Source organism: Hyla sarda, chromosome 1 (genome assembly GCF_029499605.1).
Source record: "Hyla sarda isolate aHylSar1 chromosome 1, aHylSar1.hap1, whole genome shotgun sequence".
In the NCBI taxonomy this organism is placed as follows: domain Eukaryota; kingdom Metazoa; phylum Chordata; class Amphibia; order Anura; family Hylidae; genus Hyla; species Hyla sarda.
In genome coordinates, this window is record NC_079189.1 from 400940702 (window position 1) to 400994349 (window position 53648).

A 53648-nucleotide genomic window follows, 5' to 3' on the forward strand; every position below is an offset into this window, starting at 1 on the left:
GGGTGATTCAAACTTTTATTAGGGAAGGGGTTAAATGACCTTTATTAATACTTTTTTTTTTGTAGTGTTATAGGTCCCATATGGACCTATAACACTGCACACACAGATCTCTCATGCTGATCACTGGCGTGTATTAACACGCCTGTGATCAGCGTTATCGGCGCTTGACTGCTCCTTCCTGGATCTCGGGCACGGAGCAGTCATTTGTCGATCGGACACCAAGGAGGCAGGTAAGGACCCTCCTGTGTCCTGTAAGCTGTTCGGGATGCCGCGATTTCACCGCGGCTGTCCCGAACAGCCCAACTGAGCAGCCGGGATACTTTCACTTTAGACGTGGCGATCAATGCCGAGCGCTATTAGCCACGGGTCCCGGGCCCGACCCGCCGTGGCCCCGCGTTATAGATCGGGAGCGGACAAATGACGTTCCAGTACGTCATGTGTCCTTAAGGAGTTAAGGGGTTAAATCAATGACTGCAGGGATGCCTGACGAGTGACATCCTTTGCTCCAGTAGCGCAATTTTAATAAAAAATTGCCCAAAATTCCTTATATAACAGTCATACAGAATATATTAGAAAGCTTGTTTGTTTTTCAGCCAATCAGAGAGCAGCACTACTGAAATAGAACTCCCAGGAGGTAACAGCGTGTCACACATGTGATGTCATAACCATTGTCCACCAGAGAGCAGCACTGAGCAGATATAACACTGCTCCTGCTCATTCTTCATCAGTGAGGGGCTGATGCTGGACACTGTAGGGGCCGAGAATGCAAAGTCACATACACTACTGTGACTGGTAAGTGTCACATTGTTGTGACCAAAAGGTCTTTAGTGCAGTTCAATGTGCTTTTCTATAATAAACATGTAGATAATCCATCTTTTGTTTTCCTATCTTAGATGCACTATTTCCAGGATGTGGAGTAGCATTTCCGGACCTACAGCAAGACGTTGGATGAGGACGGAGATTTCCAGACCTATTCCAGAAGAATTTGGATGAAGGCACAGCCCCTCGAATCACGCACATACACAGACACATTTGCCCAAATTCTAGAGGTAACCTCCTTTAGTATGCCCAGAGGAAGGGCAATACAGTAGCCATGGATTCCCTACAGGTTTCCTCCCCTCTGGAGGTTTTTCCTGTCCTGAGTATTAGTTACTGTACGCTCTTTGTGAGTGATGGAGGTTACAAAAAATCCCCTACACAAACATTTTTATATATAATAAATAAAGTTCCCCTTTTTAAACCATTCTGTAACTTGTTTGACTCATTTATTTTATTTGTGTGTGAAAAATAGTGTTAGCAAAACGTGGATGACATGAGGTTTATTTAAGTGTCCAAAGCTGCTCTCCTGCACGATCTGCATAATGCGGTGCGGAGAGAGGCAACTGATGCTGGGGGGTACAGTTACCAAGGCAACCATAGGACACCCAGCAATTTCCATGCAGGAGCCTTTTTCTGATGAACGGGACCCTAGGAGAGCGGAGGAGGCAGGTGAGAAGACCTCCAGCCACCATTTTAATGATCACCAGATCACCACAGGTGATTCCATCCTTGAATATAATGCCTGCATTGCCATAACCTGCTTAGATCACGGCATCTGAGGGGTTAATGACAAACATTAGAGCGATCGTTGATGATGGCCACTACTGGCAGGTCTCTGGCTGCTAGGACCTGTCATACATGATGCGAGCACCGGTCCATTGTTCACATCATGTACAGGGTGTAAATATACATCCAATCACATCAGGACATACTTTTACAGGGTCCACCTACTCAATTTTCATTGTAAAGCTCGAATGTCCACACAGAAAATGTATGTGCGGATATTCTGAAGATAGTGGAGCGGTGTCAGAACATGCTGGCGCTAAGATTGCTCAGAAATTCGCTTTATCATAGACGGCAATGTATTTCTGAGCAGAATACACAGAAAGAACAGACGTCTATTCTTTCTGCGGATGCCAGAATTAGAATTTCTGTGCCAGATAATTCCTGTGCGGAAATTCTGCTGTGTGCACAGTGCGCCAGAACCCCATTGAAATTAATGGGACTCTGCCGCAGCGTAATTTCAATGCTGTATATTCCTGTGCAATTCTGCATGGAAAACCTAACGTGTGAACATAGTCTAACAGTCATTAAAAAGGGGGGCGGTGCAAATAAGGGTGAGATCAAAGAGCAGGGCAAAGGGCCAGAGACAAACAGGCAGGGTCCCTGTGCCATTTCAATACCCTGCATATGAATTGTATATATTCTATCACTTCCTGTGATGTCACGCATACATCAAATAATTATGCAAATTAGCATGGCCGGTATTTTTTTTTTTGCAAGAAAGGTGGCAACCCTAGCAGGCATCCCATTGCATTCTGTCAGTGACCGGCACCTTCTGTAGGACACAGGCAAAGTGCCCGTTGCTTTCAATGGACATAACGGGTGTCACAGAAAGAAAGCCAGGGCTCGAGTCCTGCAGGAACTCATAGGAACGGCATCCCTGCACTTCTTTCACAGCAAGAACGCCGTTCCCTTTAGCAGTCCACCTGCAGGACCAACCCTGTGCCCGAATCTTTTGGCTGCTGGATTGGACTGTGGCCGCTCTTCCTTGTCTTCCCCTGCACAGCCGGGTAGTACAGCCAGTGCACTGTGCAGGGGAAGAGGCCGCAGTTATATGGAGCAGTTTAGGAGGAAGATCACTCACCACCATTCAGGGGCGTGCCTAGAGCATTTGGCACCCGGGGCGGACCCTTTGTTTGGCACCCCCCACCCGCACCCCCCCCCCCTTAATTACACCCCCCTCCCTCCCCCCTTTATTTACCCCCTCCACCTCCCCCCCCTTAATTACACCCCCTCTCAGGAGCGAACTGACAACACTCAGGGCCCACGGACCAAAAAAAAGCAAGGGCCCCTACTAGGCTCTGCAGCTCGTCAATCTTCTGCCACGCCCCTATTCCACCTACATCCCACACACAATAAACTAAAATTTATATATATATATATATATATATATATATATATATATAAGAAACACTTTAACAAAGGTAAATTTCCATGACCAATAATACTGGTATACAAGGAGTAAATATATACCACCACACAATAACTGGATAATACTGCCATACTGTACTTAATAAAACCCCTATACACAGACCAGTATACTATAAAGGATCTGTATAAGTGATTATATACAGGACCATATGGCGGTAGATATCAGCTGTACACAGGATGTATATACCATATAAGTGATTGCAGTTACATTTTGGGACTCACAATTACATATTTTCTGATCAGCAGCGTCCTCTTTCCTTTTCTTCTCCGTCCGGATAAGACCACCATGTGGATCTCTTAACATCTGCAGGAAAAACATGTCAGACTCTGCATTTTTTCAGTGCCCTCCCCTCCTCTACAATCTTTCTATCTATAGGCCCACAAACTGTAATAATGCCCTCCTTGGTGTCCTGCACAGTAAAAGGACAGGTAGGGAGGTAGCCAGGTAAATAGGTAACTAGGTAGGTAGATCAGAAAGCCAGATATGTAGGTAGGTGACAAGTTAGGTAGGTAGGGGGCTAGCTAGATAGTTAGGCAGCCATACCCAATAGGTATAGGAACAGAGTTAACCCTCCTTTCTCCTTAGGTATAGGCAGCAGAGTCCCCCCACCCCCTTTCCCCATAGGTAGAGGCAGAGTTAAATCCCTTTTTTCCCCATAGGTATAGGCAGATCTCCCCCCCCTCTTCCCAATTGATATAGGCAGAGTTACCCCCCTCTTCCCCATTGGTATAGGCAGAGTTACCCCCCTCTTCCCCATTGGTATAGGCAGTTACCCCCCCCCCCCCCTTTCCTCCCCTTTCCCCATAGGTATAGGAAGAGTTACCTTCCCCCCCTCTTGCCCATAGGTATAAGCAGATACACCCCCCCTCTTTCCCATAGGTATATGCAGTTACACCCCCCCCTTTCCCATAGGTATATGCAGTTACACCCCCCTCATTCCTATAGGTATATGCAGTTACATCCCCCCTCATTCCCATAGGTATATGCAGTTACATCCCCCCCTTTCCCATAGGTATATGCAGTTACACCCCCCTTTCCCATAGGTATATGCAGTTACATCCCCCATTTCCCATAGGTATATGCAGTTACATCCCCCCTTTCCTATAGGTATATGCAGTTACACCCCCCCCTTTCCCATAGGTATATGCAGTTACACCCCCCCCCCCCTTTCCCATAGATATATGTAGAGCACCCCCCCCTCCTCCCCTATAGGTATATGTAGAGTACCCCCCCTCCCCCATAGGTATATGTAGAGCATCCCCCCTCCTCCCCTATAGGTATATGTAGACAACCCCCCCCCCCCCTCCCCTATAGGTATATGTAGAGTAACCCCCCCCCCCCTTCCCCATAGGTATATGTAGAGTAACCCGCCTCTCCCCCATAGATATATGTAGAGTAACCCCCCCTCCCCATAGGTATATGTAGAGTAACCCCCCCTCCCCCATAGGTATATGTAGAGCACCCCCCCTCCTCCCCTATAGGTATATGTAGAGTACTCTGCATCCCCCATAGGTGTATGCAGAGTTGAGAAAAATAAATACAAAAAAGGATCCCACACAGCGATCTCCTCAGCTGCAGGGCCCGCGTCTTCTCCCCTCCACAGTACAGGCGCTGATGAGTGACGTCACCGGCGCCTGTACTGCGTGCTGCGTGGGGACGGAGGTCACGTCTCCTCTGTGTAGCTGCAGATGTGGCTCACACAGAGAGGACACCTTCTCCTGTATGTGCGTGTATCGTGCATACAGGAGAAGGCACTGCTGTCTGCTGGGGATCTGGGACGAGTGTCCCGGGTCCTCAGTAGTGGTGGCGGCGGCGGGTCAGTCCGCCCCTGGCACCCCCCTTGTGAGCTGCACCCGGAACGTATACATCGTGTGATACCTCATATATACCTGTATACATCCTGTGATCTCATATATACCTGTATACATTGTGTGATACCTCATATATACCTGTTTCCTCATCATCCCTACAGCAGCACAGAAGAGATATTCCTAGTTCGCCATCCCAAATCAGGACCATCCCCTAGAATAAAATTAATTAACATAATTGCTGGGTTGGGCCAGAGGCTCCATATAGGTACCCAGCACATTCCGCACATTGTGTTTTTTTTAGTCCTCCTTCCAGATGTGGATCATCCTTTCCAGAGGATTTGGCCTTGCGGGGTCTTGGCTACTACTTGGCCGGTGCGGGGTCTCGGGCCTAGATGGTACCAGTGCAGAGTCCTGGTAAGACTTAAGTATTATTCTATAGGGCCGGTGCGGGGTCTCTGGCTTTTCAGACCAGTGAGAGTTCCTGGTTAATGTATGATGTTTTGCGGTGCTGGTGCGGGGTCTCTGGCCTCTGCAGCAGGACGGGGTTCCTGAAGTTGTGTAGCGCAGAGAGTCGCTATACTATGGCAGGGGTTGGTTGAATTATGCCCTTATTTCGGAGGGAGGCTGGAGGTGGTCGGCGCTGTTACTGGCCTGGTGAGTGTTTTCCCTTTTGTTGTGGCCGGTGCGGGGCTCGGGCTGCTGCTCTCTCGGGGATTGTGGTTGTGCAGGAGTTACTATAGTATCTGGCTTGGTGCTGTGGTAAGCTTGGGGATGTAGGGTAGGTAGGATGTAGCTGTGCAGTGATGAAAGGGCGTTATATCTATATATACATATTAATAAGATGCTTTTGCGTATATACAAAAATGACCAAACAAAAAGTAACACAATGGGTTGATGTGATAATTAGCCTCCCACTTTGATAACCGTATAAAACAAAAGTAGCTTCCGTATAATAAACAGAACTCCTTGGCCAGTGTGACCAACATCTGCTGGAAAAGGAGATTTGTATCAACTCTGTGTAGTGCTCTTTCTTTGTGTCGACATGTAACTAATATTAATTTGGACAGAGGCAGTCATTCATATTTAAGGCCTAAACCTGTGAGCCACTCGACTCCACTGTCAATTTTATTTTTAACAGTTTATGCTAAAATGAGTGAAGTCATTACAAAGTACAATTGGCAGTGGGAAAAACAAGCCCCATATGGGTAGGTGGGAAATTCAAAACATTAAAAGTCTAGGAGGAAAAAACTGAAGAGCAAAAATGAAAAATCCCTGCCTCTTTAACCCCTTAAGGACACAGCCCATTTGGGCCTTAAGGACGCAGAAAATTTTATTTTTACATTTTCATTTTTTCCTCCTCGCCTTCAAAAAATCATAACTCTTTTATATTTTCATCCACAGACTAGTATGAGGGTTTGTTTTTTGCGCGACCAGTTGTCCGTTGTAACGCCATCACTCACTTTACCATTAAATGTATGGCGCAACCAAAAAAATACTATTTGTGTGGTGAAATTAAAAAGAAAATCGCAATTTTGGTAATTTTGGAAGGTTTTGTTTTCACGCCGTACAATTTACGGTAAAAATGACATGTGTTCTTTATTCTTTGGGTCAATACAATTAAAATGATACCCATGATAACATACTTTTCTATTACTGTTGCGCTTAAAAAAAATCGCAAACTTTTTTACCAAATTATAATGTTTAAAATCCCCCTATTTTGAAGACCTATAACTTTTTCATTTTTCCGTATAAGCGGCGGTATATATGCTATATATGCTTAAATAGAACTTTTAATCCATTTTTGATAAATTTTTTTGGGAATAAAATGTTATAAAAAAGCAGCTATTTTGGACTTTTTTTATTTATACGTTTACGCCGTTCACCGTACAGTATCATTAACATTTTATTTTAATATTTCAGATATTTACGCACGCGGCGATACCAAATATGTATATAAAATATTTTTTGAACACTTTTTGGGGGTGTATTCGGAAAATGGGACAATTTACGTTTTTATTGGGGGAGGGGGGTTTTCACTTTTTTTTAACTTTTACTTTTATTTTTACACTTTAATAGTCCCCATAGGGGACTATTTATAGCAATCACTCGATTGCTAATCCTTTTCAGTGCTATGTATAGGACACAGCACTGATCAGGGTTATCGGTCATCTTCTGCTCTGGTCTGCGGGAAGGCAGATCAGAGCAGAAGACTCCCAGAAGACAGCGAAGGCAGGTGAGGGGACCTCCGGCTGCCGTGCTGGATGATTGGATCGCCGCGGCAGAGCTGTGGGCGATCCGATCATCCGTTTAAGTAACCTCGATGCTGCAGATGCCGTGATCTGTATTGATCAGCGATCAGCAGCCGGGACTTGCCGCGCATGATCCGGGCATCGCTCCGATGCTCGCGGTTATGCTTAGGACGGAAATGTACGTCCTGGTGCGTTAAGTACCACCTCACCCGGACATACATTTACAGCGCTCGTCCAATATCACCATTAACACCACTACTATCACCGTACACAGACTACTATCACCAATTACAATACTATACAAGGGACGTACATTTACGTCCATTGTCGTTAAGGGGTTAATAGAAGTAATTGACAAATCAGTTTAATGTTTTGGCACCAGTTGATAAAAAAAAAAAAATTTTGCACCAAAGTACCCCTTTAACCTCTTGGGGATGCAAGGCATATGTGTATGCGAGTCCTTATGGACTCAGGGCGTACCTGTATGCCCTGGTAAGGTTAAAGGGGTTTAAACCATTCTCTCGGGCGGAGAACAGATTAAACCTGGTGGGATCCGGTAGCTACAGGCAGACAGGACCCACGGCTAATGCTGGGCACGGCCGATTGGGCCGATGCACGGCATTAACCCTTTAGATGCCGCGATCAACTAAAGCGAAAGTCAAAGAAGAATCTCGGCAGCTCAGCAGAGCTGATCTGGACTGTTGCGACAAAATCGCAATGTCCCAATCAGCTTACCGGACAACGGGAAGGTGCTTACCTGCCTCTCTGTCATCCGATCGGCGATCTACTGCTCCATGCCTGCTCAGCAGGCAGGAACAGCAGAGCGCCGATTCCACTGATCAATGCTATGCTATGGCATAGCATTAAAGGGGTTCTCCGCACCCCTAGACATCTTGTCCCCTATCCAAAGGATAGGGAATAAGATGTCAAATCGCGGGGGTCCCGCTGCTGGGGACCCCCGGGATCTTGGCTTCAGCACCCACCTGTACGGCTTCCACCTCACACCAGCAACGCTGGAGGCTTCGGATCCCGACCAAAATGGCGGAAGAGCGTGTCGTCACAACTTCGCCCGTGTGACATCACGCCCCGCCCCCTCAATGCAAGTCTATGGAAGGGGGCGTGACGGACCTCCCATTGAGGGGGCGGGACATGACATCACACGGGGCGGAGTCATGACATCACGCTCTTCCGCCATTGTGGTCCGGATCTGAAGCCTCCAGCGTTGCCGGTGCGAGGTGGAAGCTGTACAGGTGGGTGCTGCAGCCGAGATCCCGGGGGTCCCCAGCAGCGGGACCCCCGCGATCTGACATCTTATCCCCTATCCTTTGGAAAGGGGACAAGATGTCTAGGGGTGCGGAGTACCCCTTTAATAAGTATATGCAAATAGAAGATTGCATGGTTAAACCCCTTTATGGGGCTAAAAAAAAAAAAAGTGTAAAAAAAATATAATAAATGTTCATTAACCCCTTCCCTATTATAAGTTTAAAGGGGTACACTGGTGCAAAACATCTTATCCCCTATCAGAACACGGGAGCGTGGAGCTCCCATGCTCGTGATGTCACGCGACGCCCCCTTCATTCATGTTTATGGGAGGGGGCGTGATGGCTAGTATGTAGCCATCATGCCTCCTCCCATAGATCTGAATTGAGGGGGCGCGGCGACTGTGGTTGCCAGTTATCCGGCAAGGATCAGATTTTGCTCCGTGCACAGATGACCAGAATGCCGCACCAGCGATAGCCGGGGTCCCCAGCAGCGGGATCCCCGCGTTCTAACAACTCATCCCCTATCCTTTTGATAGGGGATAAGATGTTTTGCGTCGGGGTACCCCTTTAAATCACCCACCTTTCCCTATTTTTTAAATAAAATAATGTAATAAAGAATAAAAATAATCATATGTGGTAACGCCACGTGCGTAAATGTCTAAACTATTTAAATATAAGGATAGTTAAACCACACGGTCGATGGCGTACACACAAAAACATACAAAATTCCAAAATTGTGCATTTTTTGTCACTTCATATACCATAAGAAAAATTATAAATAAATAAAAGTCCCATCAAAACAAAAATGGTACCGATAAAAACTACAGGCACAAGAAACCCCATACTGCCCAGCATGCGGAAAAATAATAAAGTTATAGGGGTAAGAAGATGCCAATTTTAAACTACACTGGTTATAGTACTTGCAATTTACGCTCAGAAATTCACTGACTCAAAGACGGCAATGCATTTCTGAGCAGAATACGCAGAAAGAACAGACATTCTTTCTTTTTAACCCCTTAAGGACTCAGGATTTTTCAGTTTTTGCACTTTCGTTTTTTCCTCCTTACCTTTTAAAAATCATAACCCTTTCAATTTTCAACCTAAAAATCCATATTATGGCTTATTTTTTGCGTCACCAATTCTACTTTGCAGTGACATTAGTCATTTTACCCACAAATGCACGACGAAACGGGAAAACAAATCATTGTGCGACAAAATCGAAGAAAAAATGCCATTTTGCAACTTTTGGGGGCTTCCGTTTCTATGCAGTGCATATTTCGGTAAAAATGACACCTTATCATTATTCTGTAGGTCCATACGGTTAAAATGATACCCTACTTATATAGGTTTGATTTTGTCGCACTTCTGGAAAAAATCATAACTACATGCAGGAAAATGTATACGTTTAAAAATGTCATCTTCTGACCCCTATAACTTTTTTATTTTTCCACGTACAGGGCGGTATGAGGACTCATCTTTTGCGCCGTGATCTGAAGTTTTTATTGGTATGATTTTTGTTTTGATCGGACTTTTTTATTACTTTTTATTCATTTTTTAACCCCTTAAGGACCAGGCCATTTTACACCTTAAGGACCAGAGCGTTTTTTGCAATTCTGACCACTGTCACTTTAAACATTAATAACTCTGGAATGCTTTTAGTTATCATTCTGATTCTGAGATTGTTTTTTCGTGACATATTCTACTTTAACTTAGTGATAACATTTTATGGTAACTTGCATCCTTTCTTGGTGAAAAATCCCAAAATTTTATGAAAAAAATGAAAATTTTGCATTTTTCGAACTTTGAAGCTCTCTGCTTGTAAGGAAAATGGATATTCAAAATAAAACATTTTTGGGTTCACATATACAATATGTCTACTTTATGTTTGCATCATAAAATTTATGAGTTTTTACTTTTGGAAGACACCAGAGGACTTCAACGGTCAGCAGCAATTTGGAAATTTTTCACAAAATTTTCAAACTCACTATTTTTCATGGACCAGTTCAGGTTTGAAGTGGATTTGAAGGGTCTTCATATTAGAAATACCCCATAAATGACCCCATTATAAAAACTACACCCCCCAAAGTATTCAAAATGACATTCAGTAAGTGTATTAACCCTTTAGGTGTTTCACAGGAATAGCAGAAAAGTGAAGGAGAAAATTCACAATCTTCATTTTTTACACTCGCATGTTCTTGTAGACCCAATTTTTGAATTTTTGCAAGGGGTAAAAAGGAGAAATTTTTTTCTTGTATTTGAAACCCAATTTCTCTTGAGTAAGCACATACCTCATATGTCTATGTTAATTGTTCGGCGGGCGCAGTAGAGGGCTCAGAAGGGAAGGAGCGTCAAATGGTTTTTGGGGGGCATGTCACCTTTAGGAAGCCCCTATGGTGCCAGGACAGCAAAAAAAAAAACCACATGGCATACCATTTTGGAAATTAGACCCCTCAGGGAACGTAACAAGGGGTAAAGTGAACCTTAATACCCCACAGGTGATTCACGACTTTTGCATATGTAAAAAAAAAAAAATGTTTTACCTAAAATGCTTGGTTTCCCAAAAATGTTACATTTTTAAAAAGGATAATAGCAGAAAATACCCCCCAAAATTTGAAGCCCAATTTCTCCCGATTCAGAAAACACCCCATATGGGGGTGAAAAGTGCTCTTCTGGCGCACTACAGGTCTCAGAAGAGAAGGAGTCACATTTGGCTTTTTGAAAGCAAATTTTGCTCTGGGGGCATGCCGCATTTAGGAAGCCCCTATGGTGCCAGAACCGCAAAAAAAAAAAACACATGGCATACCATTTTGGAAACCAGACCCCTCGGGGAACGTAAAAAGGGGTAAAGTGAACCTTAATACCCTACAGGTGTTTCATGACTTTTGCATATGTTAAAAAAAAAAAAAAATTTTTTTACCTAAAATGCTTGGTTTCCCAAAATTTTTACATTTTTAAAAAGGGTAATAGCAGAAAATACCCAATTTCTCCCGATTCAGAAAACACCCCATATGGGGGTGAGAAGTGCTCTGTTGGCGCACTACAGGTCTCAGAAGAGAAGGAGTCACATTTGGCTTTTTGAAAGCAAATTTTGCTCTCGGGGCATGCCGCATTTAGGAAGCCCCTATGGTGCCAGAACAGCAAAAAAAAAACACATGGCATACCATTTTGGAAACTAGACCCCTCGTGGAACGTAAAAAGGGGTAATATGAACCTTAATACCCTACAGGTGTTTCACGACTTTTGCATATGTAAAAAAAAACTTTTTTTTTTACCTAAAATGCTTGGTTTCCCAAAATGTTTACATTTTTTAAAAGGGTAATAGCAGAAAATACCCCCCCAAAATTTGAAACTCAATTTCTCCCGATTCAGAAAACACCCCATATGGGTGGAGAAGTGCTCTGCTGGCGCACTACAGGTCTCAGAAGAGGAGGAGTCACATTTGGCTTTTTGAAAGCAAATTTTTCTCTGGGGGCATGCCGCATTTAGGAAGCCCCTATGGTGCCAGGACAGCAAAAAAAAAAAACACATGGCATACTATTTTGGAAACTAGACCCCTCGGGGAACGTAACAAGGGGTAATGTGAACCTTAATACCCCACAGGTGATTCACAACTTTTGCAGTGGCTGTCTGGTAATACTGGGAGTAGTTGTTTTGCAACAGCTGGAGGCTCCGTTTTGGAAACAGTGGTGTACCAGACGTTTTTCATTTTTATTGGGGAGGGGAGGGGGGCTGTGTAGGGGAATGTGCATATGTAGTGTTTTTTACTTTTTATTTTATTTTGTGTTAGTGAAGTGTAGTGTTTTTAGGGTACAGTCGCACGGGCGGGGGGTTCACAGTAGTTTCTCGCTGGCAGCTTGAGCAGCGGCAGAAAATTTGCCGCAGCTCAAACTTGCAGCCGGATACTTACTGTAATCCTCCGCCCATGTGAGTGTACCCTGTACATTCACATTGGGGGGGGGGAACATCCAGCTGTTGCAAAACTACAACTCCCAGCATGTACGGTCTATCAGTGCATGTTGGGAGTTGTAGTTTTGCAACAGCTGGAGGCTCCGTTTTGGAAACGGTGGCGTACCAGACGTTTTTCATTTTTATTGGGGAGGGGGGCTGTGTAGGGGTATGTGTATATGTAGTGTTTTTTTACTTTTTATTTTATTTTGTGTTAGTGTAGTGTTTTTAGGGTACAGTCACACGGGCGGGGGTTCACAGTAGTTTCTCGCTGGCAGCTTGAGCTGCAGCAGAAAATTTGCTGCAGCTCAAACTTGCAGCCGGATTCTTACTGTAATCCTCCGCCCATGTGAGTGTACCCTGTACATTCACATTGGGGGGGGGGGGGGCATCCAGCTGTTGCAAAACTACAACTCTCAGCATGTACGGTCTATCAGTGCATGCTGGGAGTTGTAGTTTTGCAACAGCTGGAGGCACACTGGTTGTGAAACACCGAGTTTGGCAACAAACTCAGTGTTTTGCAACCAGTGTGCCTTCAGCTGTTGCAAAAGCTACAACCCCCAGCATGTACGGACAGCGGAAGGGCATGCTGGGTGTTGTAGTTATGCAACAGCGGGAGGCATACTACTTTGGCTGGGGATGCTGGGGATTGTAGTTATGCAACAGCTGGAGACACACTGGTTTGCTACTTAACTCAGTGTGCCTTCAGCTGTTGCAAAACTACAACTCTCAGCAGTCACCGACAGCCAACGGGCATGCTGGGAGTTGTAGTTATGCAACCAGCAGATGCACCACTACAACTCCCAACATGCACTTTAGCTGTTTGTGCAAGCTGGGAGTTGTAGTTACACAACAGCTGAAGGTACACTTTTCCATAGAAAGAATGTGCCTCCAGCTGTTGCAAAACCATAAGTCCCAGCATGCCCATAAGTGCATGCTGGGAGTTGTGGTGGTCTGCCTCCTCCTGTTGCATAACTACAGCTCCCAGCATGCCCTTTTTGCATGCTGGGAGCTGTTGCTAAGCAACAGCAGGAGGCTGTCACTCACCTCCTTCTGCTGCTTGATCGCCGCACAGGTCAGTCCCGCCGCCGCCGTTGTCGCTCCTGGGAACCCCGATTCCAACATTAACGCCGGGGATCGGGGTCCCCAGCACCCGGGGTCGTCTTCCCGCACCCGCTCACGTCCTCCGGAAGAGGGGCGGAGCGGGTGCGGGAGTGACACCCACAGCAGGCGCCCTGATTGGTCGGCCGGGATTCCCGGCCGACGAATCAGGGCGATCGTGAGGTGGCACCAGTGCCACCTCACCCCTGCAGGCTCTGGCTGTTCGGGGCCGTCTCTGACGGCCCCGATCAGCCAGTAATTCCGGGTCACCGGGTCACTGGAGACCCGATTGACCCGGAATCGCCGCAGAACGCTGGACTGAATTGTCCAGCGATCTGCGGCCATCGCCGACATGGGGGGACATAATGACCCCCCTGGGCGATATGCCGCGATGCCTGCTGAATGATTTCAGCAGGCATCGGGCACCGGCTCCCCTCCGGCTAGCGGCGGGGGGCCAGGAATGGACAGGACGTACTCCTACGTCCTCGGTCCTTAAGGACTCGGAAATGGGGGCGTAGGAGTACGTCCATTGTCCTTAAGGGGTTAATGGTATAAAAAGTGACCAAAAATGCGCTTTTTTGACTTTGGAATTTTTTTGCCCGTACGCCATTGACCGTACGGTTTAATGAATGATATATTTTTATAGTTCGGACATTTACGCACGCGGCAATACCACATACGTTTATTTTTATTTTTTTTACACTGTTTTATTTTTTTATGGGAAAAGGGGGGTGATTCAAACTTTTATTAGGGAAGGGGTTAAATGACCTTTATTACCACTTTTTTTTTTACATTTTTTTTTGCAGTGTTATAGGTCCCATAGGGACCTATAAGACTGCACACACTGATCTTTTACACAGATCACAGGCGTGTATTAACACGCCTGTGATCAGTGTTATCGGCGCTTGACTGCTCCTGCCTGGATCTCAGGCATGGAGCAGTCATTCGCCGATCGGACACCGAGGAGGCAGGTAAGGGCCCTCCCGGTGTCCTGCCAGCTGTTCGGGACGCCGTGATTTCACCGCGGCGGTCCCGAACAGCCCGACTGAGCAGCCGGGTCACTTTCACTTTCGCTTTAGAAGCGGCGGTCAGCTTTGACCGCCACTTCTAAAGGGTTAATACCACACATCGCCGCGATCGGCGATGTGTGATATTAGCCGCGGGTCCCGGCCGTTGATGAGCGCCGGGACCGACGCGATATTATGCGGGATCGCAGCGCGATCCCTTTTCATATCGCGGGAGTCGGCGCAGGACGTAAATATACGTCCTGCGTTGTTAAGGGGTTAAGAGGATGTGGTCTATCGCTAGGCCCCCAACAAACCTACCCTTCACCTCCGGGCCAAAAGGCACCTGTAAGGATCCAGGTTCGATGCCCCTTTTTGTCAAAGCTACTAAGGGGCCACAAGTGCGCCTGGCTTCAACCTAGGCGTTAGTCAGGGTATTAGCCAAGGAGCCGTATACTGGTTGCATCCAGGCCCGTCGCTACCGGACCAGCAAACCAAGCAATTGCTTGGGGCCCCGAGCTGGCTGGGGGGCCCCGAGCAGAGACGGTGCTTGCCCGTCCTGTAGCGACGGGGCACTTCGGGGGGCCCGCACATTTCACCAAAATTACATTTTTGGGGGGGGCGCGGGCCCCTTAAGAAACAAAGCAGGGCCGGCACCGGACAGGTCAGGGGATGATTGGAGTAGAGACGTCACGTGCCCCGCGCAGGCACGCACGTCTACGCCAATCACCTGACCTGTCCATGCTTGCGTCCCCGCGGGAACCTCCAGCATCCTCCGTGCAGTGACAGGAACAGCAGCAGACTCCCGCCTCTGCAACGATCCCCGGCAGGGTAAGTAAACTGGCGCGGGGGGTGCGGGGGGCCCAGGGGGGGGGGGATTGTATGGTTGTCAGGGGACTGCAATGGTGATGAGAGGTGTGTGTGTGTGGGGGGGGGGGGTGTCATGGGGGTCATGAGAGATGCAGGGGGGGTGTCATGGGGGTCATGAGAGATGCAGGGGGGTGTTATGGGGGTCATGAGAGATGCAGTGGGGTGTTTTGGGGGTCATGAGAGATGCAGGGGGGGTGTTATGGGGGTCATGAGAGATGCAGTGGGGTGTTTTGGGGGTCATGAGAGATGCAGGGGGTGTTATGGGGGTCATGAGAGATGCAGTGGGGTGTTTTGGGGGTCATGAGAGATGCAGTGGGGTGTTTTGGGGGTCATGAGAGATGCAGTGGGGTGTTTTAGGGGTCATGAGAGGTGCAGTGGGGTGTTTTGGGGGTCATGAGAGGTGCAGGGGGGTGTTTTGGGGGTCATGAGAGGTGCAGGGGGGTGTTATGGGGGTCATGAGAGGTGCAGGGGGGTGTTATGGGGGTCATGAGAGATGCAGGGGGGTGTTATGGGGATCATGAGAGATGCATGGGGGGTGTTATGGGGATCATGAGAGATGCAGGGGGGTGTTATGGGGGTCATGAGAGATGCAGGGGGTGTTATGGGGATCATGAGAGATGCAGTGGGGTGTTTTGTGGGTGATGAGAGGTGCAGGGTGGGTGTTATGGGGGTCATGAGAGATGCAGGGGAGGTGTTATGGGGATCATGAGAGATGCAGGGAGGGTGTTATGGGGGTCATGAGAGATGCAGGGGGGTGTTATGGGGTCACAGTGTGTGGAAGCATTATATTCAGGGTACAGTGTGTGGCAGTATTATATTCAGGGTACAGTGTGTGGCAGCATTATAGTCAGGGTACAGTGTTAGGCAGCATTATATTCAGGGTACAGTGTGTGGCAGTATTATATTCAGGGTACAGTGTGGCAGTATTATATTCAGGGTACAGTGTGTGGCAGCATTATAGTCAGGGTACAGTGTGTGGCAGCATTATATTCAGGGTACAGTGTGTGGCAGTATTATATTCAGGGTACAGTGTGTGGCAGTATTATATTCAGGGTGTACAATGTGTGGAAGCATTATATTCAGGGTACAGTGTGGCAGTATTATATTCAGGGTACAGTGTGGCAGTATTATATTCAGGGTACAGTGTGTGGCAGCATTATAGTCAGGGTACAGTGTGTGGCAGCATTATATTCAGGGTACAGTGTGTGGCAGTATTATATTCAGGGTACAGTGTGTGGCAGCATTATAGTCAGGGTACAGTGTGTGGCAGCATTATATTCAGGGTACAGTGTGTGGCAGTATTATATTCAAGGTACAGTGGGAGGCAGCATTATATTCAGGGTACAGTGTGTGGAAGTATTATATTCAGGGTACAGTGTGTGGCAGTATTATATTCAAGGTACAGTGTGAGACAGCATTATATTCAGGGTACAGTGTGTGGCAGCATTATATTCAGGGTACAGTGTGTGGCAGCATTATATTCAGGATACAGTGTGGGGCAGTATTATATTTAGTGGGTACAGTGTGGGGCAGTATTATATTTAGTGGGTACAGTGTATAGCAGTATTTTATTCAGGATACAGTGTATGGCAGTATTATATTCAGGGTACAGTGTGGGGCAGTATTATATTTAGGGTACAGTGTATAGCAGTATTATATTTAGGGTACAGTGAATAGCAGGATTATATTTAGTGGGTACAGGGAATAGCAGGATTATATTTAGTGGGTACAGTGTGTGGTAGTATTATATTTAGGTTACGCTTTGTGGCAAGGTTATAATGATTACTGTCTTCATGCAGAGGATGAGGATCTGCTGACAGTGAGGAGCCAATGATGCCTGGATGTCAGACTCTGCAGAGAAGATGGAGCTGGAGGAAGACCTGATCTCTGGGCTAGATGAAGAAGAAAAGATAACAGAGAAGAGATCACTCAAGTCAGAAGACGTCACTCAGGTCACTGATATCATTGTGTATTCTCCTGACTGTCCCATCAGAGCTGTAGTCACTTGTAAGTTCTGCAGTGATGATGGGTAAAACTGTGTCCAATCTGTGTCTCTTCAGCTGTTACAAAACTACAACTCCCATTGCCAGAGGCTCTCCAGAATGATGGGAGTTTTAACTTTCCAACAGCTGGAGAACCACTTTAACCGAGGTGATCGGTGGGGGTCTCAGCAGTCAAACCCCCACCAAACAAAATGGCCCTGTGGGGGGGGTCTGGACAGGGGGTATGGGTAGGGAACACTGCTGCACCTAATGTGGGGGGAACACTGCCTACCTAATGTGGGGGGAACACTGCCTACCTAATGTGGGGGAACTCTGCTGCACCTAATGTGGGGGGAACACTGCTGCACCTAATGTGCGTCGTATTGACGTTTGCTTACGTTGCGCTCCCAGAATTCAAGGGCCGGCGTTACTATGTCCCGACGCCGGCCCTAGAGCGTCGTGCGTCAACATCAAAGGGGGGGGGGCCTCCATGTCCATTTTGCTTGGGGCCCCCAAATTCCTTCAAACGGCCCTGGATGCATCTTGACCGAAGCCAAGATGCCCAGGGTTTGCAGGGAGGTGAGAAACCTAATGGCCACACACACCTCCCCTTGACCACCAGGAGGGACACCCAGAAGGGCTACCGCATCCTGACAAATCATGTGTACAAACAACACAAAAAAGTGGCACAGTGAGAACAAAAATTTATAAATAAGTGAATGAGTGCAGATATACTGCCCAGCCATCCAGACGGATCTATAAAAATTTCTTTGATCCAAGCCGGAAAGCCGGGTTCCCAGGGGTGAATGCCAAAGGTGAAGAGTATGGTGCAGTGCGTTCACTCAGTGAGCTATAACACCCAGTGAGTTTCAGCAGCTCAGGGTCACCACTCCCTGAGTCACAAAAATACCTCGGCTCTAAACCCTCTCAGCCTCATGGCGAGACCCGGAGGGAAACAGGTCACATCGGGGCAGCCTTCAAGCTGATTCCTTAGAACCAACCCCGGAACGCCCCAGTACACCTGCCCCCTCCAGGCAGCATCCATCCTACATCAATGGCAGAGACTAGACCACTGATAAGAACAGATACTACACTTGATCTTAGCCAAAAGGCCAAGAGCCATATATGCCATCAGAACGCAGCCGCATAAATGTGACACGTGCTGTATGCCGCAACCATGCAAATATATAGCACAGCCTGCAGCTGTCCCAACTTATTGTGAAAACACTAATTTCGGCTGGGATTACACTTGGCGTGTTTGTCAGAAAAAAACACCATGTGGGCACATGTTATGTTGGAATCAATAGGGTAATATGAAATGCCAGACACTAATTGGGTTTTCTTCATCCTTTTATGGCCTTTTTTAGGCGATCAAATCTGTGGGATGCCGAGAGCATGTTTTTTTGTTGTTTTTTTTTAATGTAGTAAATTTGAGTAGCCGTATTAGTCCAGTGATGCAGATGCAAATCATAAAATGTTGCAGTATCTTGTAATACCTTCTCTATTGGGCTAACAGCATTTTGTAGAGACAAGCTTTCTGGATTCCTCCCTTTAGGACTTGATAAAGGGAGGAATCCCGAAAGCTTGTCTCTACAAAATGCTGTTAGTCCAATAAAAAAGTTTTTTTTTTTTAATGAAGTTTTGGTGTTTTTCTTCCCAATGTTTTTAATAGAAATCCTTGAGTCACATGATGAAAGAATGAGAAAAGCCTGGGGGGAAATAATAATAGCAATAATAAGTATAATTATACACATTGGGGAGATGTATGAAAACCTGTGCAGAGGTAAAGTTGGCCAAAGGGGGCAAAAAAAAAAAAACATCAAACAAGAATTGCATCTGTTCCTAGGCTTAGGCTGGGATTAAACACAACTTCTGTGTGGCGTTTTTCAAAGCCCACATTGATTTATTTTTGGTGCTGGGAGTTGTAGTTTTGCAACAGATGGACAGCCTCAGGGGATCAGTGGTGATGTATGTCAATCTAGGACCATGGTGTCTGATCTTGAACTGGCAGCAGGAGCCACGACCACTTTAAATCACTGGTTGCCGGGATGTCTGACGAGTGACATCCTTCGCTCCAGACCACAACGTCAGGGATGTCACTCGTCAGACGTCCCGGCAGCCAGCGCTGCTCATTGAGCCTGCCAGAGCCGCACTGATCTGTGTAAGAAACCTATGGGTCCAGGCTGTTGGGGCCACCAAATTATATTACAAATACTGAGCATCTGGTTAGGAGAAACAAGTATATTGCACCCACAGGGAGTAGCGCCATTTTAATAAAAAAATGTCCAAAATCCCTTAGATAACAGTCATACAGAATATATTAGAAAGCTTGTTTGTTTTTCAGCCAATCAGAGAGCAGCACTGCTGAAATAGAACTCTCAGGAGGTAACAGCGTGTCACACATGTGATGTCATAACCATTGTCCACCAGAGAGCAGCACTGAGCAGATATAACACTGCTCCTGCTCATTCTTCATCAGTGAGGGGCTGATGCTGGACACTGTAGGGGCCGAGAATGCAAAGTCACATACACTACTGTGACTGGTAAGTATCACATTGTTGTGCCAAAAGGTCTTTAGTGCAGTTCAATGTGCTTTTCTATAATAAACATGTAAATAATCCATCTTTTGTTTTCCTATCTTAGATGCACTATTTCCAGGATGTGGAGTAGCATTTCCGGACCTACAGCAAGACGTTGGATGAAGACGTAGATTTCCAGACCTATTCCAGAAGAATTTGGATGGAGGCACAGCCCCTGGAATCACGCACATACACAGACACATTTGCCCAAATTCTAGAGGTAACCTCCTTTAGTATGCCCAGAGGAAGGGCAATACAGTAGCCATGGATTCCCTACAGGTTTCCTCCCCTCTGGAGGTTTTTCCTGTCCTGAGTATTAGTTACTGTACGCTCTTTGTGAGTGATGGAGGTTACAAAAATCCCCGACACAAACATTTTTATATATAATAAATAAAGTTCCCCTTTTTAAACCATTCTGTAACTTGTTTGACTCATTTATTTTATTTGTGTGTGAAAAATAGTGTTAGCAATATGGAAATGACATGAGGTTTATTTAAGTGTCCAAAGCTGCTCTCCTGCACGATCTGCATAATGCGGTGCGGAGAGAGACAACTGATGCTGGGGGGTACAGTTACCAAGGCAACCATAGGACACCCAGCAATTTCCATGCAGGAGCCTTTTTCTGATGAATGGGACCCTAGGAGAGCGGAGGAGGCAGGTGAGAAGACCTCCATCCACCATTTTAATGATCACCAGATCACCACAGGTGATTCCATCCTTGAATATAATGCCTGCATTGCCATAACCTGCTTTGATCACGGCATCTGAGGGGTTAATGACAAACATTAGAGCGATCATTGATGATGGCCACTACTGGCAGGTCTCTGGCTGCCAGGACCTGTCATACATGATGCGAGCACCGGTCCATTGTTCACATCATGTACAGGGTGTAAATATACATCCAATCACATCAGGACATACTTTTACAGGGTCCACCTACTCAATTTTCATTGTAAAGCTCGAATGTCCACACAGAAAATGTATGTGCGGATATTCTGAAGATAGTGGAGCGGTGTCAGAACATGCTGGCGCTAAGATTGCTCAGAAATTCACTTTATCATAGACGGCAATGTATTTCTGAGCAGAATACACAGAAAGAACAGACATGTCTATTCTTTCTGCGGATGCCAGAATTTCCGTTCGGTACATGAGGTTTTGCCTAAGGTGACAAAAATCCTTGCACCAGCCCTGGCAGCCAAGGCCCGAGCTGCCAAACAAGCAGGGTCCCTGTGCCATTTCAATCCTCTGCATATGAATTTTTTATCTTCTATCACTTCCTGTGATGTAACGCATACATCAAATATTTATGCAAATTATGCCCTAGCAGGCATCCCATTACATTCCGTCAGTGACCGGCACCTTCTGTAGGACACAGGCAAACAAAGTGCCCATTGCTTTCAATGGACATAACGGGTGTCACAGATAGAAAGCCAGGGCTCGAGTCCTGCAGGAACTCATAGGAACGGCATCCCTGCACTTCTTTCACAGCAAGAACGCCGTTCCCTTTAGCAGTCCACCTGCAGGACCAACCCTGTGCCCTAATGTTTCGGATGCTGGACTGGACTGTGGCCGCTCTTCCTTGTCTTCCCCTGCACAGCCGGGTAGTACAGCCAGTGCACTTTGCAGGGGAAGAGGCCGCAGTTATATGGAGCAGTTTAGGAGGAAGACATGGGAATGCATGTTGGAGAGAGGAGAGAGGAAAGTATTGTAATTTACATAAGACTGTATGTTGAAGAGAAGGGGGTGGTGTTATTTACACGGGACTGTATGTAGGAGAGTGGAGTAGTGGTATTTACATGGGACTGTATGTAGAACACATGGGAACGACGTTCCTGCACTTTTTTCACAACAGGAACATCGTTCCCATTGCAGGCGTCCTGCAGTGCAGGACTGGCTGTGTCTGTGCCCATTTACTGTGAAATCAAGATCAGTGACAGGAGGCAACAGCTAATTAAAGCCGCTTCTCCCATTCACTGAAATGGGTATTACAGCGAGTCCACTGTGCAGGAGAAGAGAGGAGAACACAGGCGATCAGATCCCATAACTGCTCCAGGTAAGTGACATCACATTAGGGGTGGGGTCTATTCCAGGAAGGGGCGGGGCCTATATATTACTGAAGTATGTAGGAAGTGGTAAGTTGCTGACTGCTGGGGGTAATGATAGTGTAATGGAGAGGGATATTATAGACATGTGACTGTATGTTGGAGGGGCTGGAGGGAGACCGTGATGTTATTTACATGGAACTGTATGTATATGGTAGTGGAGGGATGCAGTTTACATGGGCCTGTATGTAGGTGGTAGGGTAGTGATGCTATGTACATGTGTGGTGTCCCACTACAGGTATTTAGTATTAAAGGACAACTGTAGTGGTACAGTTTTATATATGCCCGTGCCTCAAAAATAAAAAAAATAAACTCATACATACCTTCCTACATGCCCCCGTTGGTCCGGCACAGGCCTCATGGTCCGGCAGTGCTGACGCCATTCCACTTCCTGGGGACGGGGACGCCGCAGAGCCGTCGGCGTATCACCGGACGTATCGATGTCCCGCCCCAGCTGATGATAGGCTCAGACAACTGTCATGTAAGAAGCCGGCCAGAGCTCCTTACATGACAGTGGGCTCAGCCTATCACAGGCCGGGGCGGGACATCGCTAGGGCTCGTAGGAAGGTATATATGAGTTTATTTTGTTTATTTTTGAGGCCCGGGCACGGGCATATATAAAACTGTACCACTACAGTTGTCCTTTAAGCTTCCTGTAGGCCCTGTCAGGTTGAGTCCCTCAGTGACCTGGGGGCTCCCCTGCAGGGTCTCCTCGTGTTATATCCTGCTGATTTATTACTATGTCTGTATTACCTTAATGCCTTAGGATCTCTATGTATAGGTAGTCAATAGGACCTTTGGAGGACTCCAGCACCTGTGAGCCTGTCACATGATATGTTATGCTTGTGGTGTCCCGTTACCTGTATAGAGGTCCCCATAGTCAGAGTCCCTAGGACGTCAGGGTCCCTCTTTTGTAGTTTTTCCCCTTGTCACCCCTCAGTTAGGCAATGACTATGTAGCAGTTCTTATTAATATAAATATAATTATAAGTATACATATGTATATATTTGGTTATCTACCTGTTCCGAGAGTAGCAGGACCTGCAGGTCACGTGGTTAGGTTAGAACTTTATGGTTTTCCTACAGGACCTTTGGAGGTTCCCGTGACGTGTTCACCCACAATGCACTGTCCTCTCCCTCTCTTAGGTTGCTGACTCTGGAAAAGGTAGGACCTCTGCAGCTTGCAAAACGATTTGCTAGGCCAAGGCCTTGCAGCCTAGGCCTTTAGCATAGCGGATAGACTAAACAATTCCCCGCTACTCATCGCAAGATCACTGGACCTAATTACTCCCCTAAATCCAGCAGATCTCTGCTATATAATCCTTAAGAAGCTAAATTGGGCTTACCTGATCCCAACCAACTGTCAATCGCTGCTCAAACTATATGAAAAGAGACTCTGTTATCTGGACTAGTACTTTTACTACATGTACAGAAATTCTTCAGTAAAAGTTCCAGCAAGTTTTCAGTTAACAGTGGTTGTGGACAATCCTTTATTTCTGCATCACCTATTGCTTTTGGGAAGGGTGGCAATCGGCCTATCAAGAACTCAGCATTTAACCCTCACCCTGGCATCACGAGTGACAAGGGTTAATAGTGCCCTTAACTATCCTGAACAGCAACACCCTAACTGCCCTACACTACCACAAGACAGTATCCTCTCATCTGTCACCACATGCTGTTATATGATTTGTTGAAACATGTTAATCCCAGAGGGTACCGGGTTACTCTATGACTCACAGCTTGAACAATGGGCTACAGTCCAGCCCCCTCTCTATATAAGGGGCTGCCATCTTTAGTCACTAGGTCTTTGGGTCATGTGCTCTTAGCTATAACATCAAAGTCTTTGCTGAAGCAGCTACCACCAGAGAATCTTAGGACAGTGGGCAGCATCTGGAGTGCCGCAGAGATACAAGTCTCCAGTAAGTCAAGTTTATGTTTGCTGTCGCTGCAGCTAGTCATATACAAATCAAGTCTAATTATAGTCAAGCCTGAATACAAGTCAAGTTTAATCTTAAATACAAGTATTGGCCCTACAAGCTGTGAGGTCCTCTGGATACTGGTCATTCCCCCAGGGTCAATCTGGCCAAAGCTGTGAAGATATTAACACCTGTCTTCAGTTCAGTAAAGCCTCCGTTAACCTGCATCTGTTTGTGGACTCTTATTTCACCTCTAGTCTGTGGGAAAGCGGAGTTCCCGTTTGTGTGGTGCCCCGGAGCCCCAAAAACCACACTGGCGTCACAGACATATAAGGGTTAATACCATCCGACCCCGGGGTTAATACCATCAGATCCCACCATTTCACCTGCACCACTCGTGGCTCACCACATATTCTGTCATCCCACGAACAGGATACGGGTGTGTGCCTTAACCATTCAGTCACCAAGTCAAGTCCGGCCACCCATTAACCCCTTAAGGACCCGGGGGTCCATTTTTGTATTTTCGTTTTTTCCTCCTTATTTTTAAAAAATCATAACTCTGTCAATTTTGCACCTAAAAATCCATATGATTGCTTGTTTTTTGCACCAACAATTCTACTTTGTAATGACGTCAGTCATTTTACCCAAAAATCTACGGAGAAATGGAAAAAAAAAAAGTGAGACAAAATTGAAGAAAAAATGCCATTTTGTAAATTTTGGGGGCTTCCGTTTCTACGTAGTACATTTTTCGGTAAAAATGACACCTTATCTTTATTCTGTACGTTCATACGATTAAAATGATACCCTAATTATATAGGTTTGATTTTGTCGTACTTCTGGAAAAAATCATAACTACATGCACGAAAATTTATACGTTTAAAATTGTCATATTCTGACCCTTATAACTTTTTTTATTTTTGCGCATATGGGGCAGTATGAGGGCTCATTTTTTGTGCCGTGATCTGAAGTTTTTAGCGGTACCATGTTTGATAGGACTTATTGATCGCTTTTTATTCATTTTTTCATTATATAAAAAGTGACCAAAAATGCACTATTTTGGACTTTGGAATTTTTTTGTGCATACCCCATTGACCGTGCGGTTTAATTAACAATATATTTTTATAATTTGGACATTTCCGCACGTGGTGATACCATATATGTTTATTTTTATTTACACTGTGTTTTTTTATGGGAAAAGGGGGGTGATTCAAACTTTCATTAGGGGAGGGGTTAAATGATCTTTATTCACTTTTTTTTCACTTCTTTTTTTGCAATGTTACATCGGTACCGGTACATCATAGATCCTTAAGGGGTTAAAAGTATGCGGGTGTACGCCGAAAACAAGTTACCGCACGTCCTACCCCCCAAGTCTGAACTGTGTTTTATTGAAAGTCTCATATCTGTGAAAAAAAAGTGTGCGCCAACAAAGTGTACAGGACTGTGTTACAAGAATTTGTTTACTGTGGCGCGAATACAAGTAGTGGGGAAGGTGAAGGAAGGACTGTTAACTGCTATTATTAACTGTGCAAAGTCCGTACCTGAAGGGGTTAAATCAATTCCAATATTTCCCACGCGTGGGAGCAATCGCAGCTCTGCCCCCAGTCAATCCCCAGCGGTGACGCCTCTTCAGTGTGCGAGCCGGAACTAAAGGCTTGTGTAGGCTTGGAGCAAGAAGACAGAACCTACTGCAGAAAGTGTCTGGAGCCAGCGGTTACCAGCATTAACCCCTGGCTGTCCAGCTAAGGCTTCAGGCACCCCTTCAGCTCTCTGCCGGGCAGCTTATCCCCTTGGGGACCAAGCCCATTTTGACCTTAACCCCTTGGGGACGGAGCCCATCTGACCACTGTCACTTTAAGCATTGATAACTCTGGGATGCTTATATTTATAAATTTGATTCCGAGACAGTTTTTTCGTGACATATTCTACTTTATGTTAGTGGTAAATTTTCGTCGATACTTGCATCCTTTCTTGGTGAAAAATTTGAAAATTTCATGAAAAATTTGAAAATTTAGCATTTTTCTAACTTTGAAGCTCTCTGCTTATAAGGAATATGGATATTCCAAATAAATGATATATTGATTCACATATACAATATGTCTACTTTGTGTTTGCATCATAAAGTTGACATGTTTTTACTTTTGGAAAACATCAGAGGGCTTCAAAGTTCAGCAGCAATTTTCCAATTTTTCAAAATCGGAATTTTTCAGGGACTAGTTCAGGTTTGAAGTGGATTTGAAGGGTCTTCTGGTTAGAAATACCCCATAAATGACCCCATTATAAAAACTGCACCCCTCAAAGTATTCAAAATGACATTCAGTAAGTGTGTTAACCCTTTAGGTGTTTCACAGGAATAGCAGCAAAGTGAAGGAGAAAATTCAAAATCTTCATTTTTTACACTGGCATGTTCTTGTAGACCCAGTTTTTGAATTTTTACAAGGGGTAAAAGGAAAAAAATCCTCTCAAAATTTGTAACCCAATTTCTCTCGAGTAAGAAAATACCTCATATGTGTATGTCAAGTGTTCGGCGGGCGCAGTAGAGGGCTCAGAAGGGAAGGAGCAACAATGGGATTTAGGAGAGTGAGTTTTTCTGAAATGGTTTTTGGGGGGCATGTCCCATTTAGGAAGCCCCTATGGTGCCAGGACAGCAAAACCCCCCACATCGCACACTATTATGGAAACGACACCCCTCAAGGAACATAACAAGGGGTACGGTGAGCCTTAACACCCCACAAGTGTTTGACAACTTTTTTTTAAAGTCGGATGTGTAAATGAAAAAAAAAATTTCCACTAAAATGCTGGTTTTTCCCCAAATTTTACTTTTTTACAAAGAGTAATAGGAGAAAATGCCCCCCAAAATTTGTCACCCCATTTCTTCTGAGTATGGAAATACCCCATGTTTGGACGTCAAGTGCACTGCGAGCGAACTACAATGCTCAGAAGAGAAGGAGCGCCATTGAGCTTTTAGAGAGATAATTTGTTTGGAATGGAAGTCGGGGGCCATGTGCATTTACAAAGCCCCCCGTGGTGCCAGAACAGTGGACCCCCCCACATGTGACCCCATTTTGGAAACTACACCCCTCACGAAATGTAATAAGGGGTACAGTGAGCATTTACACTCTACTGGCGTTTGACAGATGTTTGGAACAGTGGGCTGTGCAAACAAAAAAATGACATTTTTCATTTTCACGGACCACTGTTCCAAAATCTGTCAGACACTTGTGGGGCGTAAATGCTCACTGTACCCCTTGTTACATTCCGTGAGGAGTGTAGTTTCCAAAATGGGATCACATGTGTATTTATTTTTTTGGGTTTATGTCAGAACCGCTGTAAAAATCAGCCACCCCTGTGCAAATCACCAATTTCGGCCTCAAATGTACATGGTGCGCTCTCACTCCTGAGCCTTGTTGTGCGCCCGCAGAGCATTTTACGCCCACATATGGGGTATTTCCGTACTCAGGAGAAATTGCTTTACAAATTTTGGGGGTCTTTTTTTCCTTTTACCTCTTGTGAAAATAAAAAGTAAAGGGCAACACCAGCATGTTTGTGTAAAAAAAAATTTTTTTACACTAACAGGCTGGTGTAGATCCCAGCTTTTCCTTTTCATAAGGGGTAAAAGGAGAAAAAGCCCCCCAAAATTTGTAGTGTAATTTCTCCCGAGTACGGAGATACCCCATATGTGTCCCTAAACTGTTTCTCATGAAAGGGCTCCGAAGTGAGAGAGCGCCATGCGCATTTGAGGACTAAATTAGGGATTGCATAGGGGTGGACATAGGGGTATTCTATGCCAGTGATTCCCAAACAGGGTGCCTCCAGCTGTTGCTAAACTCCCAGCATGCCTGGACAGTCAGTGGCTGTCCGGAAATGCTGGGAGTTGTTGTTTTGCAACAGCTGGAGGCTCCGTTTTGGAAACACTGCCGTACAATACGTTTTTCATTTTCATTGGGGGGGGGGGACAGTGTAAGGGGTGTATATGTAGTGTTTTACTCTTTATTAGGTGTTAGTGTTGTGCTGCCTTCGCAATGTATTTTACATGCTTGGCACTCAGCAGGGTCTGTTCCTTTAAGACCCTCCATTTTCTTGAAGCCTAGAGGCGGGCCTTCTCTCTAAAGCATAGGACTAGCTCCGGCATGTCTCATTCATTCCAGCTCCAGCCACCACAGTGACCAGATCCACAGGACTTCTTAAAGCTAATACAGACTGCAAATCTGATAAATACCAAAGCCTGTGAGTACGGAATTGTTAGTTAGCCTGTGTAGAGAGATGCTCGGCATTTGTAGATAGATAATGTGTTTTCAGTGTGTAGTAAGTGAGCACATGTTAGACTATCTATGTATTAGCTATGCATAATGTAAGGCACTTGAATAGCCATGCTTATATTTGTCTTTCATATGTTTGTTTTACAGTTTTACCGCGCACTTTCATTATATCTCAGTAAAGATTACATCAGTTAAGCAAACCAGCGTGTCTTTCCTTGAGATTCGGTATAAACTTGATGTGAAGCTGTGTCCACGAGACAGCGGAGACATTATAGTAAAAAGGCTTTTAAAACTTTATCAGAAGCAGTTAATCAGCTTTGAATCGTCCGCAGCAGTAAAAAAGACTCATAAATCCTGTGCCCTGCAGTCTGTGTCGGAGTAAGGGCGCGAAGCACTAGAAAGTGAAACTAATTCTCTCACGTGCTATATCACCGCTGTGCTGTGTCCAGTCATCATCATTATCTACGCTGCCAGCTAAATCAAGATGCAGAACCCAGAGAACAGCACTCTGACAGTTAACCCTCAATGCTCCTATAAAGAGGAAGACACCTTGCCAAGAAGTAGATCTAGGTGCACAACATTGTCTAGAGCGTCCAGTCAAACAAATCTAACTTCGGTTAGCGCCGATGCATCAAGATTTAAACGCCATAGTTCTAGACAGTCAAGCACCACCAGCCTGTCATCCGCTAGCGCCATAGCAACTAAGGCAAGAGCGAAAGCAGAGGCAGCTTGTTCAATGGCGTCCTATGCAAAGCAGGAAGCTGAATTGATGAAAGAACAAGCAAAAAGTGAATCTGAAGCACTTAGAAGAAAAGCTGAATTGATGAAAGAACAAGCAAAAAGTGAATCTGAAGCACTTAGAAGAAAAGCTGAATTGATGAAAGAACAAGCTGAAGCACTTAGAAGAAAAGCTGAAGTGCAAGCATCTTTACACTTATTGCAACAGCAGAAAAACGCTGCAGCAGCCTTAGCCGAGGCAGAAGTTCTCACAAGGGCTGCCGAAGCTCAGTTCGCTGACATAGAAACCCAGATGTCACCCCTCAGCGCAAGCCAACGTACCCGTGAGTACATACAGTCACAAGTAACCATGTACACTGACCAGCAGTTCAATGACACACCAAGGCCATCATTGACTCCACCAGCAATAAGCAACTTTGATACTATGCAACACTGCAAGACTGAATCAGAACCTCAGGGTAGGAAGTCAAGTGGTCACATCCTCAGAGACCAATCTGCCAACCTGACAAGAGTGCAAACGGATGCTGATGTACTCCCTCCTCAAGCAAATACAAGTCTGGATTATAGCAGAAAGACTTACAACAGAGGAGAAGAAAGCAGACTTAGTCAAGTACCTCATCAGCCTTACCAGCCGCAGCCATACCCTGAGTTTACACCCAGGAAGTATTCACCAGATGCAGCAAGAGCTACAGAGGTAGCAAGATTCCTGATGCGCCGTGAGATAGTGAGCGCTGGTCTCATGAAATTCGACGACCGTCCAGAAAACTACTGGGCCTGGAAGTCATCTTTCCTAAGCGGTACCCAAGACTTAGATCTGACAGACAGAGAAAAGCTTGATCTGCTCGTCAAATGGCTAGGACCAGAGTCCACTGAGCAAGCCCAAAGAATCAGATCAGTACATGTTCATGATGCAGCAGCAGGACTTGTAATGGTGTGGAGGAGACTAGAACACTGCTATGGGTCACCTGAAGTGATTGAAGATGCTCTTCTGAAGAGGATAGAAAACTATCCAAGAATGACAAACAAAGACAATCAAAAGCTGAGAGGGTTTGGGGACCTACTCTTAGAAATAGAAGCCGCTAAGTCTAGTGGATATCTGCCAGGTCTCTCATACTTAGATACAGCACGTGGAGTTGATCCCATAATCGAGAAACTTCCTTTCAACTTGCAGGAAAGGTGGGTCACTCAAGCATCAAGATACAAGAAAGAACATCGAGTCGCATTTCCACCATTTGCCTTCCTTGCTGAATTCATCGTAGACCAAGCTGAAACACGCAATGATCCAAGCTTTGCTTTCCTGAACAAGAGAACTGCAAGCTCCCCAAAGGTAGAGCAAAAACCTCCAACGCCTTACAAAGAACGCAGAGCAACAGTTTCTGTACGGAAGACAGAAATCTCGCCTGAGTCTGCAGTCAATCAGGAAGACAGCGCAAGTAAGAAAGTTGAGGAGCCAGACAAAATATGTCTCATCCACAACAAGCCTCATCCACTAAGAAAATGTCGCAGTTTCAGAAGTAAGACATTAGAAGAGCGCAAAGCTTACCTTAAAGACAATCACATTTGTTTCAGATGTTGCGCTTCAATTCAGCATTTTGCAAAAGACTGTACAAAAACAATACAATGCACAGAGTGCAACAGTGACAAACACCTGTCAGCACTACACCCAGGACCACCACCATGGAAACAAGAAGTTCCAGCAACTCAAGAAGATCATGGTGGGGAGCAAGGCGAGAGTACAACGCCAGCAGTAAACTCAAAGTGTACTGAGATCTGTACAGAGCAGGGCCGCCCCAGATCATGTTCCAAAATATGCTTAGTCAAGGTGTATCCTGCAGGCTTCAGAGAAAAAGCAATCAAGATGTACACAGTCTTGGATGAACAAAGTAACAGATCTCTGGCAAAAACAGAGTTCTTTGACCTCTTCGGTGACAAAGGAAGTCCAACTCCATACACCCTGAAGACTTGTTCTGGAGTTGTAGAGACAACAGGGAGAAGAGCAAACAACTACATAATTGAGTCATTAGATGGAAAGACAAAGGTGACTCTTCCTACCCTCATAGAATGTGATGAGATACCAGACGACAGGTCAGAGATCCCCACACCTGAAGTTGCTCGTCATCACCCCCATCTGGTGCGAATAGCAGACCAGATACCAGCACTAGATCCAGATGCTGCAATCATCCTTCTACTTGGGAGAGATATCCTCAAAGTGCACAAAGTCAGAGAACAGTACAATGGGCCACACAATGCACCATTTGCACAACGCCTTGATCTCGGATGGGTCATCGTTGGAGAAGTGTGTCTAGACGGACTCCACAAACCAGAAAAGGTAAATGTCTACAGAACACATCTGTTACAGAATGGTCGTACATCTTGTCTTTGCCCATGTACCAACAGTCTACACATTAAAGAGAGACTTGTAAACCCAACACATCATCGGAGTATCCAGAGGTGCATGGAAGACTTAGCCTCAACTGGAGATACAGATGAACTGGGCGGTAAGGTGTTTGAAAGAACACGAGATGACGACAAGCTAGCACCCTCTGTGGAAGATACTCTCTTCCTTGAGATCATGGACAGAGAAGTCTTTAGAGACAAATCAGGCAGCTGGGTAGCCCCTCTACCCTTCCGGTCACCACGCCATCGCCTTCCTGACAACAAGGTACAAGCAGAGAAACGCTTCACCTCGTTGCAGCACATGCTACAAAGAAAGCCAAATATGAAGAAACACTTCCAAGCCTTCATGCAGAAGATCTTTGATAACGATCAAGCTGAAAGGGCACCACCACTACAAGAGAACCAAGAACACTGGTACTTACCAATATTTGGGGTGTACCATCCTCAGAAACCAGGCCAGATACGCGTAGTATTTGACTCTAGTGCGAAGCACAAAGGCATCTCACTAAATGATGTCCTTCTCAGCGGACCTGACCTGAACAATACACTCCTTGGAGTACTCATCAGGTTCAGAAAAGAACTCATAGCAGTGACAGCAGACGTACAACAGATGTTCTACTGTTTCCTTGTTCGTGAAGATCACAGAGACTACTTAAGGTTCCTGTGGTATACAGACAACGACTTTAACAAAGAAATCACAGAGTACAGGATGAAGGTACATGTGTTTGGAAACAGCCCTTCTCCAGCTGTAGCTATCTACAACCTGAGACGAGCAGCACAGCAAGGTGAAAGACATGGTCAAGAAGCCACACAGTTCGTCATGAAGAACTTCTACGTAGATGATGGACTTGCTTCTTTCTCCAACAACGAAGAAGCTATCAACGTCCTGAAAAGTACAAGAGAAATGTTGGCAGAATCCAACATAAGACTGAACAAGGTAGCTTCCAACAGCAACAGAGTCATGGAAGCATTTCCAATGGAAGACCGTGCTAAAGACCTCAAAGACTTGGATCTAGGAACAGAATCACCACCCTTGCAAAGAAGTCTTGGGATTAGTTGGGACCTGAAGACTGACAGTTTCACCTTCAGGGTCTCCAGAGAAGAGAAGCCATTCACAAAAAGAGGTGTCCTATCTACAGTCAACAGTCTTTACGACCCCCTGGGGTTCGTAGCACCCATCATCATGCAAGGCAAAGCTCTTTTGAGACAGATCACTACTGAGCAAGAACAAAGTGACTGGGACATACCTCTACCTGAAGAGAAGGAAATGCAGTGGAAGTTGTGGAAAGACTCATTGTTAGAGCTTGAACAACTCAACATCCCTAGACCATACGTATCTGTTTCCTTGTCTGCTACAAAGAGAAGAGAAATATGCATATTCTCTGACGCCTCCACTATGGCTATCGCATCTGTCGCCTACCTTAGGGTAATAGACACTGAGGGACAAAGCTATGTCGGGTTCCTCATGGGAAAATCTAAGCTGGCTCCCAGACCGGCTCACACTGTCCCACGTCTAGAACTTTGTGCTGCTGTCTTAGCTGTGGAAATGGCAGACATGATTACAACAGAACTGGACATCGAGATCCATGCAATTAACTTTTATACAGACAGCAAGATTGTGTTAGGATATATTCACAATGCTTCAAGAAGATTTTATACATACGTGGCCAACAGAGTGACACGTATCAGAAAGTCTACAAGTCCAGAACAGTGGCATTACATCAGCACTGACAAGAACCCCGCTGATCATGGGACAAGACTAGTGCCAGCCGCTGCGCTCAAGCAAACTAACTGGTTTGTAGGTCCATCCTTTCTTCGTAAACCAGAAACCAAAGAAAATACTCAGGTAGAGACCTTTCAGCTCATAGAACCAGATCAAGACAAAGAGGTAAGACCTCAAGTGACAGTTTGTAGGACTATAGTTACAAGAGACAGTCTGGGCGCTCATAGATTTGAAAGGTTTTCCAGCTGGAAGTCGCTGACCCGTGCAATCGGAAAACTTATCTGTCTAGCCAGATCCTCCTGCAGAGCTACCAATACTGATCAGCATAGCAATGACCACCTTGAACAAGCCAAGGTCACGATCATCAGATGCATCCAGCAGGAAGTCTTTAAAGAAGAAATCCAAAGCCTTATGAAAAAGGAAGAGATTTCTCGACACAATACGCTAAAGAAGTTGAACCCTATCCTCGACGAAGATGGAGTGTTAAGAATTGGAGGTCGCTTGTCGGCAGCAGATACAACTATCCAAGAGAGACATCCCTTCATCATACCCAAAAATCATCACATCGCTCTTCTTCTGGTGAGACATTATCACGAGCAAGTCGCACATCAAGGTCGACACTTCACTGAAGGAGCGGTACGGTCAGCAGGGTTGTGGATCATAGGAGGTAAGAGACTAGTCTCCAGTGTGATCAGCAAATGCGTGACCTGCAAGAAGATTAGAGGGAAACTTGAAGTTCAGAAGATGTCAAACTTACCTGCGGACAGACTTTCTTCAGATCCTCCATTCACTCACGTAGGTCTAGACGTTTTTGGCCCTTGGAACATCTCTTCTCGCAAGACCAGAGGAGGCAGTGCCGAGAGTAAACGTTGGGCTGTTCTGTTCTCCTGCCTGAGTACCAGAGCAGTTCACATTGAAGTGATTGAATCTTTATCCACTTCAAGTTTCATCAATGCCTTGAGAAGATTCTTCTCTATCCGAGGACCAGCAAAATTGATTCGTTCAGACCGTGGCACAAACTTTATTGGGGCTTGCAAAGAGTTGAAGATCATTTCTACAGACTCTGAAACAGGTTCCTATCTTCAAAACCAAGGATGCACTTGGACTTTTAATCCTCCTCACGCATCGCATATGGGAGGAGCCTGGGAGAGGATGATAGGAGTAGCTCGTCGCATTCTGGATGCCATGCTCCTGAAGGTTGGGTCTACTCGCCTCACACATGAAGCTTTGACTACGCTAATGGCTGAAGTCATGGCCATTATGAACGCCAGACCTTTGGTTCCAGTGTCCACAGATCCGGAGATGCCGGCAGTCTTGACACCTGCAATGCTGTTGACTCAGAAGATGGAACCAGTGACAGCCCCCACAGGAGACTTTGACCTCAAGGACTTGTACACCAAGCAATGGAAACAAGTTCAAAGTCTTGCGGACATTTTCTGGAAGAGATGGAGACAGGAATACCTGGTGACACTCCAGCCACGCAAGAAATGGCAAGATGACAAGCCCAATTTACAAGTTGGAGACGTTGTTTTACTGAAAGACTCTCAGGCCCACAGGAACGAGTGGCCTATTGGACTCATTGTGGGGACTGATCCTAGTAGTGATGCTAGAGTTAGAAAGGTTGAAGTTAGGATTGTTAGACAGGGCATTCCCAAAGTGTATGCAAGGCCAATTTCTGAAGTAGTTTTACTCCTGTCCAAGGGTTAGTGGCATAACAAAAAGTATGCCAGGTGGGGAGTGTGCTGCCTTCGCAATGTATTTTACATGCTTGGCACTCAGCAGGGTCTGTTCCTTTAAGACCCTCCATTTTCTTGAAGCCTAGAGGCGGGCCTTCTCTCTAAAGCATAGGACTAGCTCCGGCATGTCTCATTCATTCCAGCTCCAGCCACCACAGTGACCAGATCCACAGGACTTCTTAAAGCTAATACAGACTGCAAATCTGATAAATACCAAAGCCTGTGAGTAAGGAATTGTTAGTTAGCCTGTGTAGAGAGATGCTCGGCATTTGTAGATAGATAATGTGTTTTCAGTGTGTAGTAAGTGAGCACATGTTAGACTATCTATGTATTAGCTATGCATAATGTAAGGCACTTGAATAGCCATGCTTATATTTGTCTTTCATATGTTTGTTTTACAGTTTTACCGCGCACTTTCATTATATCTCAGTAAAGATTACATCAGTTAAGCAAACCAGCGTGTCTTTCCTTGAGATTCGGTATAAACTTGATGTGAAGCTGTGTCCACGAGACAGCGGAGACATTATAAGTGTAGTGTAGTGTAGTGTTTTTAGGGTACAGTCACACTGGCGGGTTACGGTGAGTTTCCCGCTAGGAATTTGCGCTGCAGCGAAAAATTTGCCGCAGCTCATACTTGAAGCAGGAAACTTGCTGTAAACCCGCCCGTGTGAATGTACCCTGTACGTTCACATGGGGGGGGGGGGGTCAAGCCTCCAGCTGTTTCAAAACTACAACTCCCAGCATGTACTGACAGACCGTGCATGCTGGAAGTTGTAGTTTTGCAACAGCTGTAGGCACACTGGTTGGAAAACCTTCAGTTAGGTTCTGTTACCTAACTCAGTATTTTCCAACCAGTGTGCCTCCAGCTGTTGTGAAACTACAATTCCCAGCATGTACTGATCACAGAAGGGCATGCTGGGAGATATAGTTATGCAACAGCTGGAGGTACGCAACTACAACTCCCAGCATGCCGAGACAGCTGTTTTCTGTGTGGGCATGCTGGAATTTGTAGTTTTGCAACATCTGGAGTGCTACAATTTAGAGACCACTGAACAGTGATCTCCAAACTGTGGACCTCCAGATGTTGCAAAACTACAACTCCCAGCATGCCCAGACAGCAAACAGCTGTGTGGGCATGCTAGGAGTTGTAGTTTTGCAAGATTTAGAGGGCAGTATAGAGATCACTGTGCAGTGGTCTCTAAACTGCAGACCTCCAGCTGTTGCAAAACTACAAATTCCAGCATGCCCACACAGCAAACAGCTGTCTGAGCATGCTGGGAGTTGTAGTTTTGCAACATCTGGAGGGCTACAGTCTAGAGACCACTATAGTGGTCTTAGACTGTAGCCCCCTAGATGTTGCTAGGCAACTACTCACCGGCTTCCGTCGCATCCAGGGAGCCGTCCTCTTCTGCCGCACGCCGCCGCAGATCTCCGTCGCCGCCCGCCGATCGCCGTCGCTCCGCAGCCTCCGGAGGGGTAAGTGGACTCCGGCGCCGCTCCTCTTCATTTTCCCCGTTCTGCCCCGCCTATTGTGGGTGGGCAGGACAGGGAAAACGAGAGTAAACCCCCCCACGCCCAAGATCTGCTATTGGTGGTCGCGTCTAGACCACCAATAGCAGGGATAGGAGGGGTGGCACCCCTGCCACCTCACTCCTATCGCTACAGGGGGATCGTGGGTGTCTAGGACACCCGCGATCCCCCTTCTATTCCGGGTCACCATAGACCCGTAATGACCCGAAATCGGCCCAAATCGCAAGTGTGAATTCACTTGCGATTTGCGCCGATCGCCAACATTGGGGGTCTAATACCCCCCTGGGCATTTGCACGGGGTGCCTGCTGATAGATATCAGCAGTTACCCTGGCCCGGTCCGCGCCCGGCGTGCGGCGGGGACCGAAATTCCCACGGGCGTATGGATACGCCCTTCGTCCTTAAGTACCAGGACGCAAGGGCGTATGCATACGCCCTTCGTCCCCAACAGGTTAAGGACCAGAGCATTTTTTGCAATTCAGACTACTGTCCCTTTAAGCTTTAATAATTCTGGGATGCTTGTACTTATGAATTTGATTCCGAGACTGTTTTTTCGTGACATATTCTACTTTATGTTAATGGTAAATTTTCATAGATACTTGCATCATTTCTTGGTGAAAAATTCAAAAATGTTATGAAAAATTAAAAAATTTAGCTTTTTTTTTTTTATTTGAAACTCTCTGCTTATAATCAAAATGGACATCCCAATTGTTCACATACTCAATGGGGGAGATTTATCAAAGGATTTAGACTGGTTTTTCCTGTCTAAATTTGTCGCACAGAAAGTCACAGTCTAAATATGTCTTAAAATGATACCCTAATTATATAGGTTTGATTTTGTCGTACTTCTGGAAAAAATCATAACTTCATTTAATACGTTTAAATTGTCATCTTCTGACCCCTATAACTTTTTTATTTTTCCGCATATGGGGCGGTATGAGGGCTCATTTTTTGCACCGTGATCTGAAGTTTTTATCGGTACCATTTTTGCATTGATAGGACTTATTGATCTTTTTATTCCTTTTTTCATGATATAAAAAATGCACTATTTTGGACTTTGGAATTTTTTTGCCCGTACGCCATTGACCGTGCGGTTTAATTAATGATATATTTTTATAATTTGGACATTTCCGCACGCGGCGATACCATATATGTTTATTTTTATTTTTATTTACACTGTGTGTTTTTTTTTTTTATGGGAAAAGGGGGGTGATTCAAACTTGTATTAGGGAAGGGGTTGAATTACCTTTATTAATACTTTTTTTAAACTTTTTTTTTTGTAGTGTTATAGGTCCCATAGGGACCTATAACACTGCACACACTGATCTCTCATGATGATCACTAGCGTGTATTAATACGCCTGTGATCAGCGTTATCGGCGCTTGACTGCTCCTGCCTGGATCTCAGGCACGGAGCAGTCATTCGTCGATCGGACACCGAGGAGGCAGGTTAGGGCCCTCCCGGTGTCCTGTAAGCTGTTCGGGACACCGCGGCTGTCCCGAACAGCCCGACTGAGCAGCCAGGATACTTTCACTTTCACTTTAGATGCGGCGTTCAACTTTGAACGCCGCATCTAAAGGGTTCATAGCGCGCGGCACCGCGATCAATGCCACGCGCTATTAGCCACGGGTCCCGGCTGTTATAGATCGGCCATTAGCCGCCGTGGCCCCGCGTTATAGATTGGGAGCAGACTCATGACGTTCCAGTACGTCATGTGTCCTTAAGGGGTTAATGCTTAAAGTGACAGTGGTCAGATAAGCAAAAAATGCTTTGGTCATTAAGGTCATAATGGGCCTTGTCCTTAAGGGGTTAAAGTACCGCACTGCCACAGATTCCGTGATCTATATTGATCACAACAGGGGTTAATGCCGGACATCCACGCAATCGCGGATGTCTGCCATTACCGGCGGGTCCCTGGCTGCTGATAGCAGCCGGGACCTGCCTCGCAGGACGCCGACACTGATCCGGTGCTCGCGGTCATGGCGGAGAGTAAATGTATTTCATGGTGCGTTAAGTACCAGCGTACCATGACGTACATTTACGTCCATTGTCGTTTAGGGATTAATAGAAGTAATTAACAAATCTGTTTAACTTTTTGGCACCAGTTGATTTAAAAAAAAAAGTACCCCTTTAACCTCTTGGATATGCAAGGCGTACGTATACGCCCTGCATCCCTGGTCCTTAAGGACTCAGGGCGTACCTATGCACCCTGGTACAGTTTAACGGGTTTAAACCATTCTCACGGGCTGAGAACAGATTAAACCCGGTGAGATCCGGTTGCTAGGGGCAGCCAGGACCCACGGCTAATGCCAGGCACAGGCAATCGGGCTGATGCCCGGCCTTAACCCTTTAGACGCCGCAATAAAAGTTGACCGCGGCATCTAAAGCAAAAGTAAAAGAATCTCGGCAGCTCAGCGGAGCTGATCGGGACTATTGCAACAAAATCACGATGTCCTGATTAGCTAACCTGACAACTGGAAGGTGCTTACCTGTCTCTCTGTCGTCCGATCGGCGATCTTCTGCTCCATGCCTGCTCAGCAGGCAGGAGCAGCAGAGCACCGGTTACACTGATCAGTGCTATGCTATGGCATAGCATTAATCATTATATGCAAATAGAAGATTGCATGGTATAGCCCCTTATGGGGCTAAAGTAAAAAAGTGTAATAAAATTTTAATACAATTTCATTAACCCCTGAAAAGTTGAAATCACCCACCTTGGGGGGGGGGGCGTGGCTTGGTACGCTAGAAGATGGCCGCTTTCCTCTAGAGCTCCTGAAGGGCCTCTGTATACAAGGGCTTATTATGGGGGTTATGGGTGGCAGACACCGCAGCAAAAAGAAGATTAAAGCTCCGACAGAGCTCCTTACCTCGGCGTAAGGCATCCAGCCGCAAGCACTGACACCGCCGCAGCCTGTCTCCTCCACAACTGAGCTGAGCACCAGGCCGCCGGAATGAGACTCCCCACTCACACAGCCGCAGGCACTGCACCCGGGGGACCTCATCATGGGAGCGGCTTCCTCTTAATTGCCTCCACTTCACCCGGCAAGTACCTCCTCCTCTGGACACGAGCCTTCCCTCAGCGCTCCACTACAGCAGATGAGTACAGCCCCGGACAGCATGGCGGGTGGCCCCCTCCCTGCCACCACGTCTGCCTCACCACAGCCAGCTCTGGGAACGGTCACCTCAGTGCAGGCGGCCCTCTCTCCTACCTCACCCCCTGAGACAATACCTTCTTCCAAGTTTCCTATCAATGTGGCACACTCTATACCTGTGCAGCCTGAAGTACCAATCACCCACGCAATAACTGGGTCCTCAGCTAATGTTACCTCAGCAGCACATGGCCCATCCGTCTCTGTGCTGCGACATGCTGCACCTAACCTGGTACTGGCCTAAGCTGTGCACCACAAGTTCTCCACTGATCAGATAGACCAGACCAATGTTTCTCCACAACTATACTCTGACCCATCCGCCTCAAGTGACGGCCCCACAGAGGGTAACAGCCCACCAGCTTACTGGGGTGCCAGTCCTCCGCCAGCAAAGAAAAAGCTCTTTAAGACCCCGCAGATGGTGCAAACTGCTGAACGCTCCCGAGCATCATACTCGTCATCCGAAGATTCCAGTAAAACTGGCCCTCGAACGAACCGCAGCACACGCAACCTCTCCTCATCTGCCGCCCTGGAAGAGGTCCCTTCCAATACCTACCCCCCAATGGACTCGCACCTACCCTCCCCTGAGATGGCGGTCCACACATTGAGAAATCATCCAGAACTTCAAGCCCTCTTGGCACTCCTCCCTACCAAAACGGATATGCTTTCACTAGCCACAGACCTGAAGTCCGCCTGGCGGGCAGACTTGAAACCGGTAAAAGAGGAGGTTAACCACCTAACCCAAAAAGTACGTGAGATGAAGAGACGTGATATGCAGAGTGCACCACTATACCATCAAAGAAAGTATTATGCGCAAAGCAAGAGACCATAAACATCTAACTTACAATGGATCGGCGGTGCATCTCTACCCTGGCCTCTCCATACGCACTCTGCGTCTTAGAGCCTCCTTGAAACCTCTACTGCAGATCCTGCAAAATGCCACTGAGGTGTCCCAGTACTCTATAGTATACCGTACCTTGTATGGTGCTCCACAAAGCCAGAGTTACTTCGTTCCAATAGCATCCTCCTGGTGGGATAGCCCCTAGTCACCTTTTCCTTTGTTCATTTTGTAATGTTTGTATGTATATTTAATTGTGTATATAGTGTTGCAGGACCTTAGGTCACATGACTAATGTTAATTCTATTAAGGTATATTAAAGGACGTTCCTAGGTCACATGTGTGGTCATATGTTTAGACCATAATTCCTTGTGTAAAGTGATTGACAGATGGTATGGACCAACTAGCTCAAGGCCAGCCCCTGCCCATATAAGGGAGCTGCCAGCCAATCCCCGCTCTCTTGCTCCTGAGCTGCAAAGCAAGCAGCATCTCTTGGGTTCCGGACTAGCATAGAGTAAAGATCCGTGCAACTTACAAAGACAAGACCAGGCCGAAGCCTGATAATACCAAACCGTGAGTTATAATACAACTCCCCAGTAAAGTCTGCGTGACTGCTGGACCTAAACTCAATTCCCTAAATCCAGCGGAACAGCGTATATAAATCTCCTGAGCTTAATACTCACAAGGTCCCAACCGACTGTCAGGATCCTCATAGACTCTGATTGTACAAAGACTGTTCCTGTTTAATTCTGCATAAAACCATGAAGTAAAAGTTCCGACAGTTTTCTGAAACCTCTGGTTGTGGACAATCCTTTATTTTACCTCCCTATCGCTCTTGGGATGGATGGCAATAGGACAAGCATATACAGAGGAGTCCACAGCCTGGCATCACGACAGGTTAAACCAGCACCCTTTCATCACTGTACAGCTACACCCCATATACCCTATACCCCCAAAAGCTTACCATACCTGCATAATTTACAGATGGGGATACCCCTTCTCCCTTATTGCCAAGCATGGAACCATGACTGCCACATTACGCAGCCCGAGAGATCTCCACACCTGACTACATTCAAACTACCCCGGATCTCCCTGCCTGACTGGAACGCACTCTTCCTTCAATCAACGACAGCTGCTCCCTCTCATGGTTCACCCGGTAAGCCTCGACCGCAGAGAATGGAGACCGACCAGCCTGTACCCCTGCCACAGAGACAGAAACGCAAAACTTGACCCCTACAGCTATTGTGATGCTGTTTCTCGCACCCGTTTCTCATGGACATGTGCCTCGTGCCCACTGCCTAAGCCGATTCTGCTATCTGACCGTGTCTATTGATATGAGACATTACCTGGTTATCTATTTTTGCTGTGCCCCTGCACCTGTTAACTCTATAATTATAGGCCCATGTTTAACCCCGCCCTACTTTAAGTTTTATTGGGCTTCGCTTAGAGCCCCTATTACTTCATTGCCCTTGCCATATCTATATCTTTCCACCTAAGTGGACAGAGTTGTTGCCCAAGCTACACTAGGCCACTTCTACTGATTCCCTGGTGTATCGCTATGTACCCCTGGTTGATGTTTATTGTTTGTTTACTGCCCTTCTGGTGTCCCTTCCACTCTACCCCCATTAGGGACACGGTCGGACTGGTTCTGACTGTACTCTGGGTCCTTATGACCCCCTCTAGTAGTCCCCTAGCAGTTGCATTCTGGTGGTCGCTGCTGTTCGTCTGCTCTCTCTCCCTCACCCCTTGTGTTCCCTCTCTCTCCTCACTGATACCCTAGCCTTTCACTCTCCATTTCTTCCCTTTCTGCAGGCTTATCGCCTACCACAGATTGAGGCCTCGAGGCGTGATTGCACAGGTGGGACCCTCGGACAGCGGTAAGTTTGCTCACATCTCCCCTCCTCCACATGGCTGCTGACATTAATGTAACTACCCTAAATGTTCATGGCTTTAACACACCCGAGAAGCGTGCCCAAATCCTATACACTCCATAAGAAGAGAACGCACATCCTGGCGCTCCAGGAAACTCACTTTCAAAATGACCACATTCCTACATTCAACAACCGTTACTTCCCGACCTGGATACATAGCTCCAACCCTGTAGCAAAAACAAAAGGCGCGTCCCTAGCTTTCCACAAATCCCTTCCCATTAAGATTATAGACACTGCGGTGGATCCCGATGCACGTTACATTTTAGCCAACTGTGAACTCTCTGGCCACAGGCTCACAATCGCCTCCATATATGCCCCTAACCATGGACAGACAAAATTTATATGCGACACACTTGAAACACTATCTTCCTTTGCCACAGGCGGTGACTTTAATGTCCCACTCTCCCCTCTGTCTGATTCATCTTCGGGACACTCCTACATATCCTATCGACATCTCAGGGCCATCCCACAAAAGCTGCATTCCCTACAATTAAGTGACTTTTGGCGTACACTACACCCTCAGGGTAGAGATTTTACATTCTTCTCACACCCTAGATAGGTCTATAGCCGCATTTACTACACATTCTTCCCCCACCATCTCCTTCCCTCCATCACCACGGCTTCTATCGGTATCATTACACTCTCTGACCACGCCCCCGCCCACTTCTCCTTCACTCTCCCATCCTTCGCAGGGCCCCATGCCTCTTGGCGCCTTAATGAATCTCTTCTCTTGGACTCTCTTTGTCTCCAAGGGGTATTCCAGGAAAAAACTTTTTTTTTTATATCAACTGGCTCCAGAAAGTTAAACAGATTTGTAAATTACTTCTATTAAAAATCTTAATCCTTTCAATAATTATCAGCTGCTGAAGTTGAGTTGTTGTTTTCTGTCTGGCAACAGTGCTCTCTGCTGACATCTCTGCTTGTCTCAAGGACTGCACAGAGTACGAGAGGTTTGCTATGGGGATTTGCTTCTAAACAGGGCAGTTCCTGAGACATGTGTCATCAGAGAGCACTTAGACACAAAACAACAACTCAACTTCAGCAGCTCATAAGTGCTGAAAGGATTAAGATTTTTTAATAGACGTAATTTACAAATCTGTTTAACTTTCTGGAGCCAGTTAAACAGTTTTTTCTTGGATAACCCCTTTAAGGTCACGGTGGTCAATCCGACCATGCACATGATCACACTCCCCCCCTCACTAAATGGGAGGCTCTAAAATGTGTTCTCAGGGGCGTGCTGGTGATGCATGGGGCCCGGCTGAAGAGGGAAAACTCAGCCAAACTGTACTCCCTACTGTCTGAACTTAGTGTCCTGGAATCCCAACACAAACAGACCCTGCAAGAATGGACCCTCAGAGATATCAGAAAAGTTATACAGAAACTGTTGACATTACTTAATTTGAAATTTAAATACTATAAGCAGCTAACCGTCCGTCAATTTTACGAGCAAGGCAACAAATCGGGCAAAATGTTTGCGAGGGAACTGAGAGAAAAACGCTCCTCACTTTTTGTTCCATGCATTCAAACCCCCTCAGGTGCCATTTCCCATCTGACACATGACATCCTCACGGCCTTTAGACAATACTATTCGGCTTAATACAATCTCCCTACGCCTCCCTCCTCTTCCTCCCCCTCGCTGCTTCACTATATTAAAGCTACTGCCCTCCTTACCCTCTCTGAGGATACCATTTCCTCACTGTAACCTCCGTTTTCCTCTGAGGAACTGAACTCAGCCATATCAGCTCTCCCTGCAGGCAAATTTTATAAATCCCTCCGTCAAAAACTATCTATTCCCCTTTTGTCTGCCTTCAACTCTATCTCAGAGGCTCCCACTGTCCCCCACTCCTTTTTGCGGGCCTTCATCACGGTGATCCCAAAAGACGGTAAGGACTCCACTCAGTGTCAAAATTATAGGGCCATTTCACTCCTCAATACTGATACCAAACTATTTGCCATACTATTGGCTAATAGGCTGGCCGCTCATATAGAAGCCCTAGTCCACCCAGATCTAGAGATGTTGCGAATTGTTCGCCGGCGAACAGTTCCAAACGAATTTAGCATGTTCGCGTTGGCATCGCCGGGCGAACATATGTGAAGTTCGATCCGCCCCCTATACTTTAACATTGTGGTAAACTTTGACCCTGTGAGTCAGAGTCAGCAGCAGTGATGTCGCGAAAATACAATTTTCGGTTTGCGAACCGCGAACGTGAACTGCCGCAAAAGTTTGCGAACCGGGCGAACTGCCATTGATTTCAATGGGCAGGCATATTTTAAAACCCACAGGGACTCTTTCTGGGCACAATAGTGATTTAAAGTTGTTTCAAGGGGACTAACACCTGGACTGTGGCGTGCCGGAGGGGGATCCATGGCAAAACTGCCATGGAAAATTACATAGTTGATGCAGAGTCTGGTTTTAATCCATAAAGGGCATAAATCACCTAACATTCCTAAATGGTTTGGAATAACGTGCTTTAGCCCCCTTTAGGCAGCATATAGTTAGATCCCCCCTTTAGGCAGCACATAGATTCCCCCATATTAGGCAGCACATAGTTATATCCCCCCTTTAGGCAGCACATAGTTAGATCCCTCTTTAGGCATCACATAGTTAGATCCCCCCATATTAGGCAGCACATAGTTAGAGCCCCCCTTTAGGTAGCACATAGATTCCCCCATATTAGGCAGCACATAGTTAGAGCCCCCCTTGAGGCAGCACATAGTGGGATTTGAACCCAAGGCCCCAGCGCTGCAAGGCAGCAGTGCTAACCTCTGAGCAACCATGCTATCCTTAGCATACATCTAATATCCACGGTTGCTAAAATGGACAGAGATGTCAGCAGAGAGTACCAGAAAAATTAGGCATGTACACATGGATGAAAAATTGGGTATTGTCGCAGCCGCAGTTGTAGCAGCAGCCAGAAAAATTGCAGCACCATAACAAGTGCAGCAGCAGAGGCCAGAAAAATTAGGCATGTACACATGGATGAAAAATTGTGTATTGTCGCAACCGCAGCTGTAGCAGCGGCCAGAAAAATTGCAGCACCAGAAAAAGTGCAACAGTAGAGGCCAGAAAAATTAGGTATGTACACCTGACTGGAAAATTTAGTATTGTCGCAGCTGTAGCAGCGGCCAGAAAAATTGCAACACCATAACAAGTGCAGCAGCAGAGGCCAGAAAAATTAGGCATGTACACATGGATGAAAAATTGGGTATTGTCGCAGCCGCAGCTGTAGCAGCGACCAGAAAAATTGCAGCACAATAACAAGTGCAGCAGCACAGGATAGAAAAATTAGGCATGTACACATGCATGAAAAATTGGGTATTGTTGCAGCTGTAGCAGTGGCCAGAAAAATTGCAGCACAATAGCAAGTGCAGCAGCAGAGGCCAGAAAAATTAGGCATGTACACATGCATGAAAAATTGGGTATTGTCGCAGCCGCAGCGGCCAGAAAAATTTCTGTTTCTTTCACCATGCAGAAAGTGCCCTAAAACATTGCGGCTTGAACCCTACTTGGTGGCGGATAAGTCACGCAAGTCATCCGGCATTCAGAGTTCAAATACAGCAGCGTGTGGACCATTTTTAGCCCAAGGAAGCTCATCTGATCAGGCCTTGTTCAGTCAAATGTATCGCCCAGTGTCAGTCCCTTCGGGATCCATCCCTCATTCATCTTATGAAAGGTGAGGCAATCCAGACTTTTTTGACCAAGGCGACTCCTCTTCTCAGTGACAATACCTCCTGCTGCACTGAAGGTCCTTTCTGACAGGACACTTGAAGCGGGACAGGCCACAAGTTTGAGCGCAAATTGGGATATCTCAGGCCACAGGTCAAGCCGGCACACCCAGTAGTCAAGGGGTTCATCGCTCCACAGAGTGTCGATATCTGCGGTTAAGGCCAGGTAGTCTGCTACAAGTCGGTCAAGTCATTCTCTGATGGTGGACCCCGAAGGGCTGTGGCGATGCGTAGGACTTAAAAAGCTCTGCATGTCCTCCATCAACAGCATGTCTGTAAAGCATTCTGTCCTAGCTGTCGTGTTCGTGGGAGGCGGAGGATTACTTTCACCTCTTCCCCTGTTAGATCCCTGTTGTGCTGTGACATGACCCTTATGCGCTGTGTACAGCATACTTCTTAATTTATTTTGGACCTGCTGAATCCTTTCCGCCTTGCTCTTATGCGGTAACATGTCAGGCACTTTATGTTTATACCGGGAGTCTAGTAGCATGGACACCCAGTACAGGTCGTTCTCCTTCGTCCTTTTTATACGAGGGTCCCTCAACAGGCACGACAGCATGAAAGACCCCATTTGCACAAGAACGGATGCCGAGCTACTCATGTCCCCTTCCTCGTCCTCAGTGATGTCAGGGAAGGTATAATCTTCTTCCCCCCAGCCACGTACAACACCACGGGAACCAGATAGGTGACAAGGAGCACCCTGGGATGCCTTCTGTGGTTGGTCTTCCTCCTCCTCTTCAAAGCCACATTCCTCCTCTGACTCCTCTTCCTCACAATCCTCTTTCAGCATTGCCGCAGGTCCAGCAAGCGATGCTGATAAGGCTGTTTCTGGTGGTGATGGTGTCCACAACTCTTCCTCTTCACGCTCATCTACTGCCTGATCCAGCACTCTTCACAGGGCACGCTCCAGGAAGAAAACAAACGGTTTGATGTCACTGATGGTGCCTTCGGTGCGACTGACCAGGTTTGTCACCTCCTCATAAGGACGCATGAGCCTACAGGCATTGCGCATGAGCCTCCAGTAACGTGGCAAAAAAAATTCCCAGCTGCAGATGATGTCCTAGCACCCCGGTCATACAAATATTCGTTTATACGGCTTTTTCTTGTTGGAGCAGGCGGTCGAACATTAGGAGTGTTGAATTTCAATGTGTCGGGCTGTCCCAATCAAGCGCCTCACTGGCATGTTGTTTCGCCGCTGGATGTCTGACAAGTGTGCCATGGCCGTGTAGGAACGCCTGAAATTGCCACACACCTTCCTGGACTGCTTCAGGACATCCTGTAAGCCTGGGTACTTGAGCACAAAGCGTTGTACAATCAGATTACACACATGTGCCATGCACGGCACATGTGTCAACTTGCCCAACCTAAATGCCTCCAACAAATTTGTTCCGTTGTCACAAACCACCTTGCCGATCTCCAGTTGGTGCAGAGTCAGCCACTGGTCCACCTGTGCGTTCAGGGCTGACAAGAGCGCTGGTGCGGTGTGACTCTCCGCTTTGAGGCAAGTCAACCCCAAGATGGCGTGACACTGCCGTATCCGGGATGTGGAACAGCACCTGGGGAGCTGGGGGGGTGCCGGTGATGTGGAGCAAGACGCAGCAATGGAAGAGGACTCGGCCGAGGATATTATGGAAGAGGATCGAGTAGGAGGAGTAGAGGAGGTGGCAGCAGGCCTGCCTGCAAGTCGTGGCAGTGTAACCAACTCCTCTACAGAGCCACGCATTTCATGCTTGGCAGCCGTCACCAGGTTTACCCAATGCGCAGTGTAGGTGATATACCTGCCCTGACCATGCTTTGCAGACCAGGCATCAGTGTTCAGATGGACCCTTGCCCCTACACTGTGTGCCACACATGCCATCATTTCCTTTTGCACAATGGAGTAAAGGTTGGGGATTGCCTTTTGTGCAAAAAAATTTCGTCCGGGTACCTCCCACTGCTGTGTCCCAATGGCTACAAAATTTTTTAAAGGCCTCAGACTCCACCAGCTTGTATGGTAAAAGTTGGGCGGCTAGCAGCTCCGACAAGCCAGCTGTCAGACGCCGGGCTAGGGGGTGACTTTGAGACATTGGCTTCTTGTGCTAAAACATCTCCTTCACAGACACCTGACTGTGGGCAGATGAGCAGGAACTGCTCAAGGCGAGAGACGGAGAGGCGGATGGTTGAGAGGGGGCAAGGAGGGCAGCAGTGGTTGACCTTGCTGAAGATGCTGGACCAGGAGGAGGATGGCGGCTTTGATTTTGTGCGCTGCTTGTACTGACGTGTTGATCCCATAGGCGTTTGTGATGTGACATCATGTGCCTTCGCAAAGCAGTTGTGCCTAGGTGGGTGTTGGACTTCCCACGACTCAGTTTCTTCTGGCACAGGTTGCAAATTGCCACGCTGTTGTCAGAGGCAGACAGACCAAAAAAATGCCACACTGCTGAGCTCTGCGATGATGGCATTCTGGTGGTGGCAACAGCATGCGTTGATTGGCGTCCCGTCTGGCTGACCCCGGGTGCCGATGCATGCTGTCTGACTGTGCCAATAGCTCCTTGCGACGACCTCCCCCTGCATCCAACTCGTCTCCTCCTCCTCTCTGTCTCCCCATCTGAACTTTCTCTTCTAGCGGGCACCCACTTGGCATCCATGGACACATCGTCATCATCAACACCTTCACCGCTATCTGACACCTCAAGAAAGGAAGCAGCAGCGTGTACAACATCATCATCACACTGTACGTCCATGTGTGTAATGCTGCCTGACTGAGACATATCCCTGTTAACAACATCCTCTGGCAATAATGGTTGCGCATCACTCATCTCTTCAAACTGATGTGTAAATAACTCCTCTGACGGATCAAGTAAAGCTGCTGAGGTGCTAGAGTTGGTGGTGGCGGCAGGCGGACAAGTGGTAGCATGAGAGGTGCCAGAAGCTAAGCTAGAGGAGGAGAAGGATGGTGCGTCAAGGTTCTGAGTGGAAGCTGTAGTAGATTGGGTGTCTTGTGATAGCCAGTCAACTAAGTCCTCTGAACTTTGGGGGTTCAGGGTACGTGACCTCTAAACACTGGCCATTCTAGGGCCAAAGGGATTCCCAGCACCACGACGGCCCCTGCAGGGTGGCCTTCCTCTGCCTATAATTTTTTTGGTTAAATTTGCACAACTGTTACACCAAATGTGATTTGCACTAGGGTGACACAATTTGCCCTGCAGGCAAAAACAACTGGCAACTGTGACTTGAACTGACTGACTGGTTTTATTTAACAGCCAAAAAAGGTATTTATTTTAATTTGCACAACTGTCACACCAAATGTGATTTGCACTAGGGTGACACAATTTGCCCTGCAGGCAAAAAAAATGGCAACTGTGACTTGAACTGACTGACTGGTTTTATTCAACATCCAAAAAAGGTATTCATTTTAATTTGCACAACTGTCACACCAAATGTGATTTCCACTAGGGTGACACAATTTGCCCTGCAGGCAAAAAAAATTACAAATGTGACATGAACTGACAGTGACTGGCTTTATTTAACAGCCAAAAAATGTATTTTTTCTTTGGAAAATTTACACTAAGGTCACCCCAAAGATGATTGGCACTAGTTGCTGGACTGGAAAAAAGTTTGCCAGCTGAGTACCCCTTTTAAACAGTGGTTAGCCAACCAGGGTGCCTCCAGTTGTTGCAAAACATGCGGACTGATGTTTGAGCCCTTTTAGTACTGTAGTTGCTGGACTGAAAAAAAGTTTGCCAGCGGAGTACCCCTTTTAAACAGTGGTTAGCCAACCAGGGTGCCTCCAGCTGTTGCAAAACAAGCAGACTGATGTTTGAGCCCTTTTAGTACTGTAGTTGCAGGACTGAAAAAAATTGCCAGCGGAGTACCCCTTAACCAGAGGTTACCCAATCAGGGTGCCTCCAGCTTTTGCAAGAGACACGGACTGATGTTTGAGCCTTTCTAATACTGTAGTTGCTGGACTGGAAAAAAGTTTGCCAGCGGAGTACCCCTTTTAAACAGTGGTTAGCCAACCAGGGTGCCTGCAGCTATTTTAAGAGAAACGGACTGATATTTGAGCCCTAAAAAGGACTTTTTTGGGTGCTGTCCTTAAAGCAGATGTTATATTAGTGGTTTAGGAGTGTAGTGGACCCTGAATTAACCACCTAACTATCGCTTTCCCTAATACAGCAAGAGCAGCTTCACTATCCCTCCTCTCTCTAAGCCTACAGCATGCTGAATGAGGGTAAAATGACGTCCGTGCAGAAGGTTGGAGGGTCTGGAAGGGAGGGACTGCTGCTGATTGGCTGTAATGTGTCTGCTGACTCTGACTCACAGGGTCAAAGTTTACCGCAATGTTAAAGTATAGGGGGCGAATCAAACTTCACATATGTTCGCCGTTTGCGGCGAAGGCAAACATGCGAAATTCACCGCGAACTGTTCGCGCCAGATTTATTCGTGACATCTCTAGTCAGCAGACACATTAAAGCCAATCAGCAGCAGTCCCTCCCTTCCAGACCCTCCTACCTCTTGCACGGATGCCATTTTACCCTCATTCAGCATTCTGCAGGCTTAGGAAGTGGAGGGTCAGAGAAGCTGCTCCTGCTGTATAGGGAAAGCGATAGCCAGGTTGCTGCTAGGTGGTGTATTCAGGGTCCAGTTTACTCCTAAAGCACTAGTGTAACATCTGCTTTAAGGACAGCACCCAAAAAAAAACTTTTTAGGGCTCAAATATCAGTCCGTCTGTCTTGCAACAGCTGGAGGCACCCTGGTTGGGAGGGAACCGCTGTTTAAAATGGGTATTCCAGTATAAAACTTAAGTTCCTTCAAGCAACTAACTACTACAGTATTCAAAGGGCTGAAAGATATCAGTCCGTGTGTTTTGCAACAGCTGGAGGCACCCTAGTTGGGGACCACTGCTTAAAAGGGGAACTCCGCTGGCAAGCTTTTTTTTCTTTAAAGCAACTAACTACTACAGTATTCAAAGGCCTGAAAGATATCAGTCCATGTGTTTTGCAACAGCTGGAGGCACCCTGGTTGGGGACCACTGCTTAAAAGGGCAACTCCGCTGGCAAGCTTTTTTACTCATTGTCACACTAGTGCAAATCATATTTGGTGTGACAGTTCTGCAAATAAAAAAAAATACCTTTTTTGACTGTTAAATAAAACCAGTCACTGTCAGTTCACGTCAAAGTTGCCAGTTTTTTTTCCTGCAGGGCAAATTGTGTCACCCTAGTGCAAATCACGTTTGGTGTGACACTTGTGCAAATAAAATAAAAAATACCTTTTTTGACTGTTAAATAAAACCAGTCACTGTCAGTTCACGTCAAAGTTGCCAGTTTTTTTTCCTGCAGGGCAAATTGTGTCACCCTAGTGCAAATCACATTTGGTGTGACACTTGTGCAAATTTGACCAAAAAAATGACAGGCAGACGAAGGCCACCCCGCAGGGGCCGTCGTGGTGTTGGGATTCCCTTTGGCCCTAGAATGGCCAGTGTTCAGAGGCCACATACCCTGAACCCCCAAAGTTCTGAGGACTTAGTTGACTGGCTATCACAAGACACCCAATCTACTACAGGTTTCAGATAGTGATGAAGGTGTTGATGATGACGATGTGTCCGTGGATGCCACGTGGGTGCCCGCTAGAAGAGAAGAATAGGGGGAAATTTCAGATGGGGAGACAGAGAGGAGTAGGAGACGAGTTGGAAGCAGGGGGAGGTTGTTGCAAGGAGCTAGTGGCACAGTCAGACAGCATGCATCGGCACCCGGGGTCAGCCAGACGGGACACCAATCAGACATGCTGTTGCCACCACCAGAATGCCGTCATCGCAGAGCTCAGCAGTGTGGCATTTTTTTGTGTGTCTGCCTCTGACAACAGCGAGGCCATTTGCAACCTGTGCCAGAAGAAACTGAGTCGTGGGAAGTCCAACACCCACCTAGGCACAACTGCTTTGCGAAGGCACATGATGTCACATCACAAACGCCTATGGGATCAACACGTCAATACAAGCAGCACACAAAGTAAAAGCCGCCATCCTCCTCCTGGTCCAGCATCTTCAGCCAGGTCAACCACTGCTGCCCTCCTTGCCCCCGCTCAACCATCCGCCTCTCCGTCTCTCGCCTTGAGCAGTTCCTGCTCATCTGCCCACAGTCAGGTGTCTGTGAAGGAGATGTTTTAGCACAAGAAGCCAATGTCTCAAAGTCACCCCCTAGCCCGGCGTCTGACAGCTGGCTTGTTGGAACTGCTAACCAGCCAGCTTTTACCATACAAGCTGGTGGAGTCTGAGGCCTTTAAAAATTTTGTAGCCATTGGGACACCGCAGTGGAAGGTACCCGGCCGAAATTTTTTTGCACAATAGGCAATCCCCAACCTTTACACCATTGTGCAAAAGGAAATTATGGCATGTCTGGCACACAGTGTAGGGGCAAGGGTCCATCTGACCACTGATACCTGGTCTGCAAAGCATGGTCAGGGCAGGTATATCACCTAATCTGCGCATTGGGTAAACCTGGTGACGGCTGCCAAGCATGGAATGCGTGGCTCTGCACAGGAGTTGGTGACATCACCACGACTTGCAGGCAGGCCTGCTGCCACCTCCTCTACTCCTCCTACTCCATCCTCTTCCATAACATCCTTGGTCGAGTCCTCTTCCACTGCTGCATCTTGCTCCACATCACCGGCACCCCCCCAGCTCTCCAGGTGCTATTCCACATCCCGGCTACGGCAGTGTCACGCCATTTTGGGGTTGACTTGCCTTAAAGCGGAGAGTCACACCGCACCAGCGCTCCTGTCGGCCCTGAACGCATAGGTGGACCAGTGGCTGACTCCGCACCAAATGGAGATCGGCAAGGTGGTTTGTGACAACGGAACAAATTTGTTGGCAGCATTTAGGTTGGGCAAGTTGACACATGTGCGGTGCAAGGCACATGTGTGTAATCTGATTGCACAACGCTTTGTGCTCAAGTACCCAGGCTTACAGGATGTCCTGAAGCAGTCCAGGAATATGTGTGGCCATTTCAGGCGTTCCTACACCGCCATGGCACACTTGTCAGATATCCAGCGGAGAAACAACATTCCAGTGAGGCGCTTGATTTGCGACAGCCCGACACATTGAAATTCAACACTCCTAATGTTCGACCGCCTGCTCCAACAAGAAAAAGCCGTATAAACGAATATTTGTATGACCGGGGTGCTAGGACATCATCTGCAGCTGGGAATTTTTTTGCCACGTTACTGGAGGCTCATGCGCAATGCCTGTGGGCTCATGCGTCCTTGTGAGGAGGTGACAAACCTGGTCAGTCGCACCGAAGGCACCATCAGTGACATCAAACAGTTTGTTTTCTTCCTGGAGCGTGCCCTGCGAAGAGTGCTGGATCAGGCAGTAGATGAGCGTGAAGAGGAAGAGTTGTGGACACCATCACCACCAGAAACAGCCTTATCAGCATCGCTTGCTGGACCTGCGGCAACGCTGAAAGAGGATTGTGAGGAAGAGGAGTCAGAGGAGGAATGTGGCTTTGAAGAGGAGGAGGAAGACCAACCACAGAAGGCATCCCAGGGTGCTCCTTGTCACCTATCTGGTTCCCGTGGTGTTGTACGTGGCTGGGGGGAAGAAGATTATACCTTCCCTGACATCAGGGAGGACGAGGAAAGGGACATGAGTAGCTCGGCATCCGTCCTTGTGCAAATGGGGTCTTTCATGCTGTCGTGCCTGTTGAGGGACCCTCGTATAAAAAGGATGAAGGAGAATGACCTGTACTGGGTGTCCATGCTACTAGACCCCCGGTATAAACATAAAGTGCCTGACATGTTGC

At 46.8% G+C, this 53648-nt stretch overlaps 1 protein-coding gene, 1 long non-coding RNA gene and 1 pseudogene across 2 annotated transcripts; 2 read left to right on the plus strand and 1 right to left on the minus strand.

Moving 5' to 3' along the window:
- Positions 1-229: 229 nt before the first annotated feature.
- On the plus strand, positions 230-20252 carry LOC130277237 (uncharacterized). The gene is made up of 2 exons (XR_008845406.1): positions 230-1488; positions 19902-20252. It is a non-coding gene; the product is annotated as an uncharacterized LOC130277237 (long non-coding RNA).
- LOC130344286 (U2 spliceosomal RNA) lies at positions 18291-18376 on the minus strand (annotated as a pseudogene).
- A 10616-nt stretch (positions 20253-30868) lies between the features above and the next one.
- Positions 30869-35240, plus strand: LOC130277227 (uncharacterized). Its single transcript, XM_056527690.1, has 2 exons — positions 30869-34926; positions 35106-35240. Exon 1 carries the CDS (start codon positions 31304-31306, stop codon positions 34673-34675), a length of 3372 nt encoding a protein of 1123 aa, XP_056383665.1. The 5' UTR covers positions 30869-31303; the 3' UTR covers positions 34676-34926; positions 35106-35240.
- The last annotated feature ends 18408 nt before the right edge of the window (positions 35241-53648 follow it).

Bases quoted from the DNA above. Each gene is read 5' to 3' on its own strand.
- LOC130277227 (XM_056527690.1), top strand. From the start codon at position 31,304: ATGGAAGACTTAGCCTCAACTGGAGATACAGATGAACTGGGCGGTAAG.